This window comes from Saccostrea cucullata, unplaced genomic scaffold, assembly GCF_032062105.1.
Source record: "Saccostrea cucullata isolate Sc308-1 unplaced genomic scaffold, CSIRO_AGI_Scuc_v1 ctg402, whole genome shotgun sequence".
In the NCBI taxonomy this organism is placed as follows: Eukaryota; Metazoa; Mollusca; class Bivalvia; order Ostreida; family Ostreidae; genus Saccostrea; species Saccostrea cuccullata.
The window spans coordinates 32,977-105,065 of record NW_026925523.1 but is presented as its reverse complement, the minus strand read 5'-3'; the positions used below and the strand labels follow the sequence as shown (position 1 = coordinate 105,065).

At 32.8% G+C, this 72,089-nt stretch overlaps 4 protein-coding genes across 8 annotated transcripts; 3 read left to right on the top strand and 1 right to left on the bottom strand.

Annotated features, from left to right (window-relative positions):
* The first annotated feature begins 601 nt into the window (after positions 1-601).
* On the top strand, positions 602-4,403 carry LOC134269090 (uncharacterized). Its single transcript, XM_062751310.1, has 3 exons — positions 602-706; positions 3,498-3,719; positions 4,104-4,403. The coding sequence occupies exons 1-3, from the start codon at positions 637-639 to the stop codon at positions 4,289-4,291; spliced, it is 480 nt and encodes a 159-aa protein (XP_062607294.1). The 5' UTR covers positions 602-636; the 3' UTR covers positions 4,292-4,403.
* Positions 4,404-12,069: 7,666 nt separating this feature from the next.
* LOC134269089 (perlucin-like protein) lies at positions 12,070-21,891 on the top strand. Its single transcript, XM_062751309.1, has 5 exons — positions 12,070-12,184; positions 12,909-13,018; positions 13,398-13,494; positions 19,348-19,558; positions 21,819-21,891. The coding sequence occupies exons 1-5, from the start codon at positions 12,103-12,105 to the stop codon at positions 21,844-21,846; spliced, it is 528 nt and encodes a 175-aa protein (XP_062607293.1). The 5' UTR covers positions 12,070-12,102; the 3' UTR covers positions 21,847-21,891.
* A 4,326-nt stretch (positions 21,892-26,217) lies between these two features.
* Positions 26,218-61,841, top strand: LOC134269095 (slit homolog 1 protein-like). 5 transcript variants are annotated; one of them, XM_062751314.1, is made up of 8 exons: positions 26,218-26,427; positions 35,459-35,530; positions 37,738-37,809; positions 38,250-38,321; positions 50,474-50,545; positions 53,924-54,237; positions 60,818-61,045; positions 61,319-61,841. In XM_062751314.1, exons 1-8 carry the CDS (start codon positions 26,246-26,248, stop codon positions 61,534-61,536), a joined length of 1,230 nt encoding a protein of 409 aa, XP_062607298.1. In that variant the 5' UTR covers positions 26,218-26,245; the 3' UTR covers positions 61,537-61,841. The 5 variants fall into 5 exon arrangements, with proteins under 5 accessions (XP_062607298.1, XP_062607300.1, XP_062607299.1 ...); XM_062751316.1 differs by lacking the exon at positions 35,459-35,530; XM_062751315.1 differs by lacking the exon at positions 50,474-50,545 and having other exon boundaries at positions 61,319-61,840.
* Positions 61,842-62,753: 912 nt separating this feature from the next.
* LOC134269087 (uncharacterized) lies at positions 62,754-65,045 on the bottom strand. Its single transcript, XM_062751308.1, has 3 exons — positions 64,443-65,045; positions 64,022-64,144; positions 62,754-63,727 (listed from the first exon to the last, which is right to left on the bottom strand). Exons 2-3 carry the CDS (start codon positions 64,135-64,137, stop codon positions 62,974-62,976), a joined length of 870 nt encoding a protein of 289 aa, XP_062607292.1. The 5' UTR covers positions 64,138-64,144; positions 64,443-65,045; the 3' UTR covers positions 62,754-62,973.
* Positions 65,046-72,089: the final 7,044 nt, after the last annotated feature.

Here is a 72,089-nt window from a genome sequence, read left to right as displayed (position 1 = left end):
TTTTTGTCCTTTGCCAGGTCATGACAAAAAGCACATGGCGGTCGAGACTGGTCAACAGGGAATGCTTTCTTCTCCATGGCACATTATCCCACCTAATATATTTTTTAGGAGGCTTGTTTTCTCTGCTCCTCGGATTGTATTGTTTAAAATGGCTTTAGAGCGTGATTGATGTTTCTTTTTCTATATGTACATGCATTTCTTTGTTTATTTTTGCATATTTTTTTTAAATCGCAAAAATATCGAAAACCGCTTCTCAACCCGTCTTTGTAAAACATGTAAAGAAAATATGTTGAGATTTACTAATACAAACATTGCATTGATTTTTTTTATGATTTATTAGAAACTGTTTAAAAAACATGCACTGTATAAAAATTATAAACAAACCTGACTTCTAGAATACTTGACAAATAGAAGGTCAAATGATGACAATTGACATCATTTGCAACAGCGGGTACACGTATTTATTCTGTGAACTATTTAATTTGAGTTGACATCAATCAATTCAAATGACACAAAGCTAGATATTTCATCAGAACCAGATTGTTTGATAAGGAATCATACATATATAAACAGAAATACAGAAAACATTTTGTAAAAAATTATTCTGTAAAGAAGAAGAACATAACTAAAGGACAAATGGTTAAATTTTCCGTCAAAGCAGCTGGGTTCGTGTTAATCGTAACACAGTTTCTTCATGGCACAAAAGGTATTTTCTTTGACGTAATTTGCATTTCTTTTAAAATAATTTTATGACCTCACTTTGTAGATATTTCGTAAATATACACAGATGCATTTAAGCTTTATTTATACCTATAAATTATACTGCAGTAAATAAAAAATATCCTTATTTCCTCAATTATTAAGTAAAAAACTTGAAATTTAATACAGGAGTTAAATAATATTGATCATTTTAAAGACAATTAAAATTTTTTAGTTGCTGTTAAGTTGTTGCCCTTTATATCCAGGGTTCTCCATAAGGGGTTTTACCATGGAGGTACGCCATGGTTAAATTTGTGTGCGCCATGGTTAAATTTGCTGCGCCATGGTTAAAATCCGTGCCCGCCATGGTTAAATTTTAGAATTTAAAACTTGCATTTTCAGAGATGACACCTGCAATATACTATCTGAGTAGTTAATTGTGTTTATACAACGTGTTGTGAAGCCCCCCAAGCGCACACGTACAGGTAATAGTGCTAATTACCCACGGTCGATCAGCTGCGAATGTGCCGTGAAGCGTGAGAATTCATGAATTGAAGGTCGGTCGGCCAGCTGTTTTAACAGTATATAGTTTTTTTTTAACGTTGACAATCTTGATGATATATTAGCCCAAAAATACTCTGTAAAAAAATTCATATTCCTCTGTATTTAATCAATTTCCCATGCTATGTTTTTTAAGCTTTAACTTTATTATCGTTTTCGATATTTAAATGTGCATAGGACCTAAGTGTCAATCGCCGTCTTATTTTTAGAGTTACTTCCCGTTGTTATGAGACGTCTCGTGGCGCTATTTTTAGCACTGGGGCACGTGGAGAAGTAAACAAAACTTGGTGAAAAACGCATTATCTAGAAAAATTGAATGCTTAGAAAAAAAGGACACTTATCCAATTGTTCCTTTATGTGTTTACTTAAAAAATACTACCCATTCATCAGTTTTAGTCATATTTAAACAAAACATTTCATACAACAGGCTACAACAATTCTTACAATTATTAATTTCTGAATATTATTGCCATGGTTAATGTATCAGCAATTTTTTTTTTAATTTCTTCGGAAGATTACTACAGTTATGGTCAAATTCTGGTACATTTGTGAGGTAAAATACAGGATAAATCCTTTTCAATTTTAATTCTTATTTTTTTTAACTTTAAACAGAGTTAGTTATTCCATTGTTTTGTGTTGCAATGGTAAAGTTAACAAATTGTAAAACCAGTAATTGATTAATGAAGATTAGGAAGTCTAACGCGCATTTTGTCTTCACGCAGCTTCCTCCATGGTTAAATTTTCAAATGTGGAGAACCCTGATATCATCAGGTTAATTAGATATGTTTGAAAATACTGGATGTTAATATATGAATTCAATTTCTCTATAACTTAAATATGATGAATATATATCCATGACGACAATATCCAGGAGCCCAATAACCTCTCACTATTTTATGGAATAGGAATTATTCCATTGTCATCCACCTTAAAGACGACATTTCTCAATGGCATCTGATCACATTTCTTATGTTTAGAGGTCCGTATTTGTTCTTCTATTGATTTGTATTGTTTGAATGGACTTTTGAAGTCGTAAACTTGAATACTGTTTGTTATCTCCTTTGGAAAGTTTTTTGGAGGGTTGTACTAGGGTGTTTTAATTATTTTTTTAAATTGTCCATTTTATGTAAAGGAGAATTCTGAATCCTTTCATATCCAATTCATCACTCTAGTGCTGTTTTGATTTATGTGAGCCAATAACAAGCCCTTAGGTTAACTTTGAAATTGTAATTTAACACATCGCAGTATATGAGGTGCAACATATGTGTAAATATCACAGAGAGTGGGATACTATTATTTCTTTCAGCACATACAGTGCTTTATAAATCTTATCTATAAAAAATATTTTACTATATAATAATGAAAATACAAGTTTCAAATTTACTAAATCTTAATTGACATGCTGTACTGTACACTGAAATTTTTTTTTCCAAAAATATATATGATTCAGAATCAGTTTATCTGTGAAGGACATTCTTTTATCTGATCTACTGAACGTCAAGTATATCAGATTTTCTAAAATATCATATTTCACCAACTAGTTTGTTATTCAAATCGAACTGAACTTGAATGATTTTATCTGTTATCCATTTTGAGTGTTATCAAGTGCATGTTCGATTTAAAAGATTTATCTAGTACCTGGTAGGTGTTTCAAGAAGGACGTGAAGATAACAAACAGTCTATAAATACCGAAGTCCATAAAACAATACAAAATAATAGCAGAGCAAACACGGACCTCCGAAACATCAGAGGTGGGATAAGATGCCATGGAGGAAAAAAAATTAGATAATAATTATTTAGTTGTTTGTATCAAATGCTTAGAAATCATTTCTTATTGTTTTTAATAAAATGTTATGATTTCATTTTAAAAATGTATATTGGCGTTCTTAAGCATGCACATCTGATTAAACCCACTACTTTTTGTACAGTATTCCTTAAGGTTGTCCTTTGCTAGCTGCTGGAATTACCGTTAATAGTTAGTTATAGTGAGGTGTAAAGAAAGAGGCTTGATTAGTACAACATTTACTCGAACTTGTAAAGTAACTTCATAAAAGTTTGTATTAACTTAAGAAATGTGTTTTATCGTAATTTGACGAGTCAAATTTCATGATTGATTATTGATGTAGAGTTATTTATCTAAAGTGTTACAATAATATTTTCAAGAGAGTGGTTATTGGAACCAGCTCCTTTTCATATAAGAACTACTTTTAGAATAATGCAATATTATCTGGATTCAGCTGATGAACTTCTATGTGAGGAGGATAAGGATGTTAATTTACCCCATGAAACAGAGTGTCAGCTGTATTATGACTGCTCCTCCACGAGAGCCCCAGAATTCGCCACCAGTGAAAGATACCTCCGCGAATGCAAATACCCCCAGCTGTTCTCTACAAAAACATTCAGGTGTGAGGACTTTGAGAATGTACAATGTGGAAGTAGGATAGAGCGGAAACAAGCATGTAAGCACTAAAAGAATTGTATTTTTAAATAAAAATATTGTTTGTAATTTAAACAATTAACAAAAATTACTAATGATAGACTTTTAAAAGAAAATATGTTTCTTTATCATTAGCATAAATTCGGCAATTAATTTGAGTAATGGTGCTATAGGCATACAAAAAACTTTTTTAAAAAATATGCAAATTTTGACAATAAGCGAGAAATGATTCCTTATTCGGTAGACAAATGAATATGGATTTTTCGGATGCCAAAGTTGAAAGTTTATAATTATTTTAAAAGTCTTAAAGCATAGCATGGCATCAACCATCAACAGCGTATAATTCTTTTTTTTTTTTTTTTAAATTATTTGATTATTTAGTTGTTTATTTTGTTACTTATTTAAGGTGAGTACCAAGCCAACCTGTGCAATGGACCAAACTGTGGTGGCTCCTGTATAATACAATATCCTAGCTGTGCAGAAAAAACAGACGGAGTCCATCCACATGGATCTAAATTAGGAAGTCCCTGGAAGATGGAATGCTACAAAGAAAGACTGATGAGAACTTTTCTTCCGAATTCTTTCCAAGGATGAACTAAATGAACACGTTAGATTAGTGCTCAAAATTACAATTTTTTTTCTTTCTTACAAAACAATATCGCACCATATTTTTAAAAATGCTTGGGTAATAAATAAATTCGAAATAGAGTTATGCTATTTTCAACGCTGTATTAACAACAAGTATTTTATGCATAGAATGGGACAGGCTTAGTGAAGTTATTTAAAAGAATGTTTCCTTTTTATAAACAGTAACAAGTCTTGTACTATTAATGATCTTACCAATAAATGTCGAATTCATCGACCCATGCATAAAATGCTTCTGGTGTCCAACAATGGTAATTTCACGCTCTTGAATATTCTGAAGATCACGTATTTTCTTTTAAATGCTTTTAAAGTTAGAATATCACATTCAGAGGAACAAAAATTATCTTTTATGACTATAAACAAATATAAATCGGAAAATTACATCTTAATGTATATAAAAATTCTGACATCTACATGTATTTACGAAACATAGCCATGCATTTTCAAACATATCTTACATTTGCTTAAATGTACATCTATTGCAAAGTTTTCAAACATTCATACTATTTGCATTACATTTTGTTCAAGCGTCAGTCAATTGGACCTCCTTGCAAGTCTTTATTTATGTTACAAGTGAAACTGACGAAAGCAACTAAGCAAAATACCTTTTAATTTGTTGGTTACTAGTATATAGTTTAAAATTATACTCTTCAAAAAAAGAAACGCATAGTAGAATTTTAGTGACACAATGAACATAAAGATTATTTAGTAAAATGATGCATTGATGAAACAGAAAATGTGGTAAGCAACAGGAATACTATCTAAATATCATAATTAATCAACAATTTTAAATTATAGTCATTTTAAGACCATTAAAGATCAATATCTGGTATGCCCCCCCCCGTCCCCCTGCAGACACAAATGATAGCTACAAACGGCATCAAATGGAAGGAAATGTGTGTAATAAAAACTGTTTAGGAATACTCTCTCAATCCAAATGTTGAACTTTGGTCAGCTGTTGCAGAATCTAGGTATGCGATTGTCTTTGGCAAATCATGTCAATCCATTTTGTCCAATGCTGCTTAGTTTGAATTAAATCTAGCGATTTAGATGACTGTGGCTGAAACATGTTGTTGTTTCTTTGCAAGAATAGGTGTGTCAAACGAGCCATATGTGGCTGTGTTTTGTGAGATTGCAATACGGCTCTAGGATGCTGCAAAATTGAATGGGTATGTGTTGGTAGAACATGGTTAGAGTACCTTTTTCATCAAAGTCCATTGAATTCGAACCAAATCAATCTTACTTTCTTATAATACCGTTTTTCATATTATAACACTAGCATCACAAACTTTTTTTAACGTCCTGGAGGCAGTTATCTGTCTAACATTCATTACAAAGCATTAGCACTCTTAAACTTATAAGAGGCTTTCAGATAAACATTCTGGACTAGTAGGTTAACCAAAATGTTCAGCACTAATGCTGTGGTCATGCTCTATTTATCTGAGATCTTTGAAGTCGACATTTGTAGTGTTGTGGGGTCGGAACAATGGCAGGAATAATCCTTTTGGAATGATTCGTAGTCAACTGAAAACGGTCTTATTAGATGATCTGTGCAGTTCAAGGATAGCTAATGCTTAAGATGACGTCCTTGCATTACATTCATGCAATTTATGCAATCCTCGGAAGTGATGCTGTGCTGCTGATGTCACACGTAGTCTACCATATTTTTTGCGAATATTTGGTGTTCGATGTTAATGGTTAATGTTTTATAGGTTAGGTATGTTCTGTGTGTAACATTAAAACCTCTTGCAATGGTAGATTGCGGTATCTCTGCTTCCAGTCGCCCATTTTCCTTTTTGTGCTACGCAACATTCAGATGCAGCATTTTTAGGAAGCGTCATTTTTCAGATAAAACCAGATTCAAAATTTCGAGAACCCCCGCTTTTGATAGCCCCTTTCTATCTGAAGGGATTGCATCAGAATTCAACAAATGAAAATTGAGATCAAAATTTTTTTTGGAGGGGGGATTTTGCAAAATCAGGTCTTTTTGTCTGTGAGATTTGTAGAATAGCTGTAAAGTTAACAATTCCATTAGAAAAAATCATGCATTTCACTCAAATACATCGTATCCATACAAAAATGAAAGGTATGACAAAACTATCATACATTTTTCAGGGCATTGTTCCTACTATGCGTTTCTTTTTTTGAAGAGTATATACATGTATTTGTTATTCCTTATAATTTCAAATCGAATTTTAAATGTTTGACAAACAAGTGAATTATATTATCAATAGATTAATTTATTGTATGGTCAAGTAGTAAATATTAAGAGTTCATTTATAATAGTGTGCACAGTTACCAGACTAATTTGAGGGAACTTATATACTGAGACAATGGAAATAAAATAATTGATTAATCGGCACGTACATGTACGCTCTCCACTTTAATCTTGTACTGTATCTTGAGATGATATTTTAATTATACAATTTGTCGAAGACCATACATTTTTCTTTTCTGATCTTTTTTTTAAGTAACAATTGAAATGCCAATTATTATCTTTTTTTTCCTTTTACACATTGACTGATATATTTACCCAATTTTATTAAATTTTATCAATGGCCTTTACATACTGGTAATAAAAATACTAAAGAAAATAAATAGGTACATATTTTTGTTACAGTCTACCTGGAAAATTAAAATACATAATTTATTAATTGTTTGAAAAAATAAAGAAAACAAATAAATATAACATACAACCTTGAGAATTAAAATTAATAAATATAAAATAGTATTTAACAATTATCATAATAGATTTACACTGTACATTCACACGCTTTGCTTGTACGAGGGGTTATCAAAAAGTTCGTGGACTGAGGCTATAAAATTAGTATTATGTAACCTGAGCTTACAAAATTTTTATGGAACATAAAACAATAAAAAATAAAGAAATGTTGAAAATGTTAACTTGATAGCTAGTCCCCGAACTTTTTGATACCCCCTCGTATGTACAACGTTTCGATTTATATCGAATAACATCACACATTCGATCTTTTTCCAATCGACAGATCAATATGCCATCCCGAGCGAACCCGAAGTGACCCAGAAAACGACCCCGAGGTCCGCTCCGGGTTCACTTTCTGTTAGGTTGTCTTCGGTAGGTACTGTATATAGGGCAGTTCAAATTCCTTTTGGCCCTGTGGAATAATAAAAATATTTTAAACTGATATTTGATTTTGGAGAATTTCTTCCTTAGAAAGGGAAGTATGAGTATAAGTATGATTACCACTTGTAGAATTAAGTTCTTCTAAAATAAAACTTATATAATGAGCCTTAAAAACGAAGATAATGTTGTTGCCTGCTTTGTCGGCAGGGACCAGTACGTACTGATCATGTAATTCATCTCATACGTGTGGATGATACAGGCCGTTGGATAAACCTATGCTTTATAATATCAACGGGAAGATGCTTTATCAATAGCACTTCCGGTTTTGACACGATCTCTCGCTTCGAGATTTTATTTTATTGAAACTTTTATTTGTAAAAAGGTCCTGCCCTTATTAAATGAATGATGAAGTGAATTAATGTCGTTAAAAGCACGAAAAAGACTTGTGCATGTCAAAGAAGTGTCTTATTTTATCATGGCTTCTTGAAGACGGATGTAACCCCCCCCCCCCCCTCCATTCCTTGTTCTCGGAGAAAGTAAAGCCTAAGGGCCTATCAGTTAAGTTGTTATGAGATTCCTTTAACGTCTTCAACACTGCTTTTTGTATTTTACTTCGTATGTCTACCTATAGTAGTAATGTAGGTGTAACTAACCATGGATCAACAATGAATCGGCCCTTAGCCTTGCCTAACATGTTTTGTACTGCCATCGTCCAAATAGTTATTTTCACGATCCCTTACCGTCCTTTCTACATTCATTCAGAAGTTAATTTGATTGAACGCTCCAGATTTTGTCATGCAATGTTTTCAAAGACGGAGATAGCAAAAATTATAAATTTTGAACACGATCTACTTTCTTTCGAGAAATGTAAACATTAACGGTGCTACGTCATCAAAGTTAGACGTCATCAATTTGAATTAGCAATCATTCAAGTAGTTTCGCAGGGGAAGTCTCAAAATTTTGTTTAAACGATAGTCTTATGAGATAAATAGAACATCTATAATTCTTGTGTTATTTGATATTGGCTTTATCCAACTCGTTGTCAAAATGGTGTATATTCGCTCGGCAAGCCTCGTGGATATATACACCATTTCAACTCATTGGATAAAGCCAATATCAAATCACACAATAGATAGATCAATCTAATTCTTTTTTCACTTCTGGATTATTGAACACAGAAGGATAGATGGTTTTCATAGTGCCTCGGATATAATATATTTAATCCATTATGACAAGGTGTCAACGTTTTCATTTTCATATCTGGCCCATCATCTGGAGTAATGTTCAATACAATCAATAATATTTATGAAATTCCAACGCCAGTTGAAGGATCGGGGTTCCCTATTTTTAGGACCTTTTAAAATAAGTGATCTAAGGTCCTCATTATTAACCCTGTAAGAAAACTTACGACTTCAGAGCATACAAAGCATGACTTCCATAAATCTTTTATCTAACGTCTGTGTCCATGGTTTCTAAAGTTATCTGAATTTTATTAAATATATTAGTTTCTTTGGTATATTAAGCGATTTTTAACCGGGTATAGGTGAGTACGTCTTGCCCTTGAGCTTACTTTCTCCGTGATAATTGACCAAGTTATTTAATTCAATTCGATAAAAAGAAGTGAGACGCACTTTTATACTTAATTTATTTGTAAGACACGTAGGAAAACATTTCAAGACTCTTTGGCATTTGATTTATCTGTAGGAAATCAGTCCGAAAGTGAACTCTTTGACTTTTGACTATCTTTAAGGAAATAAGAACAAATCTTAACTCCTTTACACCTGATGTTATCTTCAGGGAAATAAGTACGAGACTATTTATACAGCGTCATCTGTGTCTGCATATTACTTATCCGAAACTGCATTGTTAAAGAGTACCTCTAAAATATTTCCATAATGATTGAACTGTTTATGCTTGCAATATTTTATTTGACACAACTATACGTTATGGTTGATTCCGTTCCTGTACTGATTACGATGGACGTTTCAACGCCCACTTCCTCTACGCCATATCCTACGTTCACTTATCCTCCGTATCCTACGCGTAAAGTGTTCGACCATTGTTTTTATCGCGGCGCAAGATACCCTCTTGGTTACTTTCATCCTGATCCGTGCACATCTTGTGAATGTTATGACACCGGAATTCCCAGCTGTGTCATTGGAGATTGTCACTATCCCTGGTGCGACGACTTCTATTTCAGAAGCCCGGATGATTGCTGTGTAACATGTCCGTATGGTGTGTAATACATTTCGTTTTTCTAATCTAAAAATAAAAATCTTCATAATCATTTTTTTGTAGTTACTCAAATTATATGTTGTATGTCGACATCATATATGTATAAATGCATTATTACCCTTGAACAACCCTCGTATTCAATACAGATAATCAATCAGTGGAAGTATTCCATGCAATAGATCAGTGAAATAATATTTTTAATCATTAGGATACAATTGCACAGCCCCGGATGGATCATTCGTACAATATCAAAAGAAATACTTCATGGACAATAACACAGTCTGTCACTGCCTGGGACGGGAACCAAACGAGACAGCTGTTTGTGAAGCAGTCCATTCTTCGACAAAAACTGTTCACCAAGTAGTGGGATAGGACTATATTTTACCTTTATAATATGTTTTATTAAAATTATTAATGAACAACTACTGCGACATTGGTTTTTACACACTTAAAAAATCCCGTATAGTAGCCGAAGGCAAAGTTTCCCAAGATGTAACTTTAAGCTCAAGCCATCAAAAGTAAAGGACAAGATAGTGTAAGACCCCTATTTTGCCCCCCCCCCCTTTTGGGTGTCTTTCAGAATAATCCAACAGTTCATCCATAACAACTTGTCACCCCTGCCACAAAATGAGTATTGGTTCTAAGGTTTAAAATATACAGAGGTCACAGAAAGATCAGGAGAGGTCAATTTTCGAATTTTCTCATTTTATGCAAATTTTCATCGATTTTACAGCACATTTTGTCTTGAAAAACATAGAGCATAAACTTGCCTACCAAATTGATATATTTCATACACTAGTATCAGATGCATCTTATGCGTAAAAATCTCAGATAGGCAAGCTTGTGCTTTATGTTTTCTGAAGACAAAAGTATCTCAAATATGACGAAATTCCACCAGAATTGAGGAAATTCGGGAAAATGTCCTATTACTTCTGCACCCTCTAGTGCTTTTCATATAAGCATTGAATTTGAATTAGTGCTTGATTTAAAGTAAGCATCATACATCAAAAAAAGGGCCAGATTCGGCCCTTAGGCCCTTACCCTATCTTGTCCTTTGTTTATAAATAAAATATCTTGAATTTCAACACAAAAAATCCACGTAAAACTTATTGAACAAGTAAAACGTTCGTTAGAATTACTTAGGTTTTCCATTTTATGGTCGAAAAATGATAAATCCACAGTATTAAGGTCAATGAATCAGAAGAAATAAAACTCAAAGGTAGCGATAATTTTACAAGAACGTAACCTTATAAAAGCCTTATTACATATGAGTTCGAACTACAATCGTTCAAGATTTATCGAAAAAATTAATTTTCAGAAATTGGATCAAACTTTAAGATTGATAACATATAGTATCTGAAACGTTGGTTTCAAAGATGAAACTTGTTATATATAATAACATAAAAAATGAAATACGTGCTATAAAATTCCTTTGAACGCATTGAAGGTCGATCCGGATATCATTCACATCAATATGACAAGGAAGTAACAAATTTAGATTTGTTCATGTTTTTCTCATTTTGCTTTACATTGTCCTATTCTCGACAGCTCTCATGCCTCTTAGCATGAGTTGGTAGCAGCAATTTTTTCTTATATAGGCGAAATATACATAAATAGAAATTTTGCAAGAATAACTTTTATTGCAGAATACATACAGTACAAAGTATACAAATCACTTTTGCCTACAGAACCGAATTATAACTGTACAGAACCAACACTTAAGAATGACCGTGTTCGAAAGGTATTCATTGGACGCTTTTTAAAGTCTCGTTATAAAAATGAATTCAAACATGATGGACGGAAGAGGGAGCTGTTTGGTTAGTATTCTCTGATTGTGTCGGTTAGTTTATTTTTAGACCTTTAACAACACATTTTTTGATGGAACAGATTAACATGTAGTATTTTAATCTAATAGTATAATTTTATGTCTTTTTTCAGTGGCCGGTGCAAAATGTCCTAATGTACAACTAGAAAAAGATCTATAAGTTTCTAAAAGGCTGGATGATATGCTTCTGAAATTCTAATTATATGCCGTGTGTGAAATCCTGAAATTCAGTCAATGACCTAAAAAGTCGTTTTTTCTTGCGTTATTATTTCATCAAATGACTTGTACGTTATCAATAAATAAAACGATTTCTTGATAGTCGTGTTCTTTGAAAGGGATTTTCAAACTTTGATGAAACTTAGCAAAGGGGAGAAATCGAATCTTAAATCCGCCTTCTGATTAGTTAATGTAGATCTTAAATCTCGATATTCAAATTTAGAATCTCGATTCTAATTTGTAATTTCGTGTTTCGAATCTCGAATGAGTCGTCTGGGCTTCCGTAATACAAGAAAAGTGTCAAAATGTGATATAGATATTTGGAATTGCAGCTACAGTTAAGTGCACTGACATGGCTATTTTTGAAAGTCAGATTGATAAATGATAAGAAGCATTACGATGGCAGCTACACAAAGTGCTGAATTTTCCATCATGATTTTCACGATCGTAGCCATAATTGCAGGTACATGTAACATCTTTTTTCATTTGTACTCTTTTTATCAAAGTATACAAAATGCGTAGTAAAAAAGGGCGTTCTTACTTATCGTATACACTCTGTTTCGTTTTGTATAATGACCATACGAATGTTTCAACAAAAAATAATGGTTGTGAATAGAACAATGTTTTTGTTTCTTTTGAAAACCATAACAACACACACATCCTCACCACCTACTAATAAATTCTGCGAAGTAAATATTTCTTTTTAGAATATTACCCGTCCTCAAGCAGGGTTAACTGTTGCTTCGTTCGATCTTTCAAACTGGAAGACGAGGTTACTGAGAGTCATTGTTTTTTAAAACAAATATTCAATGAATCAGCTTTTATTTATATGAAATTATTATATCATAAATTGCTGACCAACGAAAACAGGAAGGAAACATATTGTATGGTATACGAGCGAGTTCTTGGGTAGGACTCGATTTTATTTATCTGAAACAAAGAGCTCTTAAAGATATTGATCTAAAACTTTTAGGAAATCTTTGTGAATTTTGACCTCACCGACGATAACAAAGACTGTTTTTGAATAAAGTTATGTTGCACCTGGTTAACTTTTGCTCCATAACTAAATTGTTTCTGACTTGAATTTATAACCAAAAGTTGAATTAATTTTTGTACTTTTAAATAAATTATACAGTAATTTCTTTCTTTTCTTTTTTCTGAATATTTTCATACATTTTATTTTCAAGTAATCATAGCCCCTGTTGAAACTAATCCCTGCCCTCATGGTTGGGTACATCATGCATCCTCCTGTTACCTGTTCATTTCGGACGTCCACAAGGACTGGAGGGGGGCGATGGTATGTTACAACTTCCATGATTTCACGACCTTAGATCGAATGATGACTTACGTCTTTCAAAGAAAATATTAGGTCATTTTAGCACTGACTTATGTTCTTTTCTCCTTTTATGAGATCATGATCATGACGAATGACACACCGGTTGACAAGGGATGCTTACTCCTCCATGGCAACGGATCCGATTCTTGTTATTCAGTCCCTGTGTGCTCAGCATACAGTTTGAATTTAAAGCTTCTGAGCATGATAACTACATGTATTTGTTATCTTGCACAAAAATGATATAGCTATATTCTACCCTATCTTTCAACATGAGATGGAGATGAGCCTATGACAACTCGAATGCAATGTACATGTATTTCCCTGTCTTTCTTCTTTACAGTCACACTGTAATGTTCTTCAAGCAAAATTGGTGGAAATCGAGACAGCTGCCGAGGACGAGTTTATTCGCTTACATTTGAAGAACAACAACTATACCGGTAAAAAACAAATGTGAAATTACATGTATTCCATAGAGTTAAAACGAAATCATAAGGAAGACTCTGAAAAGTTATTATTACATGTATATATAACATAATTTTTATTGTAAAAAGCTGTAATGAAATGGCAGTGGCAGGGAAATGGTAATGCATGACATAAACTCCATCCAACGCAGTAGAAAACTAGTGCTAATTGTAACGGGAACCGTTACAGATGTTCCCCAAACGCTCCCCAACTTCATTTTGGTGCCTCATTCCATCTAAGCTTCATCAAATAAACTAAACTCTATGCATCTTAAACTTAAACAACGTTTTTCCTAAAGCATACCAAGTATATACATGTAGCAAATTTTTGCATTGCACATGTGCATACTTGCATGCATTTGCGGAATGACCATATCATTGTATCTACACTATTGATTTATTTTAATGTACTTAATATCAAGGCATTTAATCAAAAAGTAATCGAAAATATGCTAAATCAAGTGCGTTTGTAATTATACGTATTGCACGTGCATGCATGTGCGTGATGACCATATCCTCTTGTAAGGGTCCATTAAGACTATCTATGTTCTAAACTCCATCCTGTTTGTCTGAAAACCAAGGGAGTTATAGCCATTTAAAGTTTTAGCCAATCATATTGCAGCGCACGTGCATGCGTGTGGTTTCATGAAAATTATTTTATACGATATCGTATATCTTAATCCATGACTATAAATTAAATTTCAAAGTATTTCGTCAAAAAACGAACAAGATATTGAGATTTTTGTTTCAGCCAATCAGAGCGAAGCGCACGTGCATGCGCGTGATTTCATGATAATTTGACCATGTCCTCTTGTGTATAATACTAATATATTCTTATATTCTGAGTTTCAACACATTTTATCAGAAAATAGAAAAAGTTACGGCTATATCAATTATATTGGTCATTTTACGTGCTGCGCGTGAGCGCTCTTGCAAGCACGTGCGCGCAAAATGACCTTGATTCCGCAAATCTACATAACATGTCTACTTACCCTAAAAAGATTTTACCTATAGTTTACAAGATCATTCGCTGACAAATAAGTACCCAGGAAGAAGAAAAATAATAATAAGAAACAGAGTAAAAACAATATGTTCCCAAACTTCGTTTGGGGAACATAATTATTGCATGTATTCGTTGATTTGGCCTTAAAAGTATTCAGTTTGTTTCCTGTAACCCGACCGACCCATTTAAAAAAACATGGGCAGATTTTTTCCCTGCCAAATCTGTGTTTGATCGATCAGCTGATGAAATTTCTTAAAAAATGTTAATTGTAGCTGTATTTGAGAAATAAAATATGTCAACCTATATTGTACACGTAGTAAACATTTTCCATAAATATAAAGAGTAATCCTTCTTGTAATAAGAACCCCCCACAACTTTTCTGCCTCTAGGCAGCCATGTTGGGTGTCTTCTGTAAATATAACACCTGGTTAGTTCAGTCAGGGGATGTACGTTTGAGTCCTTTATCTACACTGAACCAAACTTCTAAGTGTTCACCTAACATTTTTGAAGTTTTAAAGAACAAATACGAACAATAAATAATTTCTTTAATTCTTGGTTAATGATGCATATTTAAGTTCGATGTTGCGTAAATTTCATGTAAGTATCTCGTCAGAATTTGAAGCAAAGTGTCAAGGAAATGATGTACCCTCAAAATGAAAATTCGCACAAAAAATCTCGATGGAGAAAGACCCACTACTCGCTCTAATTACTTCAAGACAATCTTTATTGTTGGATACCATGTACCCCTGAATATGAGATTGACCCATCTGTTGCCACACCTACATGTACTGCATAGATCTTTCCTAACCATTGAAATTATGAGGAAAAGGGGGGGGGGGCTTTGAGATTTCTTTTAAAATCCCAAATTTGTTCAGTGGAATTCATATCCAGGAATTTGACAGTATATCGTCACATAAGTACCTTTTGGTCAATATCCTTTGGTGTTAAGCACGTAAGTGCGCCGCTTTAAGGATAATTCAGACTGCCTAAGCTGATTTAAGATTGCCACGGGCCCCGATTTCTTATAATTTTCGTACGATTGAAATGGTTTGTTTCCATGTTTCTAAGATTTTTGCAGGACACTTAAACACTCTCTTAACCTGGTGTAGCGCGAAATTTTCTCCTCAGATGAAGATTAAGGTCACTTCCGGTTTGGTTAAATTTTGTCCAAAAACTTTCAAATTGTGATAAAATGGTTATGAAAAATGAGCGCAGCCTATAGAAAAATGTGTTTAAATGGGTTTTGATACTGTTTGATGATTTTTAAAAGTAATATCAAGTACAATTAAGCACTAAAATAAAAATGAGTAAAACTTGGTGTAAAGATGGTCCAGATATCAATATTCCAACGGCTCTCCCTTCTATATCAATGGTTATTTTGCCAATGTTTTGTGTTTTTCAGTGAAAACAGTTTTTTAAATTTGATAATGATCACAAAAAGATGCTTATTGCACAAAACACGCGCTGCAAAGTACAGATGTTTTGTTTTAAAGCTTCGTCACGGAACATTGGTTTTCATCGGTGATATTGAATTATCGTTCTACAATTGTTTAAAAGACTAAATTGATGTAATAATGTGAAAATATCATACCATTCTATATAGTAGTTTTTAAATAAATACATTTCTTAAAGTGAACACTTAGAAGTTTTGTTAAGTGTATAAGAAAAACAAAGGAAATCCCGACCTACCGTCCCTTGATTTTTTGGAAATGTTACAAGAAACAAACACAATTTTTATGCCTTTCATTTTTGCAGGAAATCTACATGTGTCATAGAAATCTTAAAATCTCAGAAAATCTAATTCAATTTTAAAGTATTTCTATCGCTCAAACTTCAAAACATCAGGAGCATGGTTGGTTTTTAGGTTACATGAGGTATTTTAAAAGTAGTCTTTTTGCTTGCATGATTTTTGCTTTTACATGCCTTAAGCTACTCTGTAATGAAAAGGGTGGAGTTGTTTTTGCTATAACAAATTTTTATGCCCCCGTTTACGAAGTTTTGGTACTCTATACTAGTAGTTTTTGTCGTGTCCGTGCGTCTGTCAGTCTGTCCCTCTGCATGACTAGTAAATACTATAAATTCATATTTAAAATATCAATTCTTTGCGGCAAGACCTTTCATTTGAAACCAACATTATTGACCTTTGACCTAGATATTGGAGATTTCTGTGCTTACGAAAAAACGTTTAAGTTGCCCATAACTGTTGTTAAGGCAAGGGCTTTCATACTTCACATATGTAATTCTTGTGAAAAGACCTTTCACAGGAGATTAACTTCTTTTACCCTTTGACCTTGGAGTTTGACCTACTTTTTTTTTTTTTACAAACTTTAACCTTGGCCATTACTTTTGAACAGCAAGGGCTAGAGCTTTAATACTTCACATATAATCCTTGTGAGAAGACCTTTCATTGAATATCAACCACTTTGATACTTTGACTTTGACCTTGGAGTTTGACCTTCTACGTAATATATAAATGTTAGGACAGTAGGCTACGAAATTAGGAACCTAACAATCCCCGTACTATGATTTTGACCCCGAGTCTATGACCTTGAAGTTTGACATACAGGTGTACTATAATTAAAAAAATTATCTTTGCCTTAACCTTTTGATTTAGAAAAAAAGACTTCCCTGTTTGATACCCTTTTCATTGTTTAACATTTTGTACATTTACATTACCCGTGACAACACCTTTCGAAATATACGAAATTTTTTAAAACACTTTACCTTAATGTTTAAGCTACTTTTCAAAAACTCTTACATTACTTTAAATTGGTCATAAATTTTGAATGGGAATGGATACTTTTTTCATATGATACGTGTACTTTTCAAAATATTTATCTTTGCTTATAAAAGATATGGAGATAACGAACAGTATTCAATATTACAGTCCATAAAACAATACAAGGTAAGAGCAGAGCAAACACGGACCTCCAAAACATCAGAGGTGGGTTCAGGTGCCATGGAGGAGTAAGCATCGCCTGCCTACCGGTTACACCCGCCGTGTGTTTCTGTCGTGATCGGGAAGATATATAAACTCCGTATGCAGGTGATGAAGGTATATTGCTGCATACGTAAGGGAAGTTGACGATAGAAAAGTTTTCATGTTAATCATACAGCTTGGTTGTTAGATTACCATTTGCTTCTTTTTCAAGTATAATATTCAAATATGAAACGATTGTGTCAGACCCTGTCGTATCTTTTATCTCAAGCTTACCAGGATATATCGTAATGGAAATTACCATGGTTAATTCACAATACGTCGTCGATATATCTAAGTGTCTAGTTGAAGGCCACAGCAAGTGTTCTTCTTTTCACGCTTTAGATCTTGCAAAAAATCTGCTTCATATGAATACAAAAATTGCTCTGCTAATAACGGAGCGCAATTGGTACCCATGGGAATTATTATTTATAAGCTTTGATCCAGAAACGATAATTCTCTCTTTTTTTGACATTGCAATACCTGTGTTTTCAATCATGGAGAGATTTTGACCCCTTGACTATGACCAATCCCTCCACCCCCAAAAAACTTTGGTGATTACTTTTGAATGTGATATTATATGTGTAACCCTGTATTCTATGGTTCAAAAGTTATGGCAAAATTTCGAAAAAGCTGTATTTAGCAAACAGGTCACAGTCATGGTCGCAAGGTCATTATCCTTGGTGTCATTTGAAAGAGCTCAATACGCAAAGTATGTATACCAAATGAATAATGAAGCGCGTAAAAACATATATCTACTATACTATAAACATCACAAGGCATGGATCTAACCATCATGTTGGATTCCGCTTCGGGACACTTTCAGACTAATTGCGAAAATTTCTCGCCCAAGTCGGGTTTTGGTGACATCGGAAGCTGTCATTTGTTAAAAAAACCCAAATCAGGTTGAATTATTGCAGTGTTTTTGTCGTAATCATTCGTTTTACTACATTCCTCTCCAATCCTGTTCTCCTTGAGTTTTATCGGGTATAAAACCATTATGATATTTTATTCTCATAAAAGAACAAATGTATTGCATCATCGTAATCGCATTGTAGCGCCATCGCATTATCGTAATCCGGTCATCGCATTATCGCACCAGCGACCTAAGTCAATGCTCAATTTTGCGATAGTAAACTACATGGCCCTATCTTGATTACTTACTATATGCCACAGCGACAGGTCTTTTCTTCGATCGTTGCAACAACTTTAGTAGAATACTAGTATGCGTCTTACAATAAATGAATATTTATTAGTCTTTGTCATTTGTCTTTAATAGCACTTTCCCCTCTATTTGACTTTCCGTTCACCAACTTGTGTTCGAACATAACCAAGCTGTTGAGTGAATTTAGGTCCAGGTACAGGGCAGTAAGATACTGAAAACATGTCTGGATAAACACTCTTTGAAATCATGACTGGTTTGAATTTAAAATTTATTTTTTTTTACCATATCCTATTGGTTAACAATCAATTGATTTCTCATATCTTAATGTCATATCTCTAAGGCTAAATTGACTGGACCAAGAAAAATTGACAGGGGTCAAGTCCATTGCTTTCAAAACCCTCAATGGCAAGAATGACATTTAAGTATTTGTTCCATTTTTATTCTGAGATTGAGGGTTATCTCAACTTCACGAGTTATTATGACATATTACGATAGGAGAAGGGAGACCGTTCTTTTGGTTTTAAAATAGCATTAAGTATCACTTGTCAGTTGAGATAGAATATGTCCAAATATATGAAGCACCCCAGGAGTATATGTCATATTACACACACTCGATCAAATTAATTATCTCTAAAAAGTGCATGGTTGATACTTTTCAGCGTTTAAATACCGTTTATAATTTAGGTCAATTTTGGATGGGACTTTCTGATATTCTAAGAGAGGGTGAGTGGGTGTGGATGTCTTCCCAGAAAGTGGCTACGTACACCAACTGGGGCCCGGGGTTACCGGACAATTATGCAAATAATGAAGATTGTGGTACGCTTTGGAATCACTACGGATTTCTATGGAACGATAAATACTGCGGACACCATGTCAATTTTATTTGTGAGAATGAGTAAGTTCAAAATCTTGGACATACTAGTACCATCCTTGTATTTGTGATTTTACGAGGGTTGATCCAAAAGTAATGTCACAACTTCGATAAAATCGCTATCCGTCGACGCAAAACAACAAAATTAATAATGATGAAAGCTACATTTATTTTAAATCAGACCTGAAAATTTCAATGCAACATGATTTATACTTTTCAAAATATCGGTTTATATACAACGTGCGATTATGGTAGTCGCCGCAGCTGAATAACGTCATATGACGGATACGCGCCGTCATACATTTGAACGCTTCTCTTCGTTTCATTAAAAATATTTGAGATTTAATATCCATGAACACGTTCACAAATTTCACTTTCTTACCCTTAGTACCCATCGTACACTCACTATTTTATAATTATTTCTGTCAAAATTCATTGAACAGTAGTAAAAGACCAACTTAAATTTTCACATATCGTCTGTCCGTCTGTCTTTTTGACAACGCCACACACCATTGAACATTTCCAACCGCCCTCCCATCTTTTGGTTTTCTTGTCATCTGCTGAGCATTTAATGACCCATCACCCACCGACAAATCGCTGAAGCCATCTAAACAAGTCTCTTAATAACATTCTTTCCTCCGAAAGTCTGGTGAATCAACGTAACTGTCTCTACTGGCGAATTTTCCATTTTGAAGCAAAAATGCATTACAGTTTGTTTTGGCTTTTTTGTCCATTTTGACAGTTCCTTTTTTCAATGCACCGGAATAAATCAACGATGTTTTCCATAAAAAATAGCAGTGATGTCATATAATTTACAATTGAAGACTAGAAAATGATGTTAATTTTTGTCTTTTAAAGTATTTTGCGTTTAGGCGCTTTTAAAAGATGCCTTTTAAGTGTTTGTCTTTTTTTATGCTACAAAAGTACACTTTAATTTGTGACGTTCGGTTTTGACGCGGCGACACCCCCTATCTTATATGATTTAAACTTATATAAAATAAACTCAGTTAAACATTATTGAATGAAAAATTAAAGTTTAATAAAATTTATATTTGTGCATCTTTTGGTATATAATATTTGATAATATGACGCCAAATTTAAAAGATTTTGACACCGTGACATTACTTTTGGATCAACCCTCGTAACTTGAGATAATGTAAGCATTAGCATTTCATGGTTTCGATTTCGTGATATCACAACAAATGTCAAGATAAAGACTGACCTTCTCAGTAAATGGGAAAGCCAAGGTCTGTCTTTTACCATCATGAAATCGACATAGACTTAAAAGTTGAAATTTTAAACATCTGCAAAAGTTGAAAATTTGTTGAATCTCTTTATTTGCATACGAAAGCAGACTGATGATACAAAATTGGAAACCGTTTTCATTTTGTGCTGCATAGGGTCTAAATAATTGCAAATCCATATACATTTATTGCCTGAAGCTTAAGATTCCTTATGATCTCGGGTCAAGGACAAAAATGTCAACGTAACGAAGAGACAATCTACTATGTAGCTAGAAAATGGGCAAAGATGTTCCATATTGAGTGAAGAGATATAACAAGACTAAATGTCTCTGGGCAATAAGAATACATGTAAGGAACATTTTAGTTAAGCAGTAAGAGTACCTTTATCATAATCCAGATTGCTAGAAGTTCGTGGCGAGACACTTTTGAAATTTTTGCTAAAAGAAGGAGTCAATTTTAAGCAATTAAGGGAAATTTGACACTCAGTGCTGCGTGGATGAAATTATACATCAAAAAGTCTACAGCATTGTTTTTAAAACAGTAAAGCTATCAATGCTATATCACAACAACGACGAATTGTTTCAATTTAGTTCAACAACACATTATCATAAAAATGAAGAGGACCGTAAAAACATGTTTTGTTTACTAAATCTAGAATACAAGTCATGTATTTCGATCGTGAGGAGGTTGTCGAAGACGTTCATCCTTATATACATGTTACTATGTTCGTTTTCTAAGATTCATAATTAAAGTATAAGGTTACTTTAAATGTCTTATTTACTATGTCGCACTTTTGTTTTAAATTGCTCTTGTTAATATTTTATGCATTCAAAGAATTTTTTTTTTGTAATTTCTTTCAATTCCCATTATCGGAGATATTTCATTTTCCAATTGTAATCTCTATATGCATCCTGTTCGAATCCCTCATTCATGTAAGTTTAAAACATACCAGTATTTCTAACTACGAAACATGAGTTTGAGGTGTGCAACCGAGAATGATTTCAATTGATAATATGAAATTGCTATAAATTTTCTTTTAGAATGTTGGAAGGTATGCTAGTGGGATAAAGGATCACACACACCATCAGCTGTAGACGTCTAATAACTAAATTACATGTAACTACACAATAAATCTAGTATGTTTTAATGTTTATAACTATATCTTGTTTTTAGTCAATGCAATAAGTTATAGTACAAACTGATGATGAAATGTGTAGTGACGTAAGTGGTTTGTGTAAAGGTGATCAATAGAGTGGAATTTCGTAGTGATAAATGTACTAAACGTACTGACAACCGAACCCGTCCAAAATAATACTCCTGATATTTCCCTTTGAAAAATGGTTATTAGATCACATGAGCTGAAAGTGTAAAAGAGACAATATATTGCCTCTGCTGGGGATCTAACCCGGGGCTCTGGCTTGCCAGTGTAATGCTCTACCAATTGAGCTAAAGGGTTAACCCATTAGAAAGCCGTGTATCTTACAGTACCATATTGTCCCTCTCCATTTAGAATAAAATGTCCTCATCTCTTTTGGAGTACAAACAAATGTGAGACGAAGTTCAAGGGGCAATTACTCTTACCCACCATAGAACACAGGAAACCCAACGTGGGCGCCAATTGTAACAGAAACAATTTACTGGCTTTGCTGGGGATCGAACACGGGGCGTCTGGCTTGCCAGTCCAATGCCCTCCCAATAAAACTAAAGGTTTAACCCACTAGCCCAAGCTAGTAGGAAGTTGTGTATCTTACACTACCACAAAAGCTCAATTGAGCTTTTCTGATCATATTTTTTCTGTAGTCTGTCTGTCTAGCTGTCTGTCCGTCTGTAAACTTTTCACATTTTCGACTTCTTAAAAACCACTTGGCCGATTTCAACCAAACTTGCCACAAATCATCTTGGGTGAAAGGACTTCAAGTTTGTTGAAATAAAATGCCACACCTATGGGATGCGAAAAGGGTAAAAAAAAAGACGTTACTGCAAAACTATCAACTAATTGTTAGAAACACACTGAAAAAAAACCCAGACATCCTTAAACAAAATCCAAAGACTTGTTTGCAAAAACAGACTCCGATGCAAGACCAATGATCACCAATGCAAAACCAACAATCATGCACTGAATTGACCCTAGATGGCGTGACCCCCCAGACATTACCTGAATTAACGCTAGATGGTGCGTAAGTTTTTTCTACGTCATCATTACTTGTGTACTTTCATATAAATGTAAATCCTGCGAGGAACTTAATTAGTTTGGAAAAGTTAGAACTACCTATTAAATCTTTCATATTTCACAGGTGTATTTTTTGCAAAAAAACGTTCCCTTGGGTATCAATATTTTTGACATTCTGACCTTGACCTTTGCAGTTTGATATGTATTTTATATAATTCAACACTCGCCATAAGCTGCCTTACTGGGGGCATCAGTGTTCCACAAAAACATCTTGTTCAACATGATATTCAATTTCAATTCTGATAGAACCATGCATTGATTACATGGTAAAAATACTGCTCGAGATTTCTTCAGATATTTCAAAATCTAAAAAACTATAATAATTAAGTATTTCTACCAAAATTACATGTAACCTTAATATACCCTCCGATCAAGAGATAACTTTTATTGAGGTAAATTACATTAACTATTTTTCCATCATAAACCCTAATCTATGTTAATTTGTTCTCAACTTTAATTCATATCAGATGTATTTAAAAAAAGATTAAAGCAACATTTTTTAAGTGAATAGCGGAGTAGACCCCGTAAGATTGATTAAAATGAGTAAGTCAATTATAAGTTTGTTACACAGGAAGTATTTTGAGAAGTCTTCTCGACTGGAAAAAGTCATGCTTATAATTTTGAGGAAAATTTCTGAGTGCTCTCATGATTTTAGTTCTTTCAAACAAATCATCTGCTGCATATCTAAGAGCTTAAAATTTATCAGAATATCTTGGGACGTAAGCGTTGGTCATATGTTGTAAAAGGGAAATAATTATTTAAAAATACGGATTATTCGGAGTAGGGTGTAGATGAATTACAAATAGAAAACCTTAGTCTTAGTATTTTTGTTTGACATTTTTAGGTATCCACTTGATCTTGTTGTATGTATGTCATTATTAACTTCGCCACTTCACCAGACTGTACTTTACACCCTTTACGAATCTGAGAGTACTGTTTATTCAAAATATATATTTTTTGTGTTATTAATTTCACTTAAGATTTCTTTCAAGAATAATGTATTTTACACATATTATAACTGAACATCAGTCATCTTTCCAAATTCCAAGTTCGTTGCAATCAGGAATACAAGTACTGAGTATCTCTAATGTGGATACTTGCAAGCATTTAATGGTTTTAACTAAAAAGTCTAAATCCCAGACATTTACTTTGATAGCTACCTGCATATGTTGAAAATTTTAAAAATAATATTGTCACCCTCCTCTATCTCTACCCGACTCTTTTCTATACCGTATAAGTGGAAATTTTAGCGAGACGCACATTTAGAGATTTCTCCAAAAAGTGGTAGTTTATTTTTAGCAAGATGCAATATTAGCGATTTTTAAATGCTCATTAAAGAAACTATTACAATTAGACGCAATTATTTTTAGCGATATTCAATTTTATCGATCTCAACACTCTCGCTAATAATGCCAAAATTAAATCCTCGCCAAAAATTCTGCTTATACCGTATGTTTTATCGTGATGATGAAATCAAGTGGAGGCACTACAATCTATAATTTGTTTGATATGATATCATGTTTCACGTCAAATCTTGAAGAAAAAATATTTTTATTCAAACTGAAATTTGTATAAAAATACTCTTATTTAATAAAATGTGCTTATACATAACAAGAAGACCTTAAATGTCCCAGTAAATGAAAAGCAACAGCCTTGATGAAATATTAACTGATTTCTTTTCTACATTTCTGCAGGCGTACTTACAACTCTAGTCTTATAACTTCAATTATCAATAAATCAATAAATATTGGAAGTGTACCAGAAGTAGAAACAAGCAAGTTAATATTACATTGACTTATGCCTGTTAGCTTTGGGTTAGCCATCTTTTATCCTATAACAATTTCGCATAATTAATGTAATTGCACACCTATTTTTATGACCCCGTAAACAATGTTTCTGGGGTATATAGTTTTTGTCGTGTCTGTATGTCTGTCTGTTATGACTTTCATATTTTACATGTGTATTCCAAGTCACAAGACCTTTCTTAGGGTACCATCAAATGTGACCTTTTGACCTTGAAGTTTGCCTCACTTTATCACAAAATTTCCCAACTTTTACTTGGGCTATATCTTTTGAAAAGTAGAAACCAGGACATTCATATTTCACATATGTATTTTTGCGGACCCTTCATTAGTTACCAACAACATTGAACTTTTGACCTTGACCTTGGAGATTTCTGTACTTATGAAAAAACTTAAACCTTAGCCAAAACTTTTAAACGGTAAGGGATAGGGCTTTCATACTTCACGTATGTAATCATTGTGAAGAGACCTTTTATTGGATACCAAGAACTTTGACCCTTTGACCTTGACCTTAGCGTTTGATCTACTTTTGAAAAGCAAACATTGCCCATAAGCTTTAAATGGTTGGGGTTACACGTAGTATTTTCATACTTTACATATTTAATTCTTGTGACAAGACCTTTCATTTGATCTGGAATTTTACCTACTTTTAAAAGTTTTTGGACATTATTTTTAAGGGTAAGGGCTAGGGTTTCCATACCTCACATAATTATGTATTTCTTGTAGGAAGATAGCTTTTCGTAAGATACCAATTTACTTGATCTTTTGACCTTGTAGATGTCTGTACTTAGGAAAAAACTTGTCCTTCTTTCATATTTCGGAATTGTTTTTCCTGTGAGTTTGCCATAACAATTATGTTGCCATACGTGGGCATCAGTGATTTACAAACATATCTTGTTTACATTTTGATCCGAAACATATCTTAAGGTTCGCATGACAAAATATGGGCACTGCCATTCTTCCTATAATATTGAAGGGTACCTATCTCTTATTCGCAGCTCCTCCTATACCACTGAATAAAATTTAATGGTAATTTTACAGATTCTTTGTTGCGTAATGTCATTTTGCACACCTATTTTACATTTTGATCTGACACTAATTTCGGGTCTTCCAAAGCAAAAGATAGACTTCGCCAAGTATCATATGTAAGTGGGGGTAATATCTAAGTAGCTCATTGCTCGCATTAGTTACCTCTAGTTCTCCTTGTTTCAATGCCCCATTATTATAAGTCAAATTATCGAAAATACCAGAAATATATTATTGTGATGAAATTTCTCAGAAAGGCGTTAAATGTTAAGTTACTAAAGTGTTGTAATTTTTAAAATACTTCCTCATTACATTACATATATATACACAAATCAGAAAATGTATACATTTGGATTGTTGGATGCAAAGAAAGATATATAGTTGATATACCCACTTTTTTATTTGAAAGATGATTGCTACTTTTGTTCTTTGTGTCCTGTTTTACAAATCCGTGACTGGAGTCTGTCCTGAAGCGTGTAACTGTACAAAGTATTTTAACAGTATCGGGTTATTTAAAGGGATTTTGGTTGACTGCTCTAGTAAAGCATTAACAGAGATACCTGCCAACTTCCCAAAAGACACTTATGAATTGTAAGTAAATACCAGTAAGCATGTCTCAATGTGTACCTAGACTGTGTGGATTTTAAGATGGTTATATTGACTTAATATTAAACTAATAAAAGGGAATGCAGAATTTGTAAAATTAAAATAAAGAAACAGTCGCTTCCTTTTTCTCTTCTAAGGTCATACGAATCATTAACTTAGATGACCTGTTGCTGTCAGTTTTCGCCAGTCTGTGTGCATCGTGTGTGGCTTGCTGTGCATTAAAATTTGAACATTTGCAACTTCTTCTCTTTAATATCGTACCATTTTCAGCCAATTTTGGCATAGAACAGCTATGGCGAAGGACAGTAAAAATGTTGAGGGGTGGGATTGAAACTCAAAAAATCACCTGAACACCAAGCAGTCATTCTGTTGACTTGATTGCAATATTTTGCATTAAGACCTCTTAAAATTATGTGAAATGCCTAGCCCCAGGATACGGGATTCCGGTGCTAAGACGGGCTCATATGATTATATATTGAAAATGCATTATTTCTTTGAAAATCTTCTCCTCTGCTCCGGCGTATTACGCAAAGAAACTAAATGTAAAATTATTACAACCAAGGGTGCCTTTTCCGAAGTTATGAATGCCATGGCCCTTGCGTCAGGGCTTCCTGTCTTTAGGTGGGCCTCTTATCATTATATAGTAAAGATGAATCAATCATTTGATAATCACCTCCTCTAATATCCTTTTTAAGGCGATGTACAATGTACAAAGGGAGGATCAGAAAGAAAACCTTATCCAAAAGTAGTGAAGTAATATTCCGCTATCACCTACATCTCGTATATACTTTTAACACATCCCAATTTATTTGAGGGCATACTCCGATTATGATGAATTATTAAGCCGAGGACGCCTACTGGAAGTTAAATTAATGTTTTAGGGATTTAGCTGACCTATTTCAATTCAGCATTACTAAAATTCTAATGATCGCTTTATTGATTTCTTTAAAAGAAGGATATGGAGATTACGAACAGTATTCAATATCAAAGTCAATTAATCAATACAGAATAGGAGCAGAGCAAAAACGAACCTCCGAAACATCAGAGATGATCAGGTGCCATGGAGGAGTGAGAATCCCCTCTGACCGATTACAACCTATACAACTTATCATTGGATCGTTGTATGATCGATGAGTTCCACCGAATTGTTCGTTTCTATATTTGAACTAAAATTTACAACTGAATTTTATGCTTACCTGGTATATAATTTGGAATTTCCATGGACGGGCTTCGCTGTTATGCAAATTATCCCATGTTTCCCACTATCGTTGATGCCCTGGCATACTACACAAACTAGACAGTGATTCCTCAATAAAGATATTGTTTAAAAACATACTAACATTCATTTCTATGCAAAAAAAATAAGATTCCCATTCGATAAATTTCTTATCTTATGTCTCCTATGCGACGTTTATCTTATTCTTTTCAATAATTGCATTCTGGGAAATATGACAAAATTAAAACTGGTTGTAAACTACATTTAAATAGGAATGACCTGTTTAACATGATTATCGAATATAAGTCATTTTATTATCGAATTGAAATTACAAAATTTGCGAATAGGAATGACATATTTCGAATAGAATAACAAAGGTGCTGATTTCTCGGAACAGAAATACCATTATTTTCGTACAAGAATAAGAACTTATCGAATAGAATCATATTTTATGGAAAAGAAATTACACGATTAAGAAAAAGAAAAACAAACTTTTTGAATAAGAATAGCAACAAAGTATAATAATGCAACGATTAATTACCCGCCGTACTATAAACGGGTGATTGCGGGATAATACTTTACAAATACAGAAAGTTCACTTGTAAAATATGAAGAAGTGTTTTCTGCTTTCATGTAAAATTTTTGTAAAATATATTCTGATTCTGCTTCATAGAAACATTAAAACAGGTCGGCCAATAAAGGAGCACAGTTAGTGCCCATCATTCCAATTCCAAGGTTTGAAGGAAGAATCGGTCTCCGAAGACTGCAAAAACGGTGTCGATATGGAACTCCACCTTCCTTTTAATATCAACTTCAAAATACTTTACGTAGATTCAGGGTGATTTTTAACAAAGTGATGTTCGTTGATGACCTTTCACAAATGCCGAGTTCCATTTTCGTAGAGAAAACAGTTGTCTTTGATGTCTACAAAATGTATAGTTTTGACTTTGTCGTGAAGAATGCTTGTTTAGAGTGTATAAAAGTTGTACGTTTTGATGTTACTGAGTTTTGGAAAAAAACGATGATTTTAAATTTTCTACAGTTGGGGGAGGGCTAAGTATCCATAGCCCCCCCCCCCCCCCCCCTTGCACACACGTTCCCGACGCTTATGTGTTAAATCATAGTTCTGAAAACCAGTATGCTGATGAAATAAGAACTGGTGTCACATCAAAATTCCACGACCCGGTGTAAAGAAGAATAATGACCCCCATCGAATAATGACCGGGAGTCATTTTTCAACGACAAAAAATGACCCCCACCCATAGAAAAAAAATCACTTTTTGTAGAAAAAGAGTCCTAGGGTCATTATTTTATATGTTAGTCCTAAAAAAAAAATTGACCCCCCATTGAAAAATGACCCCCTTTAAAGTGATACAAAATGTATAACAGGTGAAAGGAAAAAATATGATGTAAAATATAATTGTTCTTCGATCGAGTAATTTATGCATTTATTCTAATAGATTTAATTTTTGTTCTTCTTATCACGTAGGGGTAATAAAGTTTCTCATTTCTCTCTTCCGAAATATTGACAAATCAGTTTAAAGCAATTAACAATCAATTAAAGGATTCACGTTGTCTTTCAGTGCTAAAATTGTGTTTGAAAAGATATTCTTTAATTGTCAAGTAAATAAAATTCCTTTTTAATATTTCTCCTTATAATGTTTGCTTAAAGAATGATATTCCACTTGTTTTTAGAAATCAAACCATGTAACAATCAGGGGCTCGTTTCACAAAACTATCTTATGACTAAGATCTGTCTTAAGACCGAAAATTTTCGTAAGATTGCACCATAGCCGTTTCACAAAACTGTCATATCTTATGATAATCGTAAGATTGGTCAGAATCTTAAGACAACCAGATACATGTCTTAAAGCTGAACACTTCTCATAAATAGGCACTGTCAGACGGGTATATAAACCGCTCGCTTTCGTTACACCTGATTGCACACTCGAAAGTCGTGGCCGACATGTAGTACTCCTATCGTGGTCTTAGATTTTTTGCGTTTATTTCTTGATTTTATGTGCATTTTCTGTTTGAAAATAATGTATTGACCTGTATTTTTTATGATACTTTTGTCCTGTTTTGGAAAAAATACGTAAAATTTGATAATTTCATCGATATTGAGTAGCACGCTTTGTAAGATATACGTCTGCACTCGTCGGATCTCTGTAGTAAAATACATTGAACTGACTAGCGATCTGCTCCTTATATACGAGTTGTAGGGAGAGCGTCGAAGAACGAGAAATATGGCGGACTATGCCTATTTACGAGTAGTGTTCAGCTTTAAGTCTAAAGTGAAACATGTGACAGCATATATGTATTTTGGCTAAAAACCGAAGGATGTTTAAACAAAACGGGTTTTAGAGATAGAACAAGCCTTTGGACTATATCTGGCCAGTCAGAACAATGACACTCCCCACCCCACCCCCCAAACAAAAATTGCCAAAAAATATACGACTGAAAAACTAAAATGAACCTACTTTATGTATTTCCACTTTATTCATTTCAAGACATTTTCTTTGGTTGTGCCCCCATAATCCCCAAATGCTTCTTTGGACCATTTGTATTTTTTATGGATTTGATAAGTCCATGAAATTTACTTTAGTTTATTTTGTTACGTTGTGGCAGACAATATATAAATGTTTTTTTTATATATTTTAATTGTGGTGATTTAATTTCAAATTAAACATTTTATTCAGTTATACAAAATTAGATGAGGTATCCTTATTAATCCACAGGAATGTGTATGACAATTCAATATGCTGTAATAGTTGATGTTGTATGCACTTGCTTTCATTATGCTTTTTCTTAATCATATTGAAACCCTAAAATTTTGAATGTGTTTTTTCTTTTGTTTCTCTTCTTCATCTGTTGACATTGTTATTTTGTTGCAGTAGTTGAATCATTTTAAAGACACACACACACACACAAAAAAAATACTACTAAGACTTAAATTTTACCATACTTTCTTTTTTTTGATTTGATAAAAATATTTTTCTAAATAATTGAATCAAATTTATTCATAAAATATTTCTGTAATGTAATAGAAAAAAAGGATTTTGGCAGCTGAAATATTGTTGTTGAATGGGGGAGAAGTTTTGCTCTTAGTTGTAAGATTTTCTTTAAAAAGGGCTACTGCATCGAAAAAATTTATGAACGAACTTTGAACACAATTTAGTGTTTTAAATGGATTAATTGAAAAAAATCTTTCATTATTTGCAAAGCTTCAGTAGTTTTAATTAAAAGTGATCACATGCATTTTGTCAAAAATCGATTTCCCGAGCAAAAAGACATTTCAGCAAATTTTATTAATTTTTTGTGAAAAATAAACTCAAATTTAATTTTAATGACCCCATCCCCTTTCCGACACACACACACACACACACACAAAGTACATTAACTTTAATTGATGCAATAAATTTTGTTGTTTTTTTTCGAGGGTTTATCAGCAAAATAAACTATATGAGACAAACATTATTTCAATATTTCAATGAAAATTAAAGAAAGACCTCGTGAAAACTTTTTTAAATTCCTGTGATATTGAAGAATTGGAATATGCATGTCTTAAGACTTGTCTTAAGATTTCATATACTTAAGATAGTTTTGTGAAACAGCAGTGACAAATCTTATGATTGTCATAATCAGATCTTAAAAGATGATCGTAAGTTTTGTGAAACGCGGCCCAGTAGATTATTTTAAGCTCATTTTTAGTCCCTCCTTATAGAAAAATAAAGGTAGGGTAGTTTTTTTGTAGCTTTTGTTGATCAATAATCGACTTCCTCCTAAATAAGTAAGGGGGTGGGGTGGGGTGGGTATAACACCTAAAAATATGCTCTGTAAAGCTACATGTATATATGGGCTAGTGTAAAATACACATTCTAATGCAAACACTATACATGTAGATATAACCTTTTGATTTAGCACACAGTATCCAATACATTTCTTAATTCTTGTTTTACTCCACCCATGTACTCAGTTCTGAATATATTTTTTATATGAAAATCAGAACAAACATTTTCATTTTTGCAACGTCTTTTTTATACTGTATCATAATATGAAAAGTTAATTGAAGACCATTTCTTTTTATGTTTCCGTAATCGAAGATTCGGGGGTATATAGTTTTATCGTGTCCATCTGTATGTCTGTCTGTCTATCTGACAGTCTGTTTGTCCGCAAAAACATTAACCTTGACCATAACAGCTATGACTTTCATATCTAATATGTGTATTCCTTGTGACAAGACCTTACTTTGGGTACCACTAAATTTGACCTTTTGACCTTTATCTTGGAGTTTGTCCAATTTTACAAAAAATGCCAAATCTTTACTCTGGCCATAACTTTTAAACGGTAGATACTAGTACTCTCATACTTCACATATGTATTTTTTGGCATGACCTTTCATTAGATACTAAATAAAAACTTTGACCTTTTGACCTTGACTTCGGAGATTTCCGTACTTATGAAAAAAACTTTAACCTTGGCCATAACTTTTGAACGGTAAGGGCTAGGGTTTTCATGCTTCACATATGTAATCCTTGTTACATTTAACCTTTCTTAAGAAACCATCAACTTTGACCCTTTGACCTCTGAATTTGACCTACCTTTCAAAAACTTATCCTTAGCCATTACTTTTGAACAAGTGGTGCTAAGGCTTTCCTATTTTGTATTTTTTTTTTGTGAGAAGACTCTACTTTGGGTACTAATATATTTAAATTGCATTTAAGAAAAGTTTACAGGGGCATAGCTGTTTCACCAACACATCTTTTTTTTTTATATATATTAGAGGAGTTGCGGATAAGAGATAGATACCCCAAAGTGTAACAGACGGACGGACATCCCGATCACTAAACCCTCCCGCTTTTCAAGCGGAGGAAATAATAAAATATAATACTGCTGATTTTTTCTGTCAGTAGGATGATTTTCACCATCGAAAAATGTTTACCTAACCCTTTAGGCTCTATAAATCTTTTACTCCTTTAGATTCTGAATCATGGTATTGACCTTAAAATATAGCTATAATTGTATAATGTTATGAGATCAACATATCATAAATTATTCCCACTTAGCTCAGGTGAGCATTTTGGCCAATATGTTTCCTTATCTCAGTAATTTTTTTGCCCCCTAAAAATTTCAGCTTTAAGCAACAGGGAGTCATTTTTCTACGGGGGTCATTTTTCTTCACATGGGTTCTGCAAATTTTTAGGGTGGTGACACTTTTTCTACGGGCAAAAGTGTCATTTTTCGACGTCGAATAATGACCGGGGGTCATTTTTCGCTGTCGAAAAATGACCCCCGGTCATTATTCGATGGGGGTAATTATTCGTCTTTACACCGGCTCCGTTTTCAACGGACTAGGGTCCAAATTCAAAACCTTTAGTCTTAGTGTTCAACGTTGAAAAATGATCCCCAGGTCAATTTTAACCCGGATCAAGTATCAACGTTACAGGAACAAACCTCCACGTATGATGTAATACACAACGTTCAACAATTCTGAAAATTTTAATTCCCTATATTGCCAGGATTTTAAAGTAAAAGAAAAAAGTAAAGTTTGTTTGTGTTAACTTTAAACTTATTAAACTAGAAAAAATAAATATATTTACCAAGTTTCTGTGATAACAAATGTAAAAATTTCAAGGTGTGTTTTGTCAGCTACAAGCTTATAATCATGGAAATCATGTACGAGGGGTTATCAAAATGTTCGTGGACTGGGGCTATAAAATTAGTACTGTCATTTACTAATTGTCATCTCCCTCGGGAGATGACACATTAAGATTGAATGTCGGAAGTGAAGTCCTAGTGTAAGCCTCCATTAATCTTTCGGGAGTCCTCGATGTTTTAGAGAGTTCCAAGTAGCCTGTAAACTGGTTTTCTTTTAGAAGAACTAGCTTAGGAGTGTGTGACCTATTTTCGGTTTAGGCCTATTTGAAAGCCAAGGAAAATTTAGAAAAGAAGTACGATGCTTATAAATATCTATAGTTTCGGTGTGTCGTATATATATTGATCCTCAATACTTTGCCTTATTAAATTGGTAAGCCACACAAGGAGAATTGACAATAACTTGATTTCTATATATGGATTTGTTGACGCGATCGGAAAAATGGTTCTCGCACAAAAGAACAAGCTTACAATTAGATTCTGCAAAAAATGTATGAAGAGTGGTCAACGCTAATTTTATGTTAATTTTTTAGTCTGTAATTGGATTTACTAAATTAATTCCTGTCAAATTTTAATGATTAGCTGCTTTTAAATGAATTATAATTATTGTTGATAATTCCGTATTGTGTTAAGAAAATATAGTTCAAGGAAAGTATTTGAATTTAAGTAAATTGTAAAAACCCAGAAGCACAAAGAACGCTAGAATCAAATTTCACTAAAAATCGCCTTGGGTGCTCTCGCAGACGTCCATGCTTTCCATATATGTACTGCGGCCAAAAGAAACAGTTACTGCGTACTTTACTGTGGATTTTGCTGAATAAGTCATTTGGGGACTTCAGGTGTAATAATCCATATATTTATTGCATTAATATATTTCCCTTTCTGTTTTATTTCTTTGACATTATTGATACCAAAGAGATGACATTTCAGGCTTTCTGGAAAGCCAAACTTGTTATTGAATTAGAAATAGCGTGTACTCATTATTTGAATTTCTAATCCTATAATTAGTAAACGACAGTACTATGTAGTCTGCGCTTACAAAATTTATAAGAAACAAAAAATAAAGAAATGTTGAAAATTTAAGCTTGATACGTTCATTATTTTTACAGATTATTATTATTATAATAAATAAAAACGACATTATATGATTACCCGGCGCTGCCGCTTAGTTTCATGACGTCCAACAACGTCATTTATTTTTATTGTCCACTTCTTCTACATCGTACACTTATTTTGATGAGATTCCCTAAAGCTGAGTATGGACTTCAACCCGTCTTGTTTTGACTTTACAATGTCATGAACAGAAGCTTTCAATGCATAAATTTTTTATAAATGGATTAATACATTGGGAGAGATTCTCGCTTGACTGTGTCAGCATATTTGCTTTTTAGAGTTCAATTTACCTAAAACATATGATCAACATCATTATTTGACGTGATAGATTTTTCAAACCTAAGTCCTTGACTACAAATCGACACTAACATTGAATCCCTTTCCTCTCTGAGTCTGTTTTTGCATTAAAAACAAGTAATATGGATGCAAATTATTTCTCCGTAGCCAGTTTAAACTTTTCTAGGTGTATACCAGTTTTCCAGGGGGCAAAACCTCAAAGAAAAGTGGAAAAGGAAACCCCTCCCCCCTTTGACGTCATTTTCAAGGCAATATTTGTTTGGATACTCCATGTAAAATTTACAATAAAATTTCATAGAACTTCCAGAGTGTGGTAAAAATTCCATACTTCATGTGTCCCAACACATACCTGAAATAATGGTATATTTGGATGTCTAATGTTTATCTTAGTTACACTTATGTCGAAAAAACGTCGTTTTTGAGGTTGCGCCGCCTGGACATAGCATTGCTTACAAAAACTTTAATAATTTATTTAAAAGTAAAATTTAGGATTTGTGGTTTATTCTATAGAACGAAAAGATGATGATAACTATATTTTAAAATTCATTGACGCACCTAAAGCGATTTTAATTTTATGGCGCTAGTCCATGAACTTTTTGATAGCCCCTCGTACACACGATAAACTAGTACGGAGGACTGACAGAAATAAGTATTTTAAAGTCTCTCAATTAATAGAAATTTAAAAAATCTATAACATTAATCTATGCGTATGATTTAAATCTTAATTTCTTTTAGAATCCTTTTCGCCAACAACTTATCAACAATACGGGGAAATGCTTTTAATGGTCTTTCAAAACTACGGACACTGTAAGTAAATAAAGAAAATTGGAAATTCCTTGAAACAGAATGTTATGAGTTGTATAACTCTTCTCTTAATTGACAATTCAAAATCTGCTGTTAAAATCATCATCCCTAACAGTAACTTCCTGATACATGCACTATATATTGTTGCCTAAAATGCAAAGGTATTAACTGGATACTTCATATATAAGTATTGTTTTTTAATTAAGAATGATCTAAAATTGATTACGAGTTTGATACTGATTGAGATGAAAATCGAAGCAAAAGTAAGGAGGTCAAAGACATTTGTAAAGGTTAAAGTTGAAAATCGAATGATTGTCACACTATGTAACCAAAGAGTCATGGTTCATTTGGTAAGCATTTCGCCTACTTTAATTTAGTAGTGGTTTCTATAAAGTACTTTCTTTAACCACAATTTTCTCATACAGGTTTAGTTTATATATACATTTGCCATACCAGATCACACAAAAATGATATTTAATTGTTAATAGTTTCCTCATAAGGTATCTATAAAAATCATTCAGTCTACATAGAGTGCATATAGTAAATATGGATGTATCAACATTATCGATAACAGTCCACCTTTAATCTGAAAATTAAATCAGTATTATTTTATTTAGATAAGACTGCACTTCATTACATTAAGATAATTTTAGTTAAAGGTGGTCTTCATATTGAATATGAAGAAAACACCGGGTACAAATACCTTTTTCTCATGAAATATAAGGAAAAAACGAATAGTACTTCAAGCTTAATTAACAATAAAAATAGGAGCAAAGCCAACACGGACCTCCAAAACATCAGAGATAGGATAAATGTTCCTTTTGTAATGCATGTTTGCAGATTATTTGTCGGTGTGTCTGATGCTTTATTATTATTTTTTTTAAAAGCGTGACATTTTCCCTAGGCAGTAAATCACGAATGTTCATCGGATACACATATTAAGTTTCCTCGTACAGCCAATGTTTGATATAGGCGACGGAATCAGCCGAAGTTTGCTGAATGATGCTTACATGTATCTTAAAAAAAATCATAAAATTGGGAATCTTTGGTACATTTTTGTTAGTGTGACCTTTCGAAATGTGCGATTCAAATAAGAAAAATTGAAAAATTGTTCGGTTTCCTTTTTGCGAAAGACTGAAAAGAATGGTCCGACACAATAATTTTTTTTTAAACGCCAGGAATAGATATTATTCTTTTTTTCCCCTATTTTTCCTCGTACAGCCAATGTTTGATATAGGCGACGGAATCAGCCGAAATTTGCTGAATGATGCTTACATGTATCTTTAAAAAAATCATAAAATTGGGAATCTTTGGTACATTTTTGTTAGTGTGACCTTTCGAAATGTGCGATTCAAATAAGAAAAAATTGAAAAATTGTTCGGTTTCCTTTTTGCGAAAGACTGAAAAGAATGGTCCGACACAATAATTTTTTTTTAAACGCCAGGAATAGATATTATTCTTTTTTTCCCCTATTTTTCCTCGTACAGCCAATGTTTGATATAGGCGACGGAATCAGCCGAAGTTTGCTGAATGATGCTTACATGTATCTTAAAAAAAAATCATAAAATTGGGAATCTTTGGTACATTTTTGTTAGTGTGACCTTTCGAAATGTGCGATTCAAATAAGAAAAATTGAAAAATTGTTCGGTTTCCTTTTTGCGAAAGACTGAAAAGAATGGTCCGACACAATAATTTTTTTTTAAACGCCAGGAATAGATATTATTCTTTTTTTCCCCTATTTTTCCTCGTACAGCCAATGCTTGATATAGGCGACGGAATCAGCCGAAATTTGCTGAATGATGCTTACATGTATCTTAAAAAAAATCATAAAATTGGGAATCTTTGGTACATTTTTGTTAGTGTGACCTTTCGAAATGTGCGATTCAAATAAGAAAAAATTGAAAAATTGTTCGGTTTCCTTTTTGCGAAAGACTGAAAAGAATGGTCCGACACAATAATTTTTTTTTAAACGCCAGGAATAGATATTATTCTTTTTTTCCCCTATTTTCCTGTCAACAAATATATTGAAATTTTCTGAAAAAGGATTTCCCTAACTATATCAACCGACCTGCAAATTTTAGTGAGAGGGCAAGCAAACATTATTTTAACACGGCTTAAAAGTTTTTTTTCTTCCTCTGCATAAATAAATATTGACCATATAAACCAGATCAATAGTTTAACTGTCTTGTGTTTCTCTACATTTACATTAGAGACCTATCCCACAGCAGGATAACCAGTCTACAGACAAATGCATTTATTGGTCTGTCAAGGCTATGGGTTCTGTAAGTATAGAAGTTCATACTACTCTGAATCACTGATTGAAACAAAGAAATTTCACATTCGTGTTCTTCAAGTTATAAATAAAAGTTAATAAAAGTGACAAAAATTATATAATCTATGGGGCATACAGATAGCATGATCAATGTTAAGGAATTAAATCTGCAATCACTATATTTATCATATCATTGTGCTTGATAATGTGTTTGATAGGTTTGCTTGCTTATCAAATTGTATATCAAAGAAGATGCTACATGCACACACGCTCATTTTCATCAAAAAGAATACAAAAATGAGAATTGATGGCATAAAAATGTTCATATGAATTTTCAAAACGTTCGGAGTAAAAAAAAAAGGTTTGCCTCTTCCTCAACATCAATATATATTGACCATATATACCAGATCAAGTACTTAATTATATTGTTTTCATCTACATTTACATTAGAGACCTATCCAGTAACAGACTAGCCAGTATTCTGGTAAATGCATTTAATGGTCTGTCAGGACTGTCGACTCTGTAAGTATAAAAGTTCTAACTACTGTTAATCACATCAAGATCCCTTTAATCACTGACTGAAACAAAGAAATTTCTTATTCGTGTTCTTTAGGTAACAGTTTTCATTTTTGTAATATGAGTTTTCTGAAAGGTATCCTAAGTAGTGTTATACCGATAATCAGAACATATCGATTGTCGACGAAAAAATGCTACCGATTCCGAAAATCGATTATTATTTTTTTCTCTTTTATTGATAACAAACAATGATATAAATAACACAAAGATAAATTACATTACATATTGACGATGATTATGGATGATTGTTTTTAGAAAAGCTATATTCAATTTGAGACAATAATAAAAATTATATTTATGTTTCCTAATGCTGCACAATCTCACCGCAGCTCTGTTTTTGCTGAGATATAATCAAATAAAATCAACACCATTGTTGAGATGAAATAAGTCATTTATTAAAATTACGAAATAAGAAAAAATATATACATCACATGATAGGGGATCAGATCAAAAGGTCATCGCACAAATACATATTAATATACTGATCCCCTAAATTTACAGGTAAACAATATTTGCAAAAAATATAAAAACAGTATGTATACAGCAAAAAGATTGCACTACAAAAATGAATATGCCAACGTGTCAAATGCAATCTATATATTAATTTCAAACATATAAATGCAAGGTAGGAAAAGCTGGGGTGGTGGTGGGTGTGCCAAATTTTTTGCTGTTATTGATAGCGTCAACAAAGCAACCCAGCGCTGACTGGTCAGTTACAGACAGCATCAAAACAATTAAGATGGACACCTCTGATTGGCTGATTGTCTACGGAGGGGTCAGGTTTTACCATGGAAAATTTAAGAGTTGCGTAACAAGCAGCCGAAAATGAAGAAATGGGGAAAATACATAGCATTGAACCTGACACTTGAAAGGCCCGAGAGAATTCTAGCAAATGGCATTCAGTTTGAACAATAAAAGAGAACATCTAATTGCTTACATTTAGACAAAAGAAAATAACAGCATTCTACACATAAACTAGAGGTACTGTGAGCAATGGGCTCACCAAATAATACCCCCGCCTCCCATATATGTATAAATGGCAGTGTCCATGTTTTGCTATGGGAAACCCAAAATATGTGTCGGATCAAAAAGTAAAATAGGAGATGCACAATGGCAATATGTAATAAAGATTCTGTGAAAGTTTCATCAAATTTCATTCAGTGGTATGAGAGGAGTTGCGAATAAGAGATGGGTACCCCAAAGCGTAACAGACGGACGGACGGAATTAACGATTACTATATACCCTCCCGCTTTTCAAGCGGGGGGTATAATGAAATTATTTACATAATTGTTGCTTTATACTAATAATGATGATAATAATAGATAGGAGAAGCTATGACAAATGTGATAAATACTTGTGTAATGGAATTATAAAAAATATAATATGTCCCTATGTTAGCATGATAGGCCACATTCCACACTTTCAAGAGTCCATAATATTGATCAAACTGTTAGCCCCACTGAGTTGGCGGATCATGTGGGTGCTCCCGCGCCTCTGCGACAAAGAAACTCTTTTGACAATTTAGCTTCCGTCCAAAAAGGCAATATAGCTCCAATTATACTGACACACCACGGTAAGACCTTCAACATTTCAGAACTGGTTCATGCTACGATCAATGGTCCTGATTTTATTCAGTCAGCAGCATCAACCTTTATCTCAGCCCTCATGCCACAACTTGGGACTTTAATAGCTGAATCAATTCAGGCACTCACTTCAAAAATTGACACAGTTATTCAAGATCTAACGTCAATCAAATCAGACCTATGTCAGAAAATTGAATCTCAAAATGTTATAATCCAAGAACTCAGTTCAGAAAATCAAACTTTAAGAGCTGAGTTTGACAATATATCTCAAAAGGTCGACAAATTAGAATTAGGCCTGGAAGAACTTGAACAGTATGGGAGAAGAAACTCATTAAGGTTCCATGGGGTTCCAATGACTAAAACTCAAATCAACAACACCGATCAAATTGTGGTTGGAATCTGCAATGAAAAATTGAAGTTATCTCCCCCTATCAGTCCGAATGATATAAACAGGTCCCACATTATTGGAACAACCCAAAACGGAAAAGCCCAAATCATTTGTAAATTTAACAACTGGAAAATCAAAAACAGGGTCTACCAAACAAAATCCGTGTTAAAAGATCAAGGCAGCGAAAGTAAAATCTTTATTTCTGACGACCTTACTCGCTCTCGACAACAAATCATTCAAGCTCTATCCAAGGCGCGTTACTACAAAAAAATTGACTCATATTGGACCAATGATGGAAGAATATTTGTAAAGGAGACTGAGAATTCACCCAAAATCTTGATAAATCACCTCAGTGACATTGCTTGCTTCCTACCAGAAGTTGACCACATCAGTGATGATGAGGCCTAAAATCAAATAAATGTACTGTTATTATTCCCAAACTATTACTACAAAAAACTATTATAAGAGATTATAAACAAGAAAAACAACCAGTGATATTTCTTTTTGAACATTTGCAAAGCTAGATTTGTACGACTGTATATATATTATAAATATGTATATTTCTAATTAACACATGAACACACATTTATCTTACCTTTTTTCTAACTTCCTTGCATGCCCATACTTTGCTCTGGGTTCTTACTGGGGTTTTTTTTATGTATTCGCAATTTTCCAACTTTTTTTCATGCCAATACTTCGTGTTTTTTTTTCGATTTCACTTTTCACCCACTTTATCATTGCGCTATAACTCCTCTTTACTCAATGGTTACTCAAGCGTTACGCTGTATAAATGAAGTCGACACTCCGATCTGCCATCGCTGCACGAAAAACACTCTTCTTTACATCTTTCGATTTGACGTTTTAGATCTTGGGTAATGATCTTATGACATATCGTGCGGCAATTGGAAAATACTACTCCGTGTGTCACAAATTAATTATTCGGAGAAAGAAAATTTTTATTCTAAAAATCGGCAAACTGGCAAAAGAAATTTTGCTTTTCTTATTTAAGGTTGTAGATTTAATCAAGAAAAATATACTGAACATTCAGAATATTTTAATTCTAATAACTCTACTTTTGTTATGTAATGATATTGCAGAAAACCCTGGTCCAGAGGTAAACGTAATTGGTTTGTCAATCTTTCATCTAAATTGTAGGAGTATACGACATGAATTAGACAAGATAACTACTTACATTGAATTGAACGACATTTTGTGTTTTACCGAGACTCATTTGAATGATACAGAGAATTTAACAATTGAAGGGTATAACTCCCCATTCAGATTAGATAGAACTAGTCATGAGGGTGGTATTCTTTTTTTATATAAGAGAAGGCTTAGAAGCCCTGAGACGTACAGACTTCGAAAATGCGCTGGACTAAACAATCTGGGTAGAAAAAAAGCGTTTTTCTATGCACTATTTATAGACCTGAAACATCGAAAGTTGAATTCTGGGACAGGTTAGAAAACTCTTTTGGAAGGGCTTTAGATGAATCAAATAAAATAGTATTAAATGGGGATTGGAATATAGATTTCAAGAAAAAAGCTTCCAATATATGTAAGTGATATAATCTCGACATATAAACTTACTAATTATATTACTGAGCCAACAAGAGTGACAAATTTAACATCGACTTGTATTGACCCCATACTTATTACAGATACCCTTGATTGTATTGAATCAGGAACTATCGACATAGAAAAAACTGTAAGTGATCACAAAGCAACCTATATAATACTCAACCTTGATACAGCGATCAAAAGTACAAAAGAGCAAATTTTGACCATGTCATGTATGAAATGAAATGCAATGAGTGAAACAAATTAGGGTGAAATACTAAATAGCGAAGATGTCGACGTCGATGTAGTAAAGTTTAACGAAAAACTTTCGGATATTGTCAATGAACACATACCACAAAAAGATGTAGTAGTAAGACCGGAGGACAAACCTTGGTTTAATTCTGCAATTCGAAAAGAAATAAACTTGCGCGAAAAATAAAGAAAAGCCTAGAGAAAATCTAAAAATGAATAAGATAATGAAAAATACCGGAAACAAAGAAACAAAGTCAACATTTTTAAAAAGAAACTACAAGAAGAGTACTTAATAAATTTGAATGAATCATTGAATCATTTGAATTGTACAAACTCAAAAGCTTATTGGCAAATAGTTCGCAGATTATTGAAAGGTTCGAAACCATCACATTCGATTCCTCCACTAAAAAATCTTGAAGATAATGCCTATGTTTATACTGATGATGAAAAATGTGAATTATTGAATGCATATTTTTGTAAAGTTTCCTCTAATGACAATATAGACAAAGGCCTCACTGAATTTGAATCAAAGACAGAGGCTAGACTTGAAATTGTTACTATAAATGAAAATGAAATTGTCGATATTATCGAAATTTTAGATTCTAAAAAACCTCCGGTCCCGACAATTTCAGTCATATTTTGATAAAAGAAATATGGAAAGAAATTGCTGTCCCGCTAGAAATACTGTTTAATAAATCCCTGAGAACTGGGAAATTTCCATGTGTTCGGAAACATGCAAGTGTAGTACCTGTTTTTAAAAAAGGTGAGAAATCAAACCCATCCAATTAGAGACCAATTTCTTTGTTGAGCTGCATTGGAAAAGTTTTTGAAAGAGTAATGTTTAAATACATTTATAATCATTTAGTATCACATAAACTATTATATAACCTACAAGCTGGATTTATGCGTAACCATTCAACTGGTGACCAAATTGATAGAAATTTATCACAAAATCTGTATTGCTCTAGACAATAAAGAAGTCACGTGTTTTGCTTTTTGTGATATTATGTATTACAATTAATCATGTTTTGTGTCCTTACGGTTTTCCGATTACAGAGAATTTACACTTAACTGCCCTTGATTAAACATTATGTATGTATGAAAGGAGGAGCAAACATCGTGAGAATGGATCTAAAATTAAACTGGATGAATAAAAATCCAGTATGTATTAAAAAATGACGAGATCTCTGTTTTCCATCTTGCTATTTATTATGTATGGCACAAGTACATTATTTAATAAGATTTAAAACGTGTGAGCCCATCCATGTAAGTAAAGAATATTTTAAATTGATGGCTGACTATTCAACGTGTTCGAACACAGTGTCCTAGTAATCACAAAACATGCTATCAATAAGTCACGTGACAAAATTTAGTATTCACAAAATTACCTGAGGAAAGATATCACGTGATGAATTATAATATTCAACGTGTCACAGCCCTTGGTAACAACAGAGAGAGCGAGAGTAAGAAGAATGTTTTCTATTAATCTCCTTTTAACACAACATAACTTATGCAAATATAAAACTACTGTTAAAAGGAGAGCAATAGACAAACATGCGCTGACTATGTATAAAGTCAGTAAAATAAGTGGGCGTCCTCATTATCGTACGGAGATTGAAGAAATGGTGTTGACCCCAACCTCAGAAAACAGATTCGTACATTGTAAATATTTTAATTAAGTAAAGTTGTAGATTAGATGTTGATCATTTCTGCAATTGAAAGAAAAAGTCTGTTTTGAAAGTTTATTTTGACGCAAATTTCGCAAGTGCAGTCCTTAAGTGCAGTCATCCTATGAGTCATTACAGTTAAATAAAAGATGTATTATATTTTCAATAATTCCACAGTTAGCACGAAATTTTTGTATATTTGGATTCCACTTGCTCACATTCAGGTTTTTGTTTAATAATTTATGAAATAATTTATAATTAAATTCTGCTATATGTTTATCAGACATTTTCGAGATTTTCACATGATAAATGGAAGCCCATAAATACCTGGGAGCATCAAACAATTCACTCCAGTAGTTTTCCGTTATTGGTCTCAAATATTTTTTTCGATGAATATTTTATAAAAGTCAGATGATTTTATTTTAAATATTTGTGTATACTTGTTTCCTTTTAATAGTACAGTAGTACTGCATCTTATATTAATATACTGTGCTTTTTCACACACATATATTTTTGAAAACTTATTAAAAATAGTCTTCGTAATGAGGTATTCACACAAGATATTATTTTTGTATAAAATTTTATTATAGAAATACCTAATATCTTCGAATATTCCATCTGCGTCATAGAGGTCTCTTATGTACAAAATTCCTGATTTAATCCAATTTTCAAAATAAATTGATTTGTTTTTAATTACGTGTAAAAAGTTGGTTTTTCCATATTAGTAAAGATAGAAATTCATCTGTGGATAGCTTTGGAAAATCCTTAATCATTTTACATGCATTGAATGCACAAATTTATACTTTATAAAAGATGGAAATGTTTTTTAGCTCTTTGTAGTCATCTACATTTATTAGATTAGTTTTTAAAATGTATTCTAATGACAATGTTTCTCTATTAAATTGGTAGTATAAGAATGACACAAGAATAGAATTTGTATTTAGTAACCTTGGAATCCAAAATGCCTTGGATGCTTTGAGTGTAGATTCAATGTCTATAATGTTAATACCTCCTTGTTTTTCATCCCCAATAAGTGTTTTTCTTTTTATAAGGTCTTTGCTGTTCCATACGAAGTTAAAGATTAATTTATTTATTTGTTTAATAATTTCTCCGGGTGGATTGGGAAGAATGGTTGCATTATATTGCAATTTTGAAATACACAATGTGTTAATCATTTCTTTTTTCCAAAGATTGTTAATTTTCTCTTTTCCCATGATTCTAATATCTGTGCCATTTATCTAAACATAATTTTTTGATGTGTCAGGGACTACAAATATCCCTAATGTTTTTTACTGGATCGTTGGTCACGTTTATCCCTTCTATACTATTGTACGAATTTCTCAGGGGTCCTAGTAATAAATATTCTGATTTATTAATGTTGAGATTTGGTCCTGCTGCTTTCGAAAAGTTTTGTACCACTTTAATTACATGTTTTACAGATTCTATATCTCTAAGAAGATTCGTAGAATCGTCTGCATGTTGTAGCATCTTAATTTCATTATTATTTTCAATTTTAAAACCGTGTATATCCTCCGAAGAGTTGATGCGTATAGCTAATATTTCAACTGTTATAATAAATAGTAAAGCAGATATTGGGCAGCCTTGTCGTATGCCTCTAGTCATATTACATGTTTTAGAAATAAATCCATTATTTTTTGCTCTTAATTTGGGGGTTTTATATAATATTTTTATCCATTTTATAAAATTTGGTCCAAAATTCAGAGCTTTTAATGTTTCAAACATAAAGGACCATTCAATAGTATCGAAAGCTTTTTCATTCTAAGATCTAGAAAAGAAGAATTCCGTTTTAATTTTGATCTTCACAATGATCAAAAATATCCTGAATTAATCTGGCGTTACATCCAACATATTAGAATTTATTTGTGTATACAAAATAGATACCTTTATTTTACGAGAAAAGTCTAGTTTATAGGTCCCAAGTATTTGTTATTTGAACGTTGGCTTTTAACCCCCTTCCCTGCAGTCACGCATTTTAACGCATATACCATTTCCTATTTCTAACGCAAACTCACGCATTTACCGTTTCCCCGCAATCACGCATTTTCACGCACTTTAAAAAGTTCATTTAATCCTTACTTTAATGACTATTTCCTTCTATTTTATGCTTGCAAAAGTCTCATCGAATAAGAAAAGTAATTATTGCATTGAAATATAGCGTCATAATATTATTTACGCTAAACTTAAGAGAATCGTGTACCACGCTAAAAGGTGCTTGCGGGGAAATGGTAAATTTCTATTTCCGTGACGTGAACATTCAGTGCATGTTGGCTAACAGTACAGTAAGTTGTAAAGTGTTAAGGGTCGTGTTTGGTTGACACATCAAGTGTAGTATATAAAAGGTCGGGTTTGATCTTCACATTCCTTTCTCCCGAACCTTTCAAAGATAAAGACGCATAACAATTGCTTGCAATAAAATACATTAAATGTTGTTTTGTAACTTTAAAAACCCACCCTCCCACTACCTTTTTTTAGAATGTTCCATTTTCTCTAAGTAAAGAATAATATTCTGCTGCTTGGTTTTTTGCTTTATTTTGCAATGAAACAGCATTGATCTGCTTTCCGAGATAAATACCTTATACCCATAGAAAAAATATTCTGGTGCTGTCTAAGGAGAAGTTAAAGTGAAGAAGCTACCACATGATGCCCACATCAAGTCCATTGCCAGCCTCAAGGATTGTGCTTAACATGCGCTAAAGTGTCTCTGTGCGATATGCGTAGCGAATAGTGTTGCAAAATTGTGAAACTTTCTATCGTTTATAAAATCAAATCGGTAGCATATAGTCGATCATAGGATTGATATTTTGAACTGAAAGAAGAAACCGTCGTGGCACTTTTTCAAAGAGAAGTCATTAGTGTGAAGCGTCTGCGCACACCATGTCAACTGATAATTGAATGTTTGTGTGAAACTTGTAATAAACTGTCACCTTGTTGAAATGCTAATGGTAGTGTAAACTAAGCTAATAAGCTTACTTTTGGTGACAGTAATATATACTTTAGAACTGTATTACATCGTACAGGTTTAAAATATGAAAAATGTTGATATTTGAAGTTTGAGATGTTTGAACTATGAAGTTTGAGATAATAATGATATATGGTATACAAGATTTGATAAAATAAGTTGATACGCTTGATATTTGGAATTTGAGATATGACTTATTGATTGATTGAATGATTGATTGATTGATTTGAACAGTTTGTATGTGTGCTGACCCTCCGCACTTAACCCGGGACGGTTAAAAAAAAGAAACACACATTGTTGATGTTTGAATTTGGTGGGTTCGCCCAACTGAAATGGCGTCCCACAATTTTGTATTGTGCCACGGCCAATACTCACCACAATGAATAAATATAAATTCTATATTGAGTTTTGTGTCATTTTTCTCTGTATAAATAATCACCTTTTATATAAGCTGATTGGTCATTGTTGATGAGCTTTGAAATAACTGTTTGTAGTCTTCTAGCTCGTACAAATGGTAATATCTTATTGTCACAATTAGTCAGACTTATAGGACTATAATTTTTTAGAATAGATTTATCGCCTTTTTTTATGAATGAGATTTATGATTGACAATTTTTGTGTCGCAGTTAACTATTCAGCCTCAAATGATTTTAATAAGGCATCGTAGTAGTATGTTTTATGTCATTCCAAAATAGTTTATAAAACTCTATCGGTATCCCGTCTACTGGTGATTTATTATTTAATTTTCATATTTCTGATACCTTCTTCACATTCTTTTAAAGTGGGAATATCATCACAATCGATTACAGTTTTTCATAATCGATCATCGGAAACATACTTCTTACTAGAACTGTCCAAACGGGACAAAATACCCCCCGCTGGATCTTTCAGAGGTACGTTTTTCCATAATAAAGATATGTATCAAACACAAATTATGAAATTTTTCCAAATGACACATCCTTCGGTCATGGGTAATCTTTGTGTGAATTGAGAACCTACCAAGTTTATCCATAAGAAAGATATGGACCGGACACGAATTATGAAATTTTTCTTTCAGTGACCTTGAACTTCCCCATATGACCTTGGGTCAAGGTCATGACACACCCCTGAGTCATGGGCAATCTTTGTGTGAAATGAGAACCTACCAAGTTTATCCATAAGAAAGATATGGACCGGACACGAATTATGAAATTTTTCTTTCAGTGACCTTGAACTTCCCCAAATGACCTTGGTTCAAGGTCACGACACATCCGTGGGTCATGGGTTATCTTTGTGTGAAATGAGAACCTACCAAGTTTATCCACAAAAAACATGTATCAAACATGAATTTTGAATTTTTTCTTCCAGTGACCTTGACCTTCCCCAAATGACCTTGGGTCAAGGTCATGACACATCCTTGGGTCATGGGCAATCTTTTAGTGAAATGAGAACCTACCAAGTTTATCCATAAGAAAGATATGGACCAGACACGAATTATGAAATTTTTCTTCCAGTGGCCTTGAACTTCCCCACATGACCTTGGTTCAAGGTCATGAAACATCCTTGAATCATGTGCAATCTTTGTGTGAAATGAGAACCTACCAAGTTTATCCATAAAACAAAACATGTATTAAACATGAATTTTGAAATTTTTCTTCCAGTGACCTTGAACTTTCCCAAATGACCTTAGGTTAAGGTCATGACACACCCTTGGGTCATGGGCAATCTTTGTGTGAAATGAGAATCTACCAAGTTTATCCATAAGAAAGATATGGACCGGACACGAATTATCAAATTTTTCTTCCAGTGACCTTGAACTTCCCCAAATGACCTTGAGTCAAGGTCATGACACACCCTTGGGTCATGGGCAATCTTAGTGTGGAGTAGTAGATTCTAATGTCCCTCTGTAAGAAAGATATGGACCGGACACGATTGCACAGACAGATGTACAGACAGACAGACAGACGGACAAGGTGATTCTTATATACCCCCGCAAACGGTATAATATAGTACATTCCAGAATTCTCCATTTCTAGTTTAAAATTTATTTCTTCTGAATGAAAGAACATGGCGTTTGCTTCTGATACTAGCCAACTAGCACAAAGCAGAGGTGCTTAGGAACTGCGTGTTAATTTTTCTGTGGGCTCATTAAATTTGTGACTTGTTCGCCCACGTCGCGAATTAAAAATCTGCAGGACCATTTCAGTCCCCTTACTGAAAACAGACGTTTTCCACATGTTTTTGCTTTAAAAATCCCAATCAATTACTAGTAAATAAATAAAAGAAACATGGTCCTATTGTTCGTAAATATCCTTCATCTAATCAATTTACCAGTACTACATGCTTTGTGAAATCTTGAAAAAGATCGTCTTTTTTCTAATCCGAATTTCCTCCATTTCTCAGTCTATCGTTTATACGTGGTAGATATCCAATTACTCAGTCTTATGAAATGAAAGTGTTATTATCTAGATACTTTTCAAAATATTTAAACTAATAAATCATATTCATGTTACGGTGTCATTATGTATATACCCTTACGAAATAGAATAGTACAATTGTTAATTGAATTTAATTTCATTTCCTATGATGAAATATTTTTGCGAAATTAAGAACTTCAATTTTCGTTTTAAACAAATGTATTTATTTAATTAGTATCTACTTAAATTCCCATTAATGTATGCAACGGGTTAAAAAAATAAGAGATTTTGGATTAACAGATTTAGCCCCAGGCTCCTAAATTTGAAACTTAAGAAGCCCACGTGGCTAGTGGAAATTTTAGTGTAAACCTTGTATGTATATAGAAAGTGTGAAATAAGCAAAACAACAAAGAAAACAATAAATCATATATTCATGTTAAAGAAATACTATGAAATAATTGTAATTGTCTGCTTTTATATACCAAGCTATGACATACGATTATAATCGGTAAAATAGCATCGGATGCAGTAACCGATTAAAACCAATAATCGATTTTGAAAATTAACCGATGTCCCATCAATAATCCAAAGTGACATTAATATATGTCAATATTTTACTTCATCAATGTAGATAGTGTTTTGATTGAATATAATTTATGACATTTAAAATGAAAGTAGTTCGTAAAAAGGGTTTCCAAATGTGGAATCAATAAAACAAAAATGGCTGCTCATGTTTCTTCTTTAATACACCTTTACATTAAATGAGAAATGTAAAATCTGACAAAGTATGCTTATTTCTTTGATAAATCTTTACATTGAAGGAGAAACGAGAAAGGTAAATCGTGACATAGTATGCTTATTTTTTGATAAATCTCTAAATTGAAGGAGAATTGAGAAATGTGAATAGTCACATAGTATTCTTATTTCCTTGTTAAATCTCCAAATTGAAGGAGAAATGAGAAATATAAATACAGTGAATCTCGTTTAGTACGAACTTGGATGTTGCGATTTTTCGGATATAGCGAAGTTATATTTGATCCACAACTAAATAGATTTAACGAATTCCTTATATGGAATTAACCAAGTACGGATATATAGCGAAGTGATTTCATAAAAAAGAAGACAAAATTAAGGATAGATCTCACAAATATGTTCATATTGCTTTTGCAAAATAAAATGAAATAGTTTGTCTCGTACTCTACATACATAAATATTTACTTTATATATCAGGTCACGAACTAAATTTTTTTTGGTTTTCTCTACATTTATCTTAGATACCTATCCCACAACAGGATAACCAGCATACACGAGAATACATTTAATGGTCTGTCAAGACTATCGCTTCTGTAAGTATAGAAGTTCTAACTACTGTGAATCACTTTATCTCGATCTTTAATCACTGATTGAAACCAAGAAATCTTTCATTCGTGTTCTTCAGGTTATCGTTTTCATTCTTCTTATATGAATGTTCTGGACAGTATCTTAAATGATTTAATATACGAGGGGTGTTAAAAAAGTTCGCGGACAAGTTCAGGTAAAATATCATAAATCTCTTTGCGCTACAATTGTGCAATTTTTATAAAGAGTCTTTGTGATGTAAACATGCCAAAATGTAGCATGCTCCGTGAAGCAAGTTTTATCCAAAAAAAAAAGCTGTATATTTTTCAATGATCACCAGAGAGCACCAAATTCTTGTATATTTCTTGGAAAAAAGGTAAAGATTTTATCTGGAAAGTTTGACCGGTTTCGTGGAAATAGCGCTCACAATAGAACTTGTCCGCGAACTTTTCTAATACCCCTCGTATCTGCTAAGAAGAACAAATATCAAATCTACTAGTATTCGAAATAATGCATGAATTACTCGAAGGAGGAACAATTATAATACACAGCATATTTTTCCCTTTCACCTGTTATAAATTTTGTATCACTTTAAAGGGGGTCATTTCAATGGGGGTCAATTTTTTTATAGGACTAACATATAAAATAATGACCCCTAGAACTCTTTTTCTACAAAAAAAAATGATTTTTTTCCACGGGTGGAGGGTCATTTTTGTCGTTGAAAAATACCCCCCCCCCCCTCCTTGTCATTATTTGATGGGGGTCATTATTCGTCTTTACACCGGTCTCTCGGGTGTACACTGGTGAAGTACACACAACAGACCGGACATATTTTATAACCTTCCAGATTTCCAGATTAACAATTTATTATAAACTATCGAATTCAACATATAACATTGTAAATATATAGTGTTTGATAGTTGGTAGTAGTGATAGTTGTTTATTATTTTTTTTTGTTCTTCTTTTCCCTTTATTCTTATGACTTTTTTCTTTGTCCTGGGGAAAGGACAGACGGCGTCCCAAAAATTTGACAATTTTATTGTTAGAGTTCTTGGTCATTTTAGGAACTGTTCTCATCAGACACAAATACAAATTTTCATGTTGCATTAGTAATTTACATTCGACGGGGCATTCATGTCCTATGGACTTACATATTTCTAGTTTTCAAACCATGGCTTCCGAGAGTAGAGGCAGGTTAAAATAAAGGATCAAAGTTTCATATAGGAATAAAAAAGGGAGGATTCTAATATTCTTTTCAAGAACAAGAGCATAAATAATACGGAAACATTCTCAAGAAGTGAAGATTTAAGTTGGTATTTAAATCAGGTTAGGTTAGGAAAGGGTCATTTGTTTCCTACCATTATTTACCATCCACATGAAAATGCAAATTTTTAAAACATTTTAAACATCCTCAGTACAAAATCAATCATCGTCCAAATGATCATGATTTAAGGCCAATGAATAAAAAATGGGTGGGGTGGGGTTCTTGGAACCAGTGTGTTTGAACATACCGGGTATTATATATTTTTAAAATATTAAAACCATCTGACCCTGGGTTAAAAATTTAAAATTCAGATACCTTATTGCACATCCACCATCAAGCTTCTCCAAAATAGATAATTACCCTTCTGTGAAAATTGTAAGAGAGTTGAAAGAACCAAGGGCTTTTTGCATAGAAAACGTTATTGTTTATCCCCATTTGACCCCCGGGGAAGATTTCAAAATCACATTTTACTGTGTAAAATGTAAGAGGAGTTCAGTGACCCAGGGGATTTTGCATAAAAACGTCACTGTTCAATCCCCGGAGGAAAAAGGAAAATTCCGAAATCTTACTGCACATTTTCAGGACACCACTAACCATATTCAAAAAGATGATTAGGCTTCTATGTAAAATGTAAGAAGGGTTCATGGAACTAGATGCTGCATGAAAAAAATACATTTTTTCGACCCCCATTTAACTCCCAGGGATAAAATGAAAATTTAAAACCTTACTACACATCTGCAGGACACCACGAACCTATTTCTTTCAAAAGATGATTAGGTTACTGTGTAATATGTAAAAGGAGTTTAGGGAACCAGAGTCTTTATGAAAATGAAAACTCCGAAGCCTTAATACACATCTACAGGACACCACCAACCATCTACGAAAAGTCGATGATGCATGCTGCTGTGGAAAATGTAAGACTTTCAGGTAGTAGTGTTTGACAGACCGACGGAAGGGCGGACAAGAGTAACACCATTATTCCGTAACATTCTTTAGAAAGTGCGGGTAAAATGATGATCATCATCAACAACAGTTAGGCAATTAATGCATTGTCTTTCATCTCTTGGTACAATTAGTTACAATATCTGCGAACCTCTATTTATTAACACAGATACAGGTGATAGCGTATATTTACTCAGGGACGTAGCAACAGGGGTGGTGGGTGGGTGGGTGGGGCTGCCCCTTTTTTTCCCGAACAATACCTTCACTATAGAAAATGTTCATTGTAAGGATGGTTGCTCCCCCCCCCCACTTTTTACCATAGTATAGTGATATCAAGGAATTGTAGGAAAAAAATCGGAAGTGAAAGTAACTTGGCTTTGAAAAAATTGGCCACTATCCCCCCACCTTCCGCCCCCACCCCCGAAATAGGATTTTCGAGTTTGAGCAACTTTTAATTTCCGTATTTTTTTTTCGCTTGTCAACTTTTTCAGGTAAGTAAAAAAACATTTTCTCTGATGGTGACCCCCACTTTCAAAAACTATGCTACGTGTCTGTTACTCGTCTAGTGACGCTTAATTCATGTATAGACTTCTACAATATATATTTGTTTTAAAAATGTTTTTTGATTACTATAAGTACTTTGAAGTTTATAAAAAATAAAAGTATATCGGACTTAAATTACTACTTGGTTACTAGGATGTAACGTTCTTGGCGCCGCTTTAGGTCAATGCGTCATCCCTTTGAAGCAAGTGTTAAATTCGCCACAAATACATGGGTGCAATTTTGTTTGCACATGGCGATTCTTTTCAGGAATCTACCTCTGTATCTTTATCACCAAAATACCAATCCTATATTTTCATTTCCCCAATACAATTTATTGAAGCATACTTCTACTTCTCTAAGTACTAGTAATTCTTCAAAACAATCTGATTCCGAGGGGTATTTTGAGACATTCATTGATATTTAATAATACAGCATTGACCTAGTAAATTAAATATTAAATTAAGCATTCAGAAAACATGCTGAAGTTTGGCATCAATGTAAATTACTGTCATTTTCTTTTTTTCATAACAGTTGTTTTTCTTTTCAGATAAGTATTTTTATCACTTGACTCATCCTAACAATTAATTGTTTTAATTGTAGTCGTCATAATACATTTATGTATTTATCTTTCGTACAGTGCAATATATAGTAATCCTTTTCATTGTGATTGTGGGTTGAGAAGCTTTGTCAGATTTCTTCAATCAAAGAGAGTTGCCTTGTACAGAGACCATCCAGAATGTGCTTCTCCTAGCCAATTGAAAGGAACCCTGCTCACCAATCTATCAGTATCAAGCTTGAGGTGTCCTCCCAGTGACATTGTTACCACGCATAATAAAACCGATGCTGAGATGAGAACATCGTCATTGACCTTGTCTGTCTGGGAAATTACCCCTCCGACTACGTTTTCTCCAAATAATGCTGTTGTTTTCACCACTTCAGAAAAGAATCATTGTAAGTTTATTCAACAGTCTTACAGAATAATTGCATAAGCAAATGAATAATAATGACGAAAATTAAACGAAAGATTTAATCATAATGGATATTACTCCTAATTACTTCAGTTATATCTTTCTCTAGCATATAAAGTTCATAAATTATGAAAAAAAAAATAATGGAGCATAATTATGTAACATGTATCTGAGGATTAAAAACATATTTTCTTCATCTATATATACACATTGATCCATAATTAATATGCATTTAAAAAAAAAAGGTTTATCAATAGTCTACATGTAAGTACAAAGTAAGTTTATATACCAGGACCACCTCTCATATTAATATACCCATTAACCATTTCAACTCAGCATTAAGACACGCTGTATAATTTATAAAAGGCAAAAAAAATGACAAAAGCCAATGAAAACATTCTAACATATCTTTTTCCTGATTTAACTTGCAAGATTTACCTTCTTATTATCACTGCCCTTAAAACATGAACAGAAGAAAGAGGATAAAATTGTATGTGATCGTCAACAATATCGACTCTCATAGTTTTCAAATAGTAAGTATTGTTACAAAAACTTCGATGATTTTTAGTATGGAATTGACAATGACAATGACAAGGAATATATTCTCATAAACTGACATTAGTACAGTGTTGAGAAAGATTACAAGTATAGTTAAACATATATGTATGCGTGAAAAAGAAAAAAAAAGTACCAAGTAACAAAACTAACAGTGAGCTAACCAGGAGAGCCAACTCTCTCTAAAATAATTTTTATAAATTTACACAGTTTTGTTCATTGAACTGAATTTTTTGTATTAAAAAGTTGATCAAACTTATACACATTTGGATGTGAATAGTAATATTTTGATAATAATAATAACCTTGAATTCAAGATAAGTGAATCATTACAATTAAATAAGTAGTGAAATTCATCACCAATTTCATTTTTGGAACATAATTTACAAATTCTGTTTTCTCTTGATACATTATGCCATCTTTCAACTTCAATTGGTAATTTATGATTACAAGTCCTAAACTTACAAAATATTTTCCAGTACTTAAAAGGCAAAGATACTAAATACATTTCTAAACAAAATGAAGTTTTATATATTCTATAATTAAGACCTTTAGACGAGTTAAACATTTCACTATACCACGTCTGTTTAAACTGATCACACAGAGTGTTAAATACTATTTTCTTCAGCCATGATACATTTACAGGTTGACAAGTATGCCAAATATAAGAAAGTCCACATTCATTCAATATAAATTTGACAAAGTCACACCATGGATTATTGTAGTTCTTTAAAACACATAACAAATTCGATGATAATTTATCCCTTTGTAAAAAAGATAGTTTACACCAAAAACTTATTCTAACCTTTATATTAATTGAAATGGGGAATCTACCTTATTCACCATATACCATAAAATTTGGTGTTGATGATTTTACATGCAAAATATGCTTACAAAATTTTAAATGCAATTTTTCAATCAATGGTGACTGATTAAAACCCCACACTTCACATCCATATAAAACTATAGGTTTTACAATTTTGTCAAACATATCCAATGTGCATTCTACATTAAGGTTGTGTTTTCTACATTTTCCAATAACACCATACAAAGCTTTTGTTGCTTTCTGAGATAATTCTTTCACATTTAAGTTAAATGAACCATTTTTACAAAAACTTACTCCTAAATATTTAAAATTATCTACGATTTCTAATGTTTTTCCATTTAATGTAATTGGTTTTTCAATTCTTGGATTGCCCTTACCAAAGATTACAATTTTAGTTTTATTGGTGTTAACTTTCAGATGCCATTGTTTACAATATTTGTTAAATACATCCAATTGGTATTGTAAGTCTTCTGGTGTTTCTGACAAAAGGATTGTGTCATCTGCATACAGCAAAACAAACAATCGAGGATACATATTAAACTCCGATTCTAATTTAGACGTTATAAATGATAAACCTTTTACATTATTTGAATTCATGAAATCTTCAAGGTCGTTTAGATAGATGGCAAACAAAAATGGGGATAGGTTTTCCCCTTGTCTAACACCTACAGTACAAGGAAAGGGATCAGAATAAAGACCATTTGAGACTACTCTTGATTTAATACTTCTGTACAGCTGTTTTATAACATTAAAGCATTTACCATCTATATTATTTAATAAATCTTTATTCCAAAGACCTAAACGCCAGACAGAGTCGAACGCTTTCTCAAAATCAATAAAGGCACAGTACAACCTTTTCCTATGATACTTTGATGTTTCAATCAATGCATACAAAGTAAAAATGTGGTCCAAAGTAGAATAGTTTTTTCTAAAACCAGCTTGATTTTCTAAAATAAGATTGACAGTATTTGCATAATGATTAAGTCTCTCATTCAGAATAGATGTAAACAATTTACCCAAACAGCTTATCAAAGTAATGGTCTATAATTTTTAGGATCTGTAGTGTCGCCTTTGTTTTTATATAATGGAATAATATTTCCAAATGTCCACTGAGAAGGTATGATTCCTGAATCAAAAATCTTGTTAAATAATATTACATAAAAATTTGACATAGTATCTACAGTAGATTTTATATATTCATTAACAATGTTGTCATGTCCACTTGATTTATCATTTTTCAGAGCATGTATACATTTTGTAATTTCTTCATGTGTGATTGGTTGATTTATGCTGTTATTGAGTTCTGAATTTGACAACAATTTTAGTTCATCTTCAGTCAAAACATGTTCGTTTTCTCCCTCTCCCTCTACTCCTATGTTGCAACAATCTTTATAAAAATCATATAGTTTGAATATTTCTACATTACAGCATTTATTTTTATCACCAGAGTTTAATATTTTCCAATATTCTTTTGGGTTATATGATCTTAAATACTGTAATTTTCTTTTGATATCTGTCCTATGAAAATTTCGAGCAGATTTTAATTTTTGTTTGAACAACTTTTCTTTTTTCATACAAATCTTCTTTAAAAATATTACCTCTAAATCGTTTAAACAATTTTTGAGCTTTTTTTAAAATTCCGCCTTGCAGATTTACAGTCTTTTGTGAACCATGGCTTTTCAAAGACACATTTTTTCTTATCCTGTGAAAAGGTGGCTTTTTTATAAACACCAAAAACTTCCTTAGCACTTCCAACTAAAACTTCACCAGCTTTTTGAACAGAATTAGACATGGAAAATGAACATGCACTCTTTGTCGTTTTTTTTTTTTTTTACCTCGGTCGACTTATCTATTGAACACGCTATAATTACGACCATAAAACCACGACAGAAGATCACAAAAATTGTAGGTTCCGAGTTCCTTAGCTTTCAAATCAGTCCATGCAATGGTAAGTATTTAATCTGTGTTTTTGTATTGACATAATTCTGCTTCTTGTAGACTTATCAATACTGTATACAGGGTTATTTTCGCCCTTTCACACTTGCAAACAATTTTGCCCCGTTTTAAATTCGCCGAGTTATGTTTTGTTTAAGAAATTACACTCTATTCTTTGATTTCGCCCCGTTTTAAATTCGCCCAAATGAGGATAGGGCGAAAGGGGCGAAAATAAAACGGGGGCGAAAATTTCCCTGTATACAGTATTCATTTTTGTTTTTTTAGCTTATGAAACAAGCTTTTTTTTCATTTCTGTCGTAGACAAGATTAAACAGACGTCATTTAAAAATTTTAATTGATAATAGTTCTTATTTCTTTCACATATATTTTTCTACAGATTCCCAACTTTGATAACAAACAGTTTGAGAGACGATTGATACATCTCTTATTGTATTTTTTAAGAAACTGGATCCATGCTAAAAGTATCATTACCACTTTTTCATAGACGTGGTAAACGGTTACCCTATCCTCAAAATTTCAGACCCCATGGCTTATGTTAAATTTTCGAATTGCGATCTGCGTTCTAGTATGCAGTTTACTTTTGAATTGAAAATTGCAAACTGCGTTCTTTATTTAGATTTAGATTATATGTATGTGAACACAGCTATACAACGCAAACAGTATGTTTTAGTGGTTCGTGTTTTGCTCTGCTCCTATTTTGTATTGTTTAATGGACTTCTGATCTTGAATACTGTTCGTTATCTCCAAAATTATGTTTTTGGAATTAATATATTACAACGGGCATTGACGATTATGATTCCCTGCCTTCTCTTACATGTTTCATGACTTCAAGTACTTCTGTTTCTGCCTATAAGCTTATAGATTTCCTTTACTCCTTCATAAACATCAATTCAACACCTTCTTATCCATCACAATCAAAATCATTTATTAGTGTGTGGAGCGTGGCTTAGGAGATTTGATCGTGTAAAAGGATAACTTTTTGGAAACAGATGGTAGAGTCCCCGTAGGATATATTGTTTGCCTTTCCTTTAAATATTGCTCATATTCTCTCTTTTCTCTCTTCCACCGATTACTTTTTCATAAGAACAATATATTTTTCTGACTCTTTGATTATCATGGATATTTATGGAAATTTTAAAGCTTTAACAATTGTCCTTGTTATGCAGTTCGCCAGAATATTTGGAAAAGAAACCGCTTTCGGTGAGTATTTGTGGGATTTTAATCGAGTCAAAGGGAATTTTAAGCTGTGCCTTGCTTCCGATTCAACATTCAATATAAACTGAAAACTATACTCTTCAAAACAATTTTGAACTTCCATTGCACTTTTGGCGTTAAATTTTGATTTACCGGTGACAATTCAATTGTATTCATTTGGTAAAATTTGATTCGACATTATATCGAAATGCCCCTATAAAATCATTAGATGCAGTCAAATGTAAGTCAATATAATATTAGTTCTATAGTTAAAAAGATTGAAAGCCCCTCTTTTTAAAAAAAACTCTAACTTATAAAATCATAATTTTGTTGCGTATAAAATATTTAAAAAATGGTTTTAAAAGGAGATGTACGAGGGGTTATCAAAAAGTTCGTGGACTGAGGCTGTAAAATTAGTACTACGTAGTCCGAGCTTACAAAAATTTAAGGAATATAAAACAACAAAAAAATAAAGAAATGTTGAAAATTTTAGCTTGATATGTTCATTATTTCCCAAATTATAATAAAATAAAAACGACATTATATCATCACCCGGCGCCGTCGCCGTTTAGTTTTATGACAACGTCATTGTTTTTAATGTCTGCTTTTTCTACCGCATACATTTATTTTGATGAGATTCCCTTTAGCTGAAGAAGGGCTTCAACCCGTCTTGTTTATGTGACTTTACAATGTCATAAACAGCAGCTTTCAATACATATACTATTGCAAATAGATTTATATAATGGTATAGATTCTCGCTTGATGGGCCAGAATATTTTGATTTTTGGAGTTCAATATCTACATCACATGATCAACGTCATTTTTTGACGTGATTGATTTTTCACACCTTCACTACAAATTGACATTAACTGTACATTCCTTTTCTCTCTGAATCTATTTTGGCATTAAAAACAAGTAATCTGAATGCATATTATTTTTCCGTAGCCAGTTTAAACATTTCCTATGTGTATACCAGTTTTTCTAGGGGCAAAACTTTATAGAATGTTGGAAAAGGAAACCCCTCCCACCTTTTGACGTCATTTTTAAGCAATATTTGTTTGGATACTCCAAGTAAAATTTACGATAAACTTTCATAGAACTTCCAGAATGAGGTAAAAATTTGATATGTTATGGAACAGTAATGTCCCAACACATACCTGAAATAACGAGATATTTGGATGTCAAATGTTCATATCACAATAGTTTTTCTTCAATACATTTAGGTCGAAAAAACGTCGTTTTTGAGGTTGCGCCGCATGGACATACCATTGCTAACAAAAACATTACTAATTTATTAAAAAAATTAAATTTATGATTTGTGATTTATTCTATAGATAAAAAAGATGATGATAGCTAAATATTTTTTAATTCATTGATCTACCTAAAGCGGTTTTAATTTTATGGCACTAGTCCACGAACTTTTTGATAGCCCCTCGTATATGTCTGATTTTATATAAAGCTTTCCTGAAGATAATGAAATGATACAAAGAATTGCGAAAGGAAATAAAATTCAATGATTGATATAAGATTAATATATTTTCTCGGAAATTCAGCTAAACAATCATTCCTTTTGAAAAACATCGTAACCATTTATAAATAATATTTTCAACCGAGGCCGATCCTTTCGATTTGGGCTCATCAGGCACCATTCACATGTGTGATTTCGAGGTATTGGGATTGAGAGCCTAGAGTTTTAAATGCTTTGTTCGAAAAAATAGGAAGCAGGATATATGAGCACCTTTGAAAGATCATGACTTTAAAAAAGGATTTTTCCCCTCCTCGTACAGATACATGTAAACGAGTGAAATATAGATTTTCTACAAAACATATGCGAATAATAGCGTTTAATACAACATACACCCTAGAAAACAATGACGATTTAGTGCAGTGTTTGCCAATTTTCACACACTTGTATAAATTAAAAAAAAAGATAAGCGTCAGATCATAATTACAAACTAAGAATGTTTCAAAAGCACACAAATAAAAATAAATATATGAGTTTATGATACATACATACGCTTTATATTTCATAGATATATATGTCCAGAAGTTATGTCAGCAGAATTCCTCCCTCGTGTTGCCCCATCCCAGGGAATGTCAGCTATATTACGACTGTTCCACCAAATACAACACCCTTCCTCCCAATTTTGTGCAGCACATGAGAGAGTGTCCTTTTCCGGATCTATTCTCTCTGCAGACGTTAAGGTGCGAAGACTACAGACATGTGACATGCGCAGAAAGAACGGAATATAAAACTGCATGTAAGTATAAATAAACAACTGTGAAAATGTAAGCGAAACGGAAATTTTGAAATTTTTATGACAAAGTTTTGGGTGAGACATGTACTAAAATTTTATAATTTAGAATAAAAGAGCGGAAGGAAAGCGAATGTTAATACAAGAGCAAATCTGCATACAATACAAATAGCCTTCCATGAAACAAAATCATTGTCACTGATATTCTTTTAAAAAGTTGCATTAACTATTTCGTTTACATAATCAACTATTTGTTTTCTTTTATTTATTCCATTTTAGGTAAATATCGTGCAAATCAACTCAATGTCTATCACGTGATGTGTGTAGTGCACGATGTTGAAACACAGGAAACAATTTCTCCGGGAATTCTGGGAAATTCTCTGGACTCCTTACAGGGGAGCAAGGATATGAAGGATAACGCCTTTATAAATCCTAACTCACTGGTTAACTCTCGGCTATCATTAGATGCACTTAAGAAAGATTTATGCAGCAATTGAGTGTCTTGATTTTATTATAATTTTTTAATCGATTTTATTTTATGTACGTCATGATAAATCACGCATCTTTAAATCGATGACTTGAATGAAACCAGGGCTTAATTATAGCTTTTTGAAGTAGAGATTTTTAGGTACTTTTATGTTTGATCATTTAAATCCCACTTAAAGATGTATATATATGCATGTACCTGTTCGAGCAACAATAATTTCGGAAATATGCATTTAATGTACGTCTTGTATTATGTTAAGAAGTGTGCCAGAATTATAATTGATACAAGAAAAAGCATCTCAAAATTGTCAAATGTATATGTGTTTTTTTTTCGTTTCAGCAAAACGTCTTTTGAAAAATAGATATTGCAGAAGGTTTTAATTAAGATGAATCTGTTAGGTAAAATCATTCTACTCAAACTTTGGTTGTATTTTCCCATTCAAGAAAACCATTTATTTAGGAGGTCTAGAGAAGAAAAGCATAACTCAAGACGTGTTTTTCAATCTTTTACTAATAGAAAACGATAAAAATAATGATACACTGTACATAAAATATTTAAACTTATTTAAGGTCAACATATATATATTTTTTCATAATGACCACAAAATGACGATTCAAGGTCAACGAACAAATAAGTACTTAAGGATATTTCACAATGGGTACGTTTAATTAAATGCCAAAATCGTCATCAGAGGATTAGAACGCACAAGTATCTACGTGTTAAAATCCTGATAGGAGAATCAATTAACTTACTATACAGTACAGAAACAAGTCCTCGGTGTTATTAAATTATTCCACTTGAGATTAGCATTTACTTTCGAGTCCATTGTTGCAAAGGAAAAGGATTTATTAAATTTTCGTATGCTGACAGGTGGAAAATCCAAATATTGTTTTCTGACATGTTAAATAAGCTATGTCACAAGATATATTTTCAATTCTTATACAACACAAGTATAAGGAAATAATACGACGAGAAAACAAGATTTTATGAAAGAGTTCAAAACAAATTGAAATAGTTTTTATTTTTTTTTTTTAAACCAGCCAAGCTGTATTTTTAAATAATTAAAGGATACTATAATTTATTTTTATATGAAGTACTCATATATTTTATGTTAACTGAATGTCAACTGAATTCCTGATCTTGTTAAAATATTCAAACCTTTCTCACTAGTATTGTCTAAATATTAGTAATGGATTACCTTAAGAAAAAAAATTAAAGCAAGACTTTTACCATTGTTCAGTTGACTCGAAGATATTTGACGAAAACAATCTAAATTTTATGGGCGAAAATCAAAATATCTCAATAAATGAACAATTATAGTAATATCAATTTAGCAAAAGACAGTCTTTGGAATTATCACGAAATGGAACAAAACTACTCCGCCCTACCAACTCAAAACAATTTTGGATGCTACGATGGGGGGCGGGGAAATGGTAACAGCCCCGTTCTACCACGCCCAGACAGTATTGGAAGCTATACGGGGTGTAGGGAGGGGAAAATCTACCTTTCGTGGGGATCTCACATCATTCCTAGGTGTTTGTGTTAAATTTGTTTTCTCTTTAAGAATGTAATTTTCAGAACTCTGAATTAAACGTTCATTCGTCTGAGCTTGAATTTGGAACCGCACCGGGAGGGTTAAGAAACTGTGATTCTTTGCTTTCCCATTTTTCAGAAAATTTGACCGGGAAACCACAAAACTGTTTCTCTCTGTTGATTGAATTTTACATTTGGCAAAAAGCGGCAATCTGCTGTATTTTTTGGATTCGACCTGAGGTTTTAAGGACGAGATTTTCATCGGAAAACGAACATCTTTACTGTTTGGTTTCTTATTTTCTTGCGTACTCAGTTCTGGATGGTCTACGGGAGTCATAAGTTGAGGATCAACGATGACAAGAGGCTTAGCCTCGGTTTCATCTTCCTGTGAATTAACAGTTTCCTGAGCGTCTTTTCGCGAACTTTGCCGACCAGCGACGGGAAAACCTCCGTAAAGTTTTTCGGAATTTTTCTTTTGTTCCATGGCGTTAGTGTACATGAATCGGACTGATGGGAGGGCGTGGATGTGTAGAGAACTACTGACTGCCATATCTGCTAACTTCTCGTTTGGAGTTTTCTCTCGCGAGACTTGCTTCGCGCGATTTCCCGATGGAGGTGGGAGAGGTGTTGTTGGCTTCGGTGCAGATTCTGAATTTTCTTCATCTTCGCTAAAAAGAAATAAATAAAATATAGTAACTACTTACATGTGTATATTATCAATAAATATCACGGACTTCTCTTCTTGGTACAATGTATATTGATAAGTTATATTTCAATTAATTCTTGTTCTGCAATGTAAAGTTTGAATTTACGGCAACTCTGCATGTAAATTCAAAATTTACAACATGTTTCCAGCTGCAGATATGTTATTGTAATCTCTGTATACTGTTATAAAATTGAGATTCAAGTAAATGATTTATTGATGAAAGAATAAACCGCCTAACTTGACCAGTTTATCTTACCTGTTAATTTGCGCTACGACTATACGACATATGGATCCTTCCTCAAGATGTTTTTGAACATCTTTTCGCCAGTTTTCTACGTAACGTCTTTTGAACGGAGTTAACGATATATCCATTATGACTCTGTCATCTATGAAATATAAAAGAAAATCAGATGCGAGCAACTCAAAATATTTTGTAGAAATTATTCTATGCAAGAATATGGAAAGCATAATAATGAATGTTGAGAATAAACATAATCATAATAATAATATGGAATCCTTGAAATACAAATACTAAAACCCGTTTTTTAAATAAAAATCTAAATTTATTTTTATAATGAATTGGAGGAAAGTCTGTTTACATTTTGATGAAATACACATCGCCGTAGTTTTCTTTTTTTCTTTTTTTTTTATAATTGACATAATTATAAAGTACTTACCACATTAAATCAATGTGTAAAAATCCATCGCAAGTAGATCATTTAAATAAAGGACATCCCCTTCTTTAAAAATGATGGGTCGATATCAGCGTATAATTTTTCAAAATTACTATCTTTTTTTCCGGGAGTGAATGAAACCTCAGTTGCGGTCAAAGGCAATACGAAATTGACCCCAATTTTTTTTTCTACAATGACATCTACTTAAAAGACTACCGCTACGTAATTCAGGTGCGAATTAATGTTTAATCCTTCTTAATGTTCAAAGCACTACCTATATTGTTCACTGCTGTTTTAATAAACCGATCAGAGTGCAAGCGCCAGTGTTAATGAATTTTTAAAATTGGCGTTTAATCTACTGAAATTTAATATCCGTTTGGAGTCTTCATTTAAATACATTAAACGGATTGGGTTCGGAGCCGTTTTTTAATTGGAACGGCGAATGTGCAAGCTGGTTTAGAAATATAAATGATAGCTCTTCATTTAAAGTTCTAAAGAGTCAACTTTATTGCAATTTCAATTCGATTAACTGTCTTTTACCAGTTTGCATAGGAAACCCCTCAATAACCCGACACTTCCGGTATCAAATATTTTAAAACATCCGACTCCGCCTATCATCTGAAATTTTATCTTTTTGTTTCCTATTTCTAATGATTACCAATTAATTTATAAAATGATTAAAAACCATTAAAAAGGTATGCCATTGAAGCTTTTATTACAAAATACGCTGTTCATATAATTAATTCACAAGACGCGGATAATTGTTATTAATCGTATAATAGGATTAACTTTTTGAGATCAGTGGATACCCCGTTGATTCCTCGTCCTTAAAAATGCGCATATACACGTGTTAAGCATTTCGATTTGGTTTTTGCAACTGTTTTTTTTTAACTGATAATGCAGGGGCGTAGTATCAGGGGGGGCCAGGGGGGGCCAGGCCCCCCCACTTTTTCTGCCGACATTACCTTTACTATAGAAAATGTTTACTGAAAGGAAGGTTGGCCCCCCACATTTCAGCAAAGGGTAGTGTTAGTTTGATTTGAAAGATAGTTGGTCTTGAAAAAAGTTAGCCACTACCCCCCCCCCCCCCCTTACGAAATAGGATTTTCGACTTCGGGCAACTTTTAATTTTTCTTTTTTTTTTTTATTTTGTTTTTTTGTTTTGTTTTTTTTTTTTTTGCTTGTCAACTTTTTCAGGTAAGTAAAAAAAAAAATTTTCTCAGGTTGGCCCCCCCACTTCCAAAAACGATGCTACGCGCCTGTAATGACCCCTCCCCCTAAAAAAAATATGTAGAAAACCCTCTACAATGTAAACATTAGATAGGAATTCGATTTTTAAGAATTCATGTGGTGCATGAACTACTCGCTTCTCGCTTGCATATATATACACTGTATCAGCAGAAATTTTAACGGGGATTTAATTTTTGGATTTAAAGCACTGGTGTTGAGATCGTTTAAATAAAATATCGCGAACAGTTTATTCCTTTATTTGGGGTTATTGATATCTTTCAGAACATTGAAATCGCTAAATTCACCTCCTGCCAAAATTAAATACGGTACCAAGAAATAAGAATCGTTATTTATAATTGCTTCTCGCAAAAAATTACTTATATATACGGTATTTAATCCTATTTATCATAAAGAGCGTTACACAGGCGTGAAGCATCGTGATTCATGTCCCCATGAACCTCTGAAACATGAAATTCATCTCTTAAATTACACTATTCTATGTTTAAAGACTTAAGGCCATGTTACAACGCAAAATGTAAGACAAGACACTTTTGAGGATTGTTGCATTTTGCATAGATCTCGACGTAAAATGTAATAACACAAAATGTAATAATTCAGGTTTATTACATTTCGTGTTGTCATTACATTTTGCGTTGTAACAAAGCTAGCTTATGAATTGGGCAATCCGTGCCATCTATTTTCATCAACTGAATACAATGAACGAAATACCAAGTTTATTTTAACTAGCGAGCCTTGTAAAGCGACTTGGTCGTGATTAGTAATAATTCTCTTCACAGTCTAAGATACTGAGCAGTAAGTGTTCCGTGGACCAGGGGTCGTAAAGATACAGTTTTTCAAGTGAAATTAACTTAAAATCTAGTTTTAATAAATGTATCCAATGCCTGCTAAAAATTACTTTTAAGGACGTAGTTGTATGGACAATAAATATATACTGAAAGGATAAAGAAACGAATATTAAACTTTTGAGTTAAATCAAAACAATTATTTCTCATATGTTTTCCAGCATTGTTATCTTACATTTTAATTCATCTTTAATCAACAAGTTACCAAAATTTTGTGTGATTTTGAGTGCTAATTCATTAAAATTCTCATAATCTCCCTTTTGCATCAGTAACAAACTTGATTTTCCTGTGCATTGAGTTCACCAGAGCATTTATCTTTTTCAGATCATTATTATTCAACCCTTCCGACGGTAGTCTTAATGGTTGATATTAACTGTATTATTCCAAAGTCAACAAACTAAATCCAACCGCCCAATCGAATACAAATTTTCGATTTAGGATAGAACCCAGCAGGTTTGGTACACGTGGATGTTTTTAAAAAATGTCTCGACAAACTAAATTTTTCCAGTGTAAACAGGCTAAAATTAAAAGAATCACACAAACGACGCGTACGTGCCTGTTCGAGAGTAAAATCGACGTAAAGTGGCCAAGCTCGCGGCCGAATTTAGAGCAGAGAGTTTCTGTCAATTCAGGGTGAAAAAAATTAGTATGATTGTCTGCTAAATAATCAGTTTCAGTAATAATGCCTTGACAATAACTGAGGTGGCATGATGAAAAGACCTATCTTGTTGTGACGTTGTTGCGCGCAAACGTCAGTGTCATGGTTGGTTGGAAAAATTTTAAGTTAACACTCTGACAACCAAAAAAACTTTTATTTGGTTGAAAAGTTGAAAACAATCTAAACAGCAGCATGTTTTTGCCTTTTTATTCACTTATGCAATATTGAATTCAATTACTAAACCCACAGTAGATTACGTCAGCCATACCACGATTGCAAAACATTTATACGAACTGCAAATATGCAAAAACGATGTCTATGACTCTAATACATCGTATGACACTACAAAATTTTATCACAAAATTATCATCATCAACATGCACGTGTTTTTGACTTTTTATCATTTTCTCTACGTGACGCCATACATTTCATGGTTGAGTAATTTTGACTAACGATTCTAGTGCAAAGTAATCAAAATACACATCTGACCAATTTTCATAATTTTAGGTCACATAGTCAAAAAACATTCCCATATAATTATGTTCTTATGCGTTTCTTTTTCCTTTCAGTATATAAAGTATGTATGTCTTTTAAGTGACTTACTAGCTATGTTTTTCAGTTAATATAATGAGAGAAATGGGCTTTAAAATTTAACAAGTACATGTATTTATCAAATAATTAACTTTCAAAATCTATTTGAAATTGTGGTGCAATGCTGAAGAAAAAAAAAATGATTCAAGCAATTAGAGACTGAGAGTATTTAAGACTGTTTTGAAGGTACTTTACGAATGAAAAATTATAAATCAAAATGATAACTTTTTTTTTACAATTCAGACTGTGGGCGATTTGCTTTGATTGATTAGTCGTGTTCAAAAAGAATGCTAGTATACATGTATAGATCCAATCATAAAATACAAGCCATAAAACCTAAGATTTTTTCATAACACACTCAATTTCTGACCATTTTCCTGCAGAAAGTCCCACATATACAATCGAAATGCTAGGTTTGTCTATAATACTTCTCAAACAAATAATATTATGACACTTTTAAGTTTCTACATTTTTTGAAAAGTACTATAATTTTATTGAAGGTATGAACTTGAATACAGGTCAGTCAAACTTGTGTCTTGCAGTTTATAAAAAAAAATTAATTAAGCAGATTTTGAGTCAGTTTGCAATCTGCTGATTTAAAACCAGAATATTCTAGTCAATACTCTTCATATATTACCAAACAAATAAAAAGTCAAGCTTTTTGTTATATGTTTTATTCACTAGATAAATTATCATATTAAGCATTAATCTACAAAGAAATTAATTTGATAGTTTATATAAGATTTTAAGCATTTTTTTTCAAAAGCATCGATCTATGCTAATTATTTTCCTTAAACTCAGTATATGTCAAATATAAAAATATAGTAAAGTAAAAAAATAAAAATAGAAGAAAATATAACTAGATTACAAACCATACTTATGCAATCAGGATTGAATTAAAAGTAATTCACTTTCTGTTCTACCTATGAAATATACATGACTGTATAGAAATAAAGAACAAGGTCCATTCATAAACAATTCAAATCAGGAAAAGATCAAACACGGACCTCTAGAACGATTAGAGGTGGGATCAGGTGTCATACACGTTTTTCATAATATTAAAGACAAATCTACTCTCTGCCCTCTGTATTTAACTTGCGTGTATAACTGTTTTTTTTTTAAAAAAACAGTGCATTTTAGATTGATCATTATCAATCATTTGCTCTAATTATCGTCTTTTAAGGACTTAGAAAACCTTATAACTATTAGTCCAATAATATATATAATATTTATGCTCAATGTCTAAATATTCTGATGCGAACCCAAATCAGAGATGCCTAATAGAGGAAAGAACGACTCTATCTGCAAGTTATATAGAGATAAAACCCCATGAAGCACATACATATACATGTCTATATCAATAAACTGGCCAGTTTAAATTTAGGATTGCTGAAAAAATATCAGAAATCCAAAACAAATATATACATGTAGCATAGAAAAATGATTAATTTATAGTCAATCATATTTAAATGCGAAAGAAATTTCAAAGACTTGGATATTATAATGAGAGGTACAAAAAGTAATAATATTATTATTATGTTGATAATGTGGGTAAAACATACTTCTTATACATATATGATTTGGTATCATGAAGTATATGGAGATAATGAAAAGTATTTGATATCTTAGTCCATAAAACAAAACAAATTAGGAGCAGTGCAAATATAGACCTCCTGAACATCAGAGGTGGGATCAGGTCCGATGGAGGAGTGAGTATCCCCTGATGACCTGTCATTCCCGCCGTGTGTTCCTTGTCATAATCGGAAATCCATCGTCAATTCAATAGACATAAAAAAATTGCGAAAGAAATCTCACAATGTTTAAAATTATATCACTGAAATCACAAAATTGTAAATAATGGGTTTGTGGGCCACAATATCCACCGTGTAAATTTTGTACGGATCATTTTCAATAAATGACAGCAGCTTATTGTGATTAGATAAACACACAAGATTCACAGAAATATCAAAACCAGGCTACTGATTTCACTTTTTTCTCGTCGACTCTATTTTCTCGTAATTACGCGAGTCTGTTAATATTCTTGTGTATATTTGTATTATGAAGTATATTATATAACAGAAACCACAACTTGTGAAAATTTTGTCCAAATAACTTTCATGCGAAAAAACAGTATCGTGAACTACACGCAAAATCACGCCAAATAAGGTATATGTATGGAACGCCTTCACTGCCTTATAGCAGAACACTGCGATTGCATTGTGTCAACCTTCCATTACATTATGTCAACTCTTTATGACATTTACTCACACTGGTATTGCATTGTGTCAACTTTCCTCTACATTATGTCAACTCTTTATGACATTAACCCACACTACTATTGCATTGTGTCAACCTTCCATTATATTATATCAACTCTTAATGACATTAACCCACACTACTATTGCATTGTGTCAACCTTCCATTACATTATGTCAACTCTTTATGACATTAACCCACACTACTATTGCATTGTCTCAACCTTCCATTACATTATGTCAACTCTATGACATTAACCCACACTACTATTGCATTGTGTCAACCTTCCATTATATTATATCAACTCTTTATGACATTAACCCACACTACTATTGCATTGTGTCAACCTTTCATTACATTATATCAACTCTTTATGACATTAACCCACACTACTATTGCATTGTGTCAACCTTTCATTACATTATATCAATTTTTTATGACATTAACCCACACTACTATTGCATTGTCTCAACCTTCCATTACATTATATCAACTCTTAATGACATTAACCCACACTACTATTGCATTGTCTTAACCTTCCATTACAGTATGTCATCTCTTTGTGACATTTATTAGCACTACTATTGCATTATATCAACTTTCCTTTACATTAGGTCAACTCATGACATTTACACATACTATACTATTACATTGCGACAACTTTCTTTTACATTATGTTAACTTCTTTATGACATTTACTAACACTTCAATTATATTGCGTCAAACTTTCACTGCATTATATCAGCTCTTTGTGACATTATGTCAAAAGACTTTTACGTGGTGTTAAGATACATTTATATAATTTCAACACAGTATTACATTACGTGCACTCTCTACTATTTGGTCTGAGTAGTTCATAAATCTGATGTGAATTTATCTTAATTTGATATCAAGTCGCTATAATACGATGTCAGAATTTCATTACATGATGTCAAAAAATTGTCACATGTGGTCAATTCTTTTACTACATTATGTCATCAACATGCTACATGACGACGTGAATCAATTTCATGATGTGAATTTGCCCTTACTTTTTAACAAATCGTTATTACGTTATGTCATTGTGTCTTTACATTGTGTCAAAAATGCTCAGCCTCTTGTCAGAATACATGTATCTTAGGCTATTTCATATTGATCTGCTGTCGAAAGCTCATGTTATACTGTGCGCACTCTTCTACATTATGTCGATTCACTATTACGTTATGCGAACACGGGTATCCTCGGCCTTTATATGCGCATAACGTATTTTCCGCGTTCCGCAGGCACTAAAAATGGCGGGAAAGAAAACAGTCATAGAAGAAATTCTCGGCGATTTGGGAATGGCATATTTAAATGAAAACGTAAAGCGACAAATGATTGACAATCTTGAAACGTGCAGCGCAAGGCCTTCATACTGCGACTGTGAATTAATTTCAATGGCGTTTACTTTAATCTGATAATTAAATAAATCAAATATTATGAGTCGAGCAGCATTTTTTTTTTATTTTTATATTGAATTGTTTTTTTTTTTTGTTTTTTTTTAAATAGAAGTCTTAAACTTCTTATCTTATTAAGAACATTGTCATATGCTTTTTATCAGTCTCTACCTCTCCTTTCTATTTTCAAAAGTATTAACACACAGTATAACAAACGTGCAATGGTGGGTTGAGGGTTGGGGCAGGAATCCCGTCCTTCCATCTTTAGTGACCAAAATATACATAAGATTAATAAATTTATTGGTTTACTTTGTAGGACATTGCTTAAGATTAGCTGAATTAAGTTGAAAACTTTTTTCTATAAAACTATAAAGCCTAAGAGCTTCTTCCCCCCCCCCCCTTGGTCTCCAACCATATACCGTCCCCCTTCCTTGTTCAAGATTCCCATATCCGCCACTGATATGTGCCCATGCATGCTTACTAAGGCATATTCAACTGATTTAGACTGATATATATAGATTTTGTAATAGAATTCTGGCACTGGAATTGTTGAAAAAATTACTAATTCCAGTGACGTAGCATCTTCTTTGAAAGGGGAGCCGAGGTCAGCCAGAAAAAAAAAATTCTACTCGAAACA

Bases quoted from the DNA above. Each gene is read 5' to 3' on its own strand.
- LOC134269089 (XM_062751309.1), top strand. From the start codon at position 12,103: ATGATAAGAAGCATTACGATGGCAGCTACACAAAGTGCTGAATTTTCC. The intron at 12,185-12,908 runs GTACATGTAACA...TTTATTTTCAAG, and splicing joins GATCGTAGCCATAATTGCAG to TAATCATAGCCCCTGTTGAA. The intron at 13,495-19,347 runs GTAAAAAACAAA...TTTATAATTTAG, and splicing joins GAAGAACAACAACTATACCG to GTCAATTTTGGATGGGACTT.
- LOC134269087 (XM_062751308.1), bottom strand. From the start codon at position 64,137: ATGGATATATCGTTAACTCCGTTCAAAAGACGTTACGTAGAAAACTGG. The intron at 63,728-64,021 runs GTAAGATAAACT...ATTTCTTTTTAG, and splicing joins GTCGTAGCGCAAATTAACAG to CGAAGATGAAGAAAATTCAG.
- LOC134269090 (XM_062751310.1), top strand. From the start codon at position 637: ATGGTTAAATTTTCCGTCAAAGCAGCTGGGTTCGTGTTAATCGTAACA. The intron at 707-3,497 runs GTATTTTCTTTG...ATCTGGATTCAG, and splicing joins GTTTCTTCATGGCACAAAAG to CTGATGAACTTCTATGTGAG. The intron at 3,720-4,103 runs GTAAGCACTAAA...TACTTATTTAAG, and splicing joins GATAGAGCGGAAACAAGCAT to GTGAGTACCAAGCCAACCTG.
- LOC134269095 (XM_062751314.1), top strand. From the start codon at position 26,246: ATGATTGCTACTTTTGTTCTTTGTGTCCTGTTTTACAAATCCGTGACT. The intron at 35,531-37,737 runs GTAAGTAAATAA...CATTTACATTAG, and splicing joins CTTTCAAAACTACGGACACT to AGACCTATCCCACAGCAGGA. The intron at 61,046-61,318 runs GTAAGTATAAAT...ATTCCATTTTAG, and splicing joins AACGGAATATAAAACTGCAT to GTAAATATCGTGCAAATCAA.